Source organism: Azolla caroliniana, unplaced genomic scaffold, assembly GCF_043228905.1.
Source record: "Azolla caroliniana isolate FFs.n. ecotype wild unplaced genomic scaffold, voAzoCaro1.0.p SCAF_7, whole genome shotgun sequence".
NCBI classification, from domain to species: domain Eukaryota; kingdom Viridiplantae; phylum Streptophyta; class Polypodiopsida; order Salviniales; family Salviniaceae; genus Azolla; species Azolla caroliniana.
The window spans coordinates 18,722,641-18,794,729 of record NW_028230442.1 but is presented as its reverse complement, the minus strand read 5'-3'; the positions used below and the strand labels follow the sequence as shown (position 1 = coordinate 18,794,729).

The following is a 72,089-nucleotide window of genomic DNA, read 5'->3' as shown; positions in this document are numbered from 1 at the left end:
ATAAATGTATAACAATTACATGGAAATATGTAATAGATTAGGCTTCTAATCTCATGCAAACTTTTGGTGTGATAAATTAGGTATAAAGCATATATCTCAACATATTTCCACATAGATCTTCCATACATTTACCAAAAACATATTCTTCATTAGTATAAATTGTACCTACATGGCAAAATGATTAGACTGACAACCTTATAAAGGTTGTAGCCGTGATAGATCAAATTTAAAAACTACAAAGACTCACAGTATAAAACTACAAAGAACGGTGAACACCTACAAGGATCTTCTTTCCATCTCATGTGACCATTGGCTTAAACACTGAACTGTAATGAGAACATTGCAGGAGACTATCTTTCGAATTAGAAACATATCAAACAATTCATGTACTTTCTCTAAGACTCCACACTTAGCATATAGATCTTCCATACATTCACCCATAAGACATCAACATCACGTTTGCCCAATGCATTTGTAGGATGTTGAATTTTTTACCAAATATATATCTCTTAATAGTATTCCATCATCGTTGTCCCTATCTATTAGCACTCTATGTGAACAATAAAAATATGTGATCATTACAAACGATGAACGAACAATGAAGAGTGTAAGCCATATTGTTGTTGTATGTGATCATTACAAACAATGAACTAACAATGGAGCAAAATATATATGTCATTCTTATGATATCCTTGTGTTGAGCAATGGCCTAAACAACACTATGTGTGGGAGGAACAATAGGTTTCATGGTTTTCACTCTTTGTATTGTGGAAACTCTATTATTATCAATATTATTATAAAGCCATTAGAATGCACATCCATTTATCAATGTGCATGAACAAAGCTAAAATAATGAAGAACGTGTAGAATGCACACTCATTTATTTCAAAGTTTTAGATCTGACGTCAGTGCAATGTTCTATTTATATATATATAATATGTGAATTTGAACAAAAAAGGAATCTAATGAATGTAAACTAAATGTTTTGACATTGTGCTTTCAATCGTGATCTCTTTTTTCTACAATCTTTGCGCTCTCCCACAATGCATCGTTTATAGAATATTTATGTAGTCGCTAACAATTGGCCTATTACATTCTAGTTATGGTTATCCACACACATTCTAACTTAATTGTAAAACATGTATTTTGAAAACACATGCATCTTAATTGGAATGGAAATTTTCTAACTTGGCAAGTTCATTGACATCCTAGAGTTTTTATTTGTTGTTTAAAAGCATAAATATAGGATATTGTTTCATAAATCCACACACATATGGATAGATACCAATACATATTATAGAAAGCTTTAAGAGGAACAAATGTAAAATTCACATAGTAACCCACATAATGTTATAGAAAAATGGTGTAATCCACCATTGGAAAGAAAACATCTAATTGTACAAAGTTGATATTTCTACATATATGTCACTATTAAACATTATGTTCATATTAGAGATCCAATCCACTCTATTCTACATACGGTATACCCTACCAAGCTTTAAAGCATTTGTCGCAATGTAACTTTTTCAAATTTGGTCTTGTTTAGTGTGATAAGGGCCACAAGTATAAATGAAGCTTTATTTTATTTTATGAGAGAGTTGGTTTCTCCTGGAAGTTTTTGTAGAAATGCATTTATAGCCAATGCATAGGGCCATAAGCATAAATGAAGCTTTATTTTATTTTATGAGAGAGTTGGTTTCTCATGGAAGATTCCGTAGAAATGCATTTATAGCCAATGCATTGCTACAAAATGGCAGATGGAAAGCTTTAATAGCTATTGATTCATGATAAGCTTCGATGCTAGTAACATTTGGATATGCCTCTTGAAATTTTGATTAGCCGGCAATAAAACCAAACAAAAGTCACAACTTGTAATGGGTCAATCTCAAGGCAAACTATTTTATTTAAACAAAACAAAATTTCAATTTTCATATGTTAACAAAAAATATTAATTTAGCCAACATCGAGGACTTAAGCACTTATGAATGAATCAAATGTTTGGCACGTATTGCATATATTTTTTGATGCGCAGTTTATAATTATTTCTATTACTACCATTGAGGAACATATGATAGAAATGGCGATCACTATATAATTAATATCAATTGTAAGAGATTATGTGCGGAAGCGTTAGACAAACCGGCCTTGCTGGATAACAACAAAGAGAGAGAGAGGGAGATTGAACAAACAGAGTGTACACGGGAGAGACAGAGAAAGCAGAACGTTAAAAATCTATTTCAAAACAATAATAATTCTCTGTACATACAACGTGCTCAACATCATTATTTATATGAGTCCTAAGAGGATTGAGAAAAGCACTGTGTACTTCAATGCTCACACGAGCGTCTGACACTAACTACGAGTCATTAACTATCTAGTAGTCTAGGCTGCTACTAGGCTTCCAGTTACTACTGGATCCAGCTAACCGGCTCCCCAACTCACCGGCTCACCGATCCGGCTCATCCTTCCGGATACTGATCTGGCTCAGGCTTATTCAGCCGATCCGGATCCAGTTGAGCTTGCCGCTCAACACTCCCCCTTAAGCTCAACTTGAGGTCGGATCGTAGTGTCAATTTCCATGGCAGTCGGGCCTTCCACCTGATTCCTTCTGGTGTCACTCTGCCTCGCTCGTGCTCCTCGTCTGGTCCGGTTCCGTTTGCCGCGACCCTTCGGATTCTGTGCACCTCGTCCTCCTTGGTCGACTTGTCTGCTCAACAGGCCCAATTCAGCTCCCTTGCTGCTGTGACTTCGGCGCTTGTCAACCCGCCGGTTCCTTCGTGTTGGCGTTGACGTCCGCTACCTTCTCGTCCGCTTGGCCTTCAATTGATCCGGTTCTTCCGAATCCGTCTGTTGAACCGAATCAGTTGTCTCTGATTTGTTCCAGATCTTGTCCGAATCGGTCGCTCCCGATTCGTCTTCCGGTTCCAGGCCCTTCACCACATCGGCCTTCTTCTTGTCTCCCCCTTTGTCAGTTCTTCCCTCACCGACGCAATCGGTAGTTTCTTTGCCTTTGCCCGTCCCGGTGTCTTTGGCACGTCGAGATGCTGAACACCAAGCATTTCGGTGAAGTGTTGCAACTTGTCCGATCCGAGCGGTTTGGTGAAGATGTCGGAAACTTGCCGACTCGTATGAACATACCGAAGTTCAACTTCACCGCTCATAACACGCTCACGCACGAAGTGGTAGTGCACTTCTATGTGCTTTGTGCGAGCATGGGTTGGCGAGCTGCATGTTGCTTATGTTATCGTAGTAGATCAAGATTGGGGTCGGCACCTCGATCCACAGTTCTTGCAGCAGTCGCCGAAACCAAATGGCTCCACATGTGGCAACGGTAGCGCCCCAATATTCACCCTCAGTGCTCGAAAGGGCCTCTGTTGGCTGCTTTTTGTTGCTCCACGCAACAACCGCGCCACCAAGGAAAAACATATAGCCGAAGGTGAATCGGCGATCTGATGCATCGCCAACCCAGTCAACATCGGTGTAGCCGACTACCTCTTCGGTTATACCATGCCGGTATAACAGTCCCCGATCCTTCGTGCCGCTCGCATATCGCAAAATTCGATGCGCACACAGAAGGTGCTCCATGGTCGGCTTCTGCAGATATTGGTTGATCATGCCGATCGGATAACTGATGTCGGGTCGGGTGATTGTCAAATATATGAGGCTTCCGATGATCTATCGGAACCGCTTCTCATCGCAGGCCGGTCCAGAGTCCGGACGGAGCTTCTGGTTTCGATCCAGGGGTATGGAGATCGGTCACCATTCTGTCATGCCGAACTTGTACAACATATTCAACACATAGTGTCTTTGTGAGAGCACTATGTCGTCGGGGGTTCGGATCACCTCGATCCCAAGGAAATAGTGAAGGTCCCCTAGGTACTTCATCTCAAATGTGTCCGACAACTGGGACTTGACTCAGCGGATGTCATTGAGGCTGGGTCTGGTGATGACTAGATCATCAACATACAACAAGATGCAAACCAGACCGTCTGGATCTTGCCGAAAGAACAACGAAGAGTCGGACTTGGAGGCAACAAACCCCATCTTACGCAACCGATGCGTGATCTTCGCATTCCAAGCTCGGGGGGCTTGCTTCAGGCCATAAAGTGACTTCTTCAGCCGGCATACTGCCGACTTGTTCATCTCCGACTAGAAATCGGGGGGTTGGGTCATAAAGACCTTTTCTTCAAGATCTCCTTGAAGAAATGCATTCTTCACGTCCATTTGGTGAAGATGCCACCCCCTTGCCGCAACAACCGCCACCACCACACGAACCGTCATCATCTTTGCTACCGGAGAGCAGGTCTCGTCGTAGTCGATTCCGTGGGTCTGCGCGTATCCCTTCGCCACTAACCGGGCCTTGTACCGGTTAATCGAACCGTCGGCATTGTACTTTACCTTGTACACCCACTTACATCCGATCGGTTTACAATGTCGGGGAGGGTCAACTAGGTCCCATGTGTCGTTGGCAGCAAGTGCCCGCATTTCTTCCTCCATAGCGACACGCCAATTCGCGTCCTTTGCCGCTTCTGCGTAGCTCTCCGGCTCACGCACTTCCGCCACCTTGGTCATGTACACATAGTGATGTGCCATGTACTCATTCTACCCATACCGCTTCACGGGGTTCTTCTGGCGGGAAGACCGGCGTAACTTATCATTACCCAGTTTGAGGCCCTTCTTGGCCGGTTCGATCTTCATTGCCGAAGATCCGCCTTCATCCTTTCCGGAGTTGGATTCGCTTCAATCTGACTCAATGTTGCCGGTTTTGTATTCCGACATCTTCTTCTTCCCCTTTTCCTTGTGCGTGAACCGTCTCCTCGGTTCCTTGCGAGGGGAGATCACGGTAGAGTCTCCACTACTCGCCGGTTCCTCATCCGACTAGTCATCCCAACTCAGCCGTTCGTTCGGCCCGCTCAACCGAAACAATTTTGGACTCTCATCTAGAGTCTCAAACCCTTCGTCTTCTAACTAGACCGGTTCAGGCTCACTAGCCTCATCCTCTGGTATTGGGTCGGGGTTGGAAGTTGGAGCCGGTAAGGGATACCATGATGCCGTCTCATCAAACTCAACATCCCGGCTAACTCGGACCTGCTTTGTTCGGGGGTTATAGCACTTGTACCCCTTTTGCTCATGCGAGTAACCGACCAAGATGCATTTTTCCGACTTTGCATCCAACTTCCTCCGCTTCTCATTTGGCACATGCATATATGCAATACTACCGAATATCCGAAGGTGTCTCAGATTTGGCTTGTGCCCGAAATACAGCTCATGCACAGACACCTTGTCACCGATCCGGTTTTGGATATAGACGGTCGTCCGAACCGCCTCAGCCCAGTATAAATGGGGCATGTTCTTCTCCTCCAGCATTGCCCTTGCCGCGTCGATAAGCGACCGGTTCCTCCTCTCGGCCACACCGTTTTGCTCCAGTGTGTATCTGCAGCTAAACTCTCTCCGAATTCCTTTTTGCTGTAGATAACTGTTGAATTGGCTAGAAAAATATTCTTTTCCGCCATCCGACCGCAGGCACTTGATCTTCCTCTCCGTTTCTCGTTCAACCAGTCTTTGCAGGTTCCGGAAACACTCGAAGACTTCGCTCTTCCGCTCAATGAGGTAGATCCATGTGTGCTAGCTGTAGTCATCGATGAAGGAGATGAAATATCGACTTCCGCCAAGACTCACATTTTGTGCCGATCGCCATACATCCGAATGGATTAGATCGAGCTTGTTGCGGCTCCGATTTCGTTCAATGGGGAATGTAAGCCGGTGTGGCTTCCCCAGTTGGCAGGCTTCACATACTTGGGCCTTCCGGCCACTAAACTTCAACAAACCGAAAACAACTTGTTTCGTTTGCAAGTCTTGAGGCCTCTAGTAATTGACGTGGCCAATCCGCTTGTGCCAGAGATCGATATCCGATTCAATCTTCTGTCCTTTGGCGAACAAAGTGGTGTCGACGTCATTGGTGTCGAGGATAAACATCCTCTCATCTCTGCGCCCTTGCACAATGATTTGGCCCTCTTCCCCGATGAAGCACCCGAGGTGCGTAAACCGCACTTGCATCCCCTGGTCGACAATCTGTCCAACCGACACCAGGTTCTTCGTGATGGTCGGAACGTGTAATACGTTCATCAACTTCCCCCTCTATCCGACGTGGCTCAAAGGGACTTCTCCGACGTGTCATATTTATACTAATATGACTTTTCGGCTATTTACAAATATAGCCCCAATGGACTCTCAGAAACATATTTACGAATATGTCCCTTCATCCGGTGAGCACTCCTCATCGGGCCTGCATCATCCGGCGCTTGTTGGGCACTCGTCATCTGGTTCTCACTGGGCCTTCCTTGCCGGGTACTCGTTATTCGGTTCTCACCGGGTCTTCCGTTGCCGGGTACTCCACATCCGGTTCTCACATCCCATCCGGAGGGACCTGTTTCCTAACAAACTTCCCCTTCACTCCGGCATGGGATGTCGTACTAGTCCGATCCGCTTCCGACATGCATCCAGCTTGTCGGGTATCAGTACTTTGGTCAACATATCTGACCCATTCTCAGCCGTGTGGATCTTCGTCAGCGCGAACTCTCGATCTTCTACTCGCTCCCGGATCCAGTGATACCTACGCTGGATGTGCTTCGTCTTGGAATGGTACGCTGCGTTCTTAGCAAGGTGGATGGCACTTTGACCGTCGAAACAGAGCCGGTATTCATCTTGCCGGATACCGAGCTCTCCGATGAAGTCCTTCATCCATAATATTTCCTTGCCAGCTTCCACAACCGCCATGTACTCCGCCTCTGTGGTTGACAATGCAACCGTCTTCAGCAGCCTCGACTGCCACGAAACAGCTCCCCCTGCATATGTCATTACATACCCGGATGTAGACCGGCTGGTGTCCACATCAGCCGACACGTCTGAATCGGTAAAACTGTCAAGTTGAGGTTTACCAGAGCCAAATCGGAGACACATATTCGAAGTGCCCTTCAGGTACCGGAGTATCCATTTGACCGCGTTCCAGTGCTCCTTGCCGGGATTGCTCATAAACCGGCTCACCACTCCGACTGCGTATCCAATATCCGACTGAGTACACACCATTGTGTACATCAACCTCTCGACGGTAGAGGCATATGGAACCTTCATCATATCAGCCTTCTCTGCTTTCGTCTTCGGGCTTTGCTTACCGGATAGTCTGCAGTTTGCCGGTAGTGTCGATCCGACCGGTTTTGCTTCTAACATGTTGAACCGCTGAAGTACCTTTGTCACGTATTTCTCTTGTGACAACCACAATTGCTTCTTTGACCGGTCCCGGATGATGTGCATCCCCAGTATTTGTCTTGCCGGGCCCAAGTCTTTCATTGCGAAGGTTCGATTGAGAGCCTTCTTCAGCATCCGTATTTTGGCTTGGTCCCGTCCAACGATCAACATGTCGTCCACGTACAGAAGGAGTATCAGGAAGTCACCTCCTTCGAACTTCTTCACAAACACGCAGTGATCAGCCTGTGTCTTGTGGTACCCTTGATTGGTCATGAAGGGTCGAATTTCCGGTACCACTGTTGGGGAGCCTGCTTTAGTCCGTACAAGCTCTTCTTCAATCGGCAAACCAGGTGCTCCTTCCCTTTCTCCACGAATCCTTCCGGTTGCTGCATATAGATCTCCTCTTCGAGGTCACCGTGAAGGAATGTCGTCTTCACGTCTAACTGCTCTACCTTGAGGTCCATGCTTGCCGCTATACTCAGCACCGTCCGGATGGAGGTCATCTTTACTACCGGGGAAAATATCTCGTCGAAGTCCACACCCTTCTTCTGTTGGAACCCCTTCACCACGATCCTGGCTTTGTATCTGGGGGGTTTGCCAGCATCTCCCGGTTTCAACTTGTACACCCACTTATTTCGGAGTGCCCGCTTTTCTTTCGGCAACTCCACCAATTCGTGCGTATGGTTCTCATGCAGGGAATCCATCTCATCCTGCATGGCACTTAACCATTTGCGGTTGTGGGTGTCATTCTTCGCTTCTTCGAAGCTTTCCGGCTCTCCCTCATCGGTCAGCAACACATGCTCTGCATCCGGAAATCTCTGGGGGGCCCTTCTCTCTTTGAGAGGATATCTCCTTCTTTGGCTTTTGGCAACCGATGCCACTATTTGTTCTTCATCCGAATCCGATTCGGGGTCTTGGCCGGTTCCGATTTCAGCTTCCTCTACTTCTTCTTCTGCCGGTTTCGTATCCTCACCGTAACCAGCTAGTTCCTCGAGTGTCAACCGGCTCTTAGCCGAGTGGGTCAGAATCTCATCGGAGTTCATTATCTTCTTCTCTGATTCCCAGTCGGCAAGAGTCTTGTCCTCCATGAAGATAATATCTCGGCTCCAGAAAGCCTTCTTGTCAACCGGATCCCACACTCGGTAGCCGAACTTATCATCGCTGTATCCGAGGAATATGCATGGTCGGGTCTTTGGATCCAACTTTCCTCTCCGGTCCTTAGCAACATGCACATACGCGAGACACCCGAACAACTTCAGATGCCGGTAGGACACTTCCTTACCGGTTCACACCTTCTGTGGTGTGTCTCCATCCAAGGGAACTGAGAGTGATTTGTTTATCACATACGTCGCTGTCGACAGCGCCTCAGCCCAAAACGTCTTGGGTAATTTTGCATGCGCCAGCATACTCCGGACCCTCTCCATTATGGTCCGGTTCATCCTCTCGGCCAACCCGTTTAGTTATGGGGTCTTTGGCACGGTAAATTCGAGCCGGATTCCCTTCGAGCGACAATACTCCTCGAACTGCCCCCGATATTCACCTCCGTTATCTGCTCGAACCGCCTTCAGCTTCCGGCCGGTTTCTCTTTCCACTCTCGCGTGGAGCTCTTTGAAGATGGATAGCACCTGGTCCTTCGTCTTCAACGGTGTGGCCCACATCTTCCGGCTGTGGTCATCTATGAACGTCACGAAGTATTGCAATCCGGCATGTGACTTCATGTCCACTTGACATACATCAGTATGCACCAACTCTAGTGGTGCATTACGTCTCATCGGTGGCCTCGATCGGAGGGAGGTCCGGTTTTGTTTACCAGCCAGACAATCAATGCACTTCTCCAAGTGCACGTTCTTCACTAGAATGAGGTTGTCGTCTGCAAGACTCTTCATCCCCTTCTCGCTCATGTGACACAACCTCTTGTGCCACAGCTCACCGGCAGTGTCGGAAGCCATGTTCACTTCTTCCGGGCATAACCGGGCATTCATCAGGTACAACGTGTTTACCTTTCGGGCCCGAGCCACAATCAGGCTCCCTTTGTCGAACTTCATAACACTGTTCCGGATGCTATCTGTGTAGCCTTCATCATCTAGCCGACCGGCTGATATCAGGTTCAGACGAACCTCCGGAACGTGTCGAACATCCTTCAGCAGCAGCTTGCATCCGGTTGGTGTTGTCAACCACACGTCTCCTATGCCGACAATTCGGCATGTACCTTCATTCCCCATCCGGACAAAGCCGTGATCACCGACTGAGTAGGATGAGAAGCATTTCCGGTCCGGGGTAAGGTGAACGACGCTCCGGAATCGACCACCCAGGTCATCTCGTCACCGGCAAGGTTCAACTCACTCTCCTCGGTGATGAGCATCAACTCTTCTTCGCTCGCCGCGATTGCCGTCATTCCCTTCCGGTCTTTACCATTCCGGTCCGGTGTCTGCTTCGAATCGGTACCATCGGTTTCCTTGTCTTTTCGGAAGTGCTGACAGTTCTTCTGGAAGTGTCCTGGCTTGCCACAATAGAAGCAGGTAGGCCTCCCCCTTATCTTTGACCGTGTCCCCGACTTTTCCCGGTTCTGGGGACTACGGTTCCTTTGTCTTCTCCGTTCCGATTCAGTAAGGAGCACTTTGGAGTCAGAGGTCGTATCCTTATCTTTCCGACACGCCTCTTCATCTAGCAAGCTCGACTTCACTCTTGCTAGGGATAACCGTTTCCCTTTCGGCCCGGCGTTGCCTGGTGGATCAGCCCCTGGAAGGCATTCATGTGCTCCGCCATGCTGGAGCCATCTTGGTACCAAAGTGTTACTAGCTTCCGAAATACCGAAACCTGATTAACAACATTTTTGTTCTAAAACATAATGCCGATCTTCTCCCAGAGCTCATGAGCCTTGCTCTCTTCATTGAAGTTGTTGTATAGACTCATGTCGATGAAGCATTGTATGTACGCCGTTGTTTTCATGTGCATCACCTCCCATATCGTGGTATCGATTTTGTCCGATCTCTTGTCCCCGAACTGAACCGGCAACCAAAGATCTTTAACCACGAGCATGTCCCTCATCTTCGACTTCCACACTGAGTAATTGGAGCCGGTGAGCTTGAATATGCCTCCCAACAATTCGTCCATTTTCTGTGTCGTTTCGCTCTGATACCACTTTGACAGGAACTACGCGCTCCCGAAAAAACAACGCTCGGCCACAACCGAGTCTAGCATCAAACACAGAAAAACGGGTAATGTACGCACGGCACAGTAAAGAGAAGAGTACACAGGATGTTTACATGGAAAACCCAAACACGGGAAAAACCACGGCAGTTCACAGATTGCAAACTATCACTATGTTACAATATACAATAGATGAACACACATGCAACGACCTCTTGTTCACTGTCTTTGCCACAGGCAGCGGTTACAACAGAGACAACGTCCTCTTCGTCTCTCACTCTCTGTGTGTGTACACGGTTGCACTCAAATCTTGCACCAACAAGAATGACAACTACTACACACTAAGTTTGTCCTAAGTCATATTTATACTAATATGACTTTTCGGTTATTTCCAAATATAGCCCCAATGGACTCTCGAAAACATATTTATGAATATGTCCCTTCATCCGGTGAGCACTCCTCACCGGGCCTGCATCATCCGGCGCTTGTCGGGCACTCGTCATCTGGTTCTCACCGGGCCTTCACCATCCAGCTCTTGTCGGGCACTCGTCATCTGGTTCTCACCGGGCCTTCCTTGCCGGGTACTCCACATCCGGAGGGACCTGTTTGCTAACATCTTGGCATCTCGGACATGGCTCAGCAGCTGGTCTCCGACACTGGACACAAAGCACTACATCACTTTGCTTGCCGTTTGTTCCCACACTGGGAAGTCCTTGTGTGTCGCATTAGGTGTTGTGTCGTTAACTCTGTCGACATAGCTCTAGTAACCATGCCCAAGCAGGTACTGGTGCATCTTGTATGACCAAGATGCGTAGTTGGATCTGTCGAGCTAGCCATTCCTCTGTCCATCACTTCTCTTTCTGTTCTTACCGGGACTTAGGGTTTGTCTTCAGATGCTGATGTCGGCTGTAGAGGTTCTCAACCCTCGCGCTCTGATACTATGTAAGAGATTATGTTCGGAAGCGTCAGACAAATCGGCCTTGCTGGATAGCAACAGAGAGAGAGAGAGAGAGAGAGAGAGAGAGAGAGAGAGAGATTTAACACACAGAGTGTAAGCGGGAGAGATAGAGAGAGCAGAACGTTAAAAATCTACTTCAAAACAATAATAATTCTCTGTACATACAACGTGCTCAACAACACTATTTATGAGTCCTAAGAGGAATGAAAAAAAGTACTGTGTATTTCAATGCTCACACGAGCGTCTGACACTAACTACGAGTCATTAACTACCTAGTAGTCTAGGCTGCTACTAGGCTTCCGGTTACTGTTGGATCCGGCTAACCAGCTCCCTAGCTCACCGGCTTGCTTGCTCACCGGCTCACCGATCCAGCTCATCCTTCTGGATACTGATCCGGCTCAAGCTTATTCAGCCGATCCAGATCCGGTTGAGCTTGCCACTAAACATCAATTATTGGCCATTCATGAATGATATGAGGCAAAAGTTGTTAGGATTGTGACCGGCCACAACCGGTTTCTCGAATATCTATTCAGGTGGAAATACAGAGATAAATGTGCATAGACACACAGAAACCGAAATAGATACAAAGACACAGATGTTTACATGGAAAACTCGAAAGGGAAAACCACGGGAGTCCTTGAACTCTAAACTAGATTACTATAAGGTGAAGAGTACAACGAGAAGATCCAAGGCAACAACCTTGAGCTCTCCTTCATCAAACAGACGGATATAGAGTTACTCACTAACTCTCTCTTTCTTTTTCTGTTACAGAGGCAACTACTCAATGACTATACAACAATGATCAACAACTATAACATAATGATTGCCTTAGATGTATATATACTAATACAACATTCAGGGCTATTTACAAATATGGCCCACTAAGGGCACATTTTGATTATTTACAATTATAGTCTCTCGAATCGGCTATATAATCGATTTTTGATTTTGATTCCCGATTCTTGATTTCAGCCTCAACCGAAATACTCATCGACTCCATGGGAATTGGTACTCTCCTTTTCCTCGATTCAAGCTCCACTTCCATTCGGCGCGACCTGTCATTCAACAAAAGTCTTCCAATTGAGTTCAATGACACAGAATCATAATGTTTTGGGGATATTTTCAAAAGCCCTGGATGGCTGTATAGTCAATGATAATTTATATTTTGCTTTGTGTATTGATCGATTGACAACATCCCCTCCTCAACTAACAATCGGCAATGGTTCCGTTCGAGAGTGCCAAAACCAATTAAAATTTTTGAAACTTGAACCGAACCATGAAACCATTTAAACCAAAACGGTTTAAACCGAACTGCTAGAAAAAAAATCCAAACCGTAAAAACCGCGGTTTTGTGGTTTGGTTTCAGTTTTCAACATAGATCAAAATTCAAAATTTTAAAATTTACAATATTATTTCAAATTTTAATTTTTCAAAATTTTAAAGATTTTGCCTAAAATGTGAGAATTAGGCTTTAAAATGAAAAGATTGTTTAAAATATATATTAAAGCATATTTTTTAACCATCAAACCATTTAAACCGCGGTTTCAAATCGTTAAAACGGAACTGAAGCGTTCACCCCCAAACCGAACCAAATCGTTAAAAAAAACTTGAAACTAAACCGAACAGTTTAGACCGTTAAGTTGTAGTTTGGCGGTTTGGTTCGGTTTAGACCGAACCGTTGCCGATTGTTATCCCCAGCCCCCTTTTTCAATTACAGATGTTGTTGGTCACCAGGTGAGTGTCGGGTACTCAAGGCAAGGGTCACATGGTTTGATCGTCATGATGGTCATTTATATGTAGCCACAGATGCATACTGGCTACAAATCGACCAATAGAGAATCGTGGATGTGTGTCAATGCACGAATGTAGAGAAGCAAGGAAAAGCAAGAAAAGCAAGAAAAGCAAAAAAGGAAAGCAGAGTTAGTTTGGAAAAGCAAAAACTAGAAAAACAAAAGAAGAAAATGAAAACACGAGGGATATGTCGCGTCCTTGCGATATTTCCTTATTGCATTCTCTAGAAGTTTATGGAAACTTATAGTGTTCAACCTACAATGCATCAAGTTGAATATTATACAAGGATTCTCTGATGGATGTAGCTCACTTGGTAAGTTGTCCAATGAAGACCATGAGGTCATTGGTTCAACCTCTACATTCCAAAGTGGCATCGAGTTAACCTCATATATATGTCTATGACATTATCCTCCCTCTAAGGCCATTTCTGAACACCCGCGACTAGTTTATGTGGGCATTGTTGATGAAAACCTCGAATGGCCTTTGGAGCATTTTGTAAAGCTCAGTTGGTAAGGTTTCCCAATGGAGACTAGGAGGTCATATGGGTCGAACCCTTACATACCACAGTGGCATATAGTTAACCTCATATATATGTTTGTGACAACTATTGAGCATTGATTAGATGGACATATAGAGTTACACTCATAAAGATATATATATGTGTAAACCCAAACTTTCTACTATGCATGAGAGTAGATTACAATAGTTGTCCTTCGATGCACTCACACCTTTAAACTTAGATGGGATCTTGACTACAAATTGATTTGTCATAGATAATGATCAAAGTGTCTCACTATAAGATAAAGAGAATTTGTATAAACATGTTGATAAGAATTATGTGATTAACTACGGGTTAATTAGTACCTAATTATGTGATTAAGTTAAGCAGAAGATTAAGTGATATGTGTGTGTATGTGTGTGAGAGGAAGAGAGAGAGAAGTACACTTATGAACAACACAAGATGGGGGATGAGTAACTATATTAGAAAGCATCATAAAATACAAAAATACCATAAATGAGGTATATATAGATCTCATGTGTGAGGAGAATATAGGTACAATCATGTAAGTCCTATATTAAATGACCTTGGGAGTGGAGGATCTAGAATATCCTACTTAAGTACAAGGTCCTATTTAAGGTGTTATAGTCAACACTTCTAACTAGATTCTATCTAGGTAACTACAAAGTTACATGGTTGACTAACTAACTAATTCTAGTTGAGCTTGATCTCTCAACACATGTAAGTAAATTGATAGTAGTGGGGATATTCCTTTTCTATTATCGACTTGTCATTTAATATGACCTACCTCCCTTGCTACAACTAATGCTAATATTACTTATCACAAAATGTGCACTCTAAGAATACATGTAGGGATCAACTGACAACTTGGAGGTGATAATTACATGTATCTAATAGTTGATGTTAACTAAGTAAGGGTTAATTAGTATCTAATTATGTGAGTAGTTAATCATGTATGTGATTAAGTAACAAAAGACTATGTGATGTGTGTGTGTGTGTGTGTGTGTGTGTGTGTGTGAGAGAGAGAGAGAGAGAGAGGAAACACACTTATAAGCAACAAGTAAGAAATGAGGGATGATTAACAAGAGTGTAGCTTAAAGTCCTTTCTCTATACTAATAAGCATCAAGTTACAAAAATACCCCTAATGAGGTATAAACACGTTCACGTTCACAAGTGGAAGGATCGCGCATAAATGGAAGGATAAGGGAAATTTTGGTTGATTTTAGGGCTTTTTCAATGATTTTACAAAACACATTGATACCAGTATCATACATGTTCAAACATACTATGAAAAAGGTTAAAAATCCACTATTTTCGTGATTTAGAAGTAACTAAAAAAAGACCAATTTCAAAAAGATACATTCTCAATTTATATCACAAACTTTACAACCAATGTTATTTTATAAGAAACGATTTTTTAGAAATCATAAGAATTCAAAACACATGCTTTTATATTACTCGATTTGTTACAAGCGGAATGTAGTTACACTTAATAGCCAAATATACATTCATGATCACTCCTTTACGGTATACAATGACGATTCCTCCTCATCATCCTCGAATGTACCAATCAGTGCATTATCTTCGTCATAAACCAAATGGTTTGACTCTAGATTATATGTAGCAGATCTCGTTTGCCTTTGACTCGAGCCACCTTGTAGACCTGGTAATTTTTCTTTTATTATATCTATTGTTGACTTCTTTAATCGTCCAGCTTTTGTAAGTGTGAAGTTGTACACGATGATATCCACATCAGAGATATCAAGGGTCGAGGTGTTACGAATGTTTCGCTTCCTCTTCCTACCTCCCCTTCTTGTTGGGCATTCAATCATCTCCAATGTATACTTGCCTGTAAAAGCATTTGCACTTCTAGTGTTGTACCAATGAACATTTATAGACTTGATCGTGTTTTCTATTTCATGTAGTAGCACTTCTAGAATTTTACCAACCCAAAATTGGTGGCCATGTGAGTTCTCATCAGCCGGCGTTGCAATCAACATCCCCGCGGTGAGCTCTTGCAAATTGCCTTGCCATCTAGCTTCGGCTGCTTTGGTCATCCTTAGTCCCACATAAATGTCTCTTTGTTGTGGATGGACTAAGCTGTCATTAATCACATTTGCTAGTTGCTCCGGAGTTCTATTTACGTGATCATGTTGCAGCGACCATGTGAATGGCGTTTCCAAATTCCAATTATCACCAGATACACAATTGTCAATAATTCCTTTCTGATCACTATAAAATACATCCCACCATGACGTGTCTTGTTGTGCGGCATATTTCTTGGCGGCCTCAATATGCTTTCTTTTTTCTTCTAAGGCTTGGAGCCATGACCGTTTTTATTCTGATACCAAGTCGCTCTGCAACTGTCCTTTCTTCTCAATTGACATTTGCTTAGCTCCATGGACAATTGTACTCGGCATACAAAGTAATAACTGGCAACCACCTTTAGGTTCCCATGTTGTAGAAGATGAATATTGTTTAGCATACAAAAGTGTAGAACCACTTATTCCATTTTTCTTTATCATAAAAATGTGATTGAAACTTATATTGTTTAACTGAGCAAGCACTTTAACATTCCCACCACCCCCATCTGATATATATCTCTTAAAGTCATATACCTCCTTCAAGTGTAGCACTTTTGGGTGTGGTGTATATGCATCACAAATGACATCAAATAGTTTAGGTAAAGTGAAAACATCATGCCGAGACAATTGTCTGGAGAATGTGCTAAACATCTGATCTATATGGTCATGTGTGTAGCCAACCAAAAGAAAATTGACTTTCACTTTCCTAAACAATTCTTGGTTGACCAACATACTTAGATAGCCAAATATAGTTGAATTTTTGTTCTCTCTAGCAGTATTGTCTAATTGAATGTATAGAACAGGGGGGAAAGGTTGGCCCCAAGACATCAAAACTCGGTGAATGACTGTAACTGTTAGGTTAGGGTCATTGTGAACATTGGGGTATGTAATGAAGACGTGAGGTCCAACAGACCTATTATAAGCCAAGCATCCCACCAAGTGCATTTGAACAAGGCACTCATCATTGACATCTTTAGGGAGCCTCCGCATATGCAGCAAGCACGTATTCTTCTGGTCCATGCCATCTATCATTAAGCACATGTATTGTTCGGGCCTCTTCAAACACTTCTCTCTATGATGCATCGCCTTCTTTCGTTCTAAGGATTGTGCCTCACGATGCTCTTGTAGTAACTTCTTACTCATATCCTTTTCCATTGATGTCTTTGCACCTTTAGCCAAACTTTTAAGATTTGCACAAATGGAGCAATACCCCATACGTACTTTACGAGGAATGATAACATTTGAAAACTGAGCTCTCCATAATCTTGTGAATTGGCTATAGGTGATAGACTTATTACATGAGCCCAGCATATCAGATCGATAGCCATCATAAACTTCCCGACGTGTATAATTATCATAAAGGTGCATCCTACCTGTAGTGGGCATTACTTCACAATTTAATTGAAAGTAAGTTTTCATCCAACCAATAGCATGTCTTCCAATTGCACCTTTCATACTTGGAACCTCTTTACAATTGAGCATCTGATCCCCGCTAAGTAGACATTGTTGTACTCTATGTAGCCGCATGTTACTAACACATAACGCAATTTTGAATGCAACTCTACATATCTGTTGTGCATGGAAGATATAATACTCGAATGATACTTTGATCCCCGTACATTTGTCAGATACTAGTTGCATATGTGACCCGAGGTAAGTGTCTTGCTCATCACCGGTCATCGAAAAATAGTATCGCCTTAATTCTCGCAACTTTGATTTTCCAATCATAGACATACAACCACGGGCACAACATATTTTTTTGACATCAAATCCAATCTGTTTATCTGATGTCACCAAGCTAAATCTAGCCAGACGAATTCTTCGTGGGATTCTTCTAATATGCATAGGGCTCCCAAATTTCTCTTCCTGCATAGAGGTTGGTGTAACCTTGTTACAATCTAATTCTTTGTTGTGACCATCGCCAATGTTATTCAATGTTTCCTTGGCACTACCTTCATTCTCCGTATCTTTATTAATATCGTATTCTTCAATAGAGAACTCTTCACATGTGTCATTATTTACATTCCCTGTAGATGAGCTCAGACAATATTCTTCAATAGAATATGGTGAGTCTGTTGACAGACAATATTCTTCAATAGAATATGGTGACTCTGTCGACAAACAATACTCTTCAGTAGAAAACAATGAGTCTGATAACAAACAATATTCCTCAATCGAGAACGGTGAATCTTCACTCATGGCTTAAGGTCTAGATAGGGCTCTGTAAGTTATGTGCTTAGGGTAAGGAAAAAAACTAATAAGCTCCTCTCTAAACATATACTCCTCTCTAAACATAAACTTCTCTCTAAACAAAAGCCAAATCAATAGAATGTCTATATTATGTAATATTATATTAATACAATACATAAAAAATTTATTTTTAATATAGTAATTGTATTTAAAATATCAATTATTATTTAAACTACATCTATATGAAGTTAAATCAAGTATAATATAAATCTAATTATTACCAAGCCATAAATATGTTGGATTAATGTTAAAATCATTGGCTAATTAATGGCACCCATATTTGATATAGAACCTCTCACTCATTGGTTCTTTAATGCTCACCATTTTAAATATTAGACTCATCAATCATTGGTTAATTCATGCCCACATCTTTAATACACAACATTTGAGAGTCATAAAAATTGTTGCTTTTAGTAATCAATCATTGGTACATTCATGAACCTCTATCATTGTCTCCTTCATGACCTTTGAAGTCATTGTTGGTTGTTATCACTATAAAAGATTGATTAATATGTTAGTTTGACTTTGTAATCATTAATGCAATCATAAGTTACTCTAGTTAATGTCACTGTGGTTACCAACTAACTATCCTCAAACTTACCAACCTTGGTTAAGGTGATTATGGTTACTTTAACCAATGTCGTCAATCCCTATAAATAGGAGGACCTCGTCATATTTCACTCACAAGAGTAGACAAGAGCGTACAGAGCACGAAGCACAAAAGCGTGATCTTCGCCTCCACTACCACACGATCAACCATGTCTTCAAAGAGAATCGAGTGCGAGGACTCTAGGTAGGCCTCTGACACTGTGGACATTTTTGTAAATATGTTTTGTCGATCAAGAACTCGATACGCCGTATCGAGTTCCTGTATACAATACAAACTTTATACAAGAACTCGATAGGGCGTATCGAGTTCATATTTTTTTTTTTTCTTTTTAAACAGGAACTCGATACGCCATATCGAGTTCCTGTGTTTCCTTTGCTTTTGAAACATGAACTCGATACGCCGTATCGAGTTCCTGTATAAAAGAAGGCCTTGAAAGAGAAAAATTGTGTTTTTTGGGGCAACAATTAATTATTGTGTGGAAAAGATATCAAATTGTCTGTCAAAATCAGTATTTTTTATGTTGACTTGCCTTACTTTTTAAAAAAACATGCCCTAATTATAGGTGTTTTATGACCTACTATTTGCTTAAAAGAGTAGAAAATAACCCACAAATTACCTTTATGATAGCAAATTCTCCTCAATATAGGTCTGGAATCTATATAAGTCATACCTCCTCTTTAAAAGAATATATAACCCTGTTTACTTATTACGATATATATTTTCTAGTTTGAATAGCCCTGCCTAGAATGGATTTTTGAATATAGGACTACCATGTACTCTGAATGCATGATTGATATTTTCACTTCACTACTAATCGCCTGCTAGTGAGAATTGTTCTTCATCTTCTTATTTATATTTTAATATACAACCTTAATCTACGTGACCACCTAACTTATGTTTTTGCATGTACTTTCTTAAATAGGTCATTTGAGAACCTATCGGACCGACCCGTGAAGAAAATAAAGTTACGCATACAGGGTTCTCCAATCGAAGCCCAGACCAAGGTAGCTCCTGAGACCATGAAGAGAGGAAAAAAGCCGAGGAGACAAAATCTCAGCCACACATTGACGTTAGCCAAAAGAAACTTGTCGCCGCTACTAGAGGTGAAGACCTTCCTGACTGTGATCTAACAGACAAGGAATGGTGTATGCAATATGTCGACTCAAAGAAAAAAGTCGTATTGTATACAGCAAAGAAGAAGGGGGAGGGGCAGCTTGGAAAGGAAACCCCATTTATGTATGGCCGTATTCTACGATTTGACTACGAAGATGCATATTCGGCCAACATACTGGTAATGATAGAGTGCTCCAAGGGGGTACGTAAAGTGTTCCTTTCAAAAGATCTTTTAGTAAAGGAATCTTGTTGGCCAGAAGCGTTCAAAAAATATCTTGAAAGCTCACAAAACCTTATTGTTACCTTGAGGCCTTATATACAAGGCCATGTAATTCTAAGAGATGACGTGCCCTCCCCATTGAAGGCCACAAAAAGGGTATCCAAAGTCCAGTCAAGAATACCAAAGAAGAAGACATCCAAAATGTCGGACACCGATTCAACAAGTGAAAACGAAGAGGAGGACAATAAGGGGACGTCAGGAGCTGAGCTGGCATCGGGTGTTTTGTCATCCGAGCAGAATAAGATAAGGAGAGAGTTAATGCAACGTAAACTGGTCAGGAAAGGGCAAGGGTTTAATTTGCCTATAACACACATCCATCGGCCCCCTATTGATGAAAAAATAGGTCGACGACCACTTGAGATTAGAGAGCCACACCACATGCATGTTCAAAATCTCAAGAAAAAAATGAAAATTAATCCTCATGCCACTGTGGTGCCTTTTATTGTTATGGTAGATCCTGAAGAATGTGAAACCATTGAAGATTTTGATATTAGAAAGCATGATAAATATAATTACTTTGTCATTGGTGGATCGCATTCAGTGGAGGCACGTCGGCAACTTGTGAGAGAACATCCAACGACATTCTTCTTCAAGTATGTCGAGTGCAAAATTTATGTTGGGCTCACAACCGAAGAGGCTAAGCTGTTGGCATGGGACCATAATAATGATAATGACTATAGGCAGAAAATGTCGTCCATTGAGCGTATACGGTTCTTCCACCACGAGTATTTGGACATGAAACAAAAATTTGGTGTGAAGTTACATCCAGGCCTACAACGTCAATGTCTGCATGAAGTCGGCATTGTTGTAGATGATAATGTTAAGTCCGATGGTCTTCGAAAATACAAGTCTTGGTTTCAATTGGCATTTAGAGATGGAGAAGTATGGGACCTACAAGATCAAATCTTCTCAATGTGGGAGAATAAGGAGGTAAAGGGTCAACGACAAAAGAAATGTAAGGTTGACCCTCAACTAGAGTTAAAGTCACAAGCCGCCAAGAAAATTGACTTGACAATTGAAGAAGCCGCAGACGACATGAAGCTGTCTCTGTGGAGAGCGATGCAAGGTATTAAGGACGAGCAGCTTCTTGTGTCTGTTTTGTCAAGGGTTGTGGCGAAAGATTTAAGCCTTGAAGAAATGGTCACTGAGTTCAATAAGTAAGTCTTTCAAATACTGAAATTGTAGTCTATATAGTGTAATTCAAAGTTCTAATCTTGATTTCTAATTTTACAGTCATAAGGTGTACATGAAGATCCAAGAAGTTATGATAAAACAACTTGGATGTATAACTTGGGAACAAGTGACCGAGGATTATCCTCTAACATCTTCATATAAGGCGTTATCAGAGTATTTTATTGCATTCAAGGATTGGGTTAGTATTGATGGTTTTTCATTACCCTTTCATTATATGTAGAGCTTGTATAATAATACCTGATGTCCTATTGCTTCTATTAGAAACCGTGTCGAGGCAAGAAACAAGGAGAAGTTAAGGATATACACGATTTCCCTACATCCTTCCTTGCACATCTCGAGCGAGCCAGAAAAGAAAAGGATCGTCGCTTAGTCAAGGCGTATGAAATGGAGGAAGATGGCTCCTTTAAAAAAATTTAGCCACAAAAAAGATATTACGAGAGATCTTTACTACAATGTGGTTTGCGGTGATGTCGTCGACTTGATCCAAAAGGTGCCAAAGAAGGAATATACGCTAATGATTGCAGATATTCCTTACGGATTTCGAATGGCTGGGTCATCATACGACGATGAATCGTTTAGGTTTAAATAATTGAAGAAGATGGTCAAGGATTTCGCTGAGCTAACGACTGCATCCTTGTGGCGAATAGTTTTCTTTCATACTATGGACCAAGGATACTCGGTAGCTCAAGCTTTGAGATCTCGTTGCCATGGCATCGAGAACCTTGCATGGTAAGGATTATTTATAGGTGTCTTTCACTATATTGCATTTTTTAAGGTTGTTCAATCTATTCTTAACTCGATGTATTATTTTTTATAGGATCAAGACCAATGTAAATAGAGGGCCAACTTTTCGGTTCGTTAACGCCATTGAATACATCACAGTTGGCTACTTCGATGAAATTAAGAAATAGAGAATCAAGGAGCATTCTAATGAAGTGGGAGGTTCAAATCTGTTGGTATATCCAATAGTGACACGGAAATTGCGACATGTCACCATGACAGAACGAGGACTTGTCAACCCATATCAAAAACCTCAACGACTTATGATGCGCTTGATCGAGATGTTTTCTATCGAAGGAGACTGGATATTAGATCTCTTTTCTAGCACAGGTATTCCTCAAACTAGAGTAACAATCTTGAGATAACCAATCCCGAATCTTTTTTGTTTGACAACTAAATCTTCTTGTTACTTACATCACAGGAATGACGTCTGCATGTGCATTGAAGCTCTTTAGAAATACAGTTGCATTGGAGAAGGACGAGGACCAGGTTATATTTATTAATATGCGGATTAAGGCTTTGTGGGAGTGCCCAGACCAGGATGAGGAGGTCGGTGCAAAGAACCTCGCTAATACAGAAAGGTTTCAACTTGCTTCGCGAGAGCCTATTCCTCCGTTAGCCGGCGAACCGGGGGAGCTAATAGAGCTTGATGATGAGCTTATAGAAGATATTTCGTTGGCTCGGCTAACAGGGGAAGCCAATGCACCTATAGCCGAAGAGAGTTCTACACAAGATGATGAAGAAAATGACGTCGATGAATTGATTGCTATGTAATAGACTCTATGAAGAAAATGACACTGACGATTTGTTAGGATTTCACATTATTAATACAAATTTTGGGTTTTACCTAGTGGTTTCTATTCTTTATAATCTTCTATATGTTTCAATTTTATTTTTATATACTTGGTTAGTAGATTTATGACATTGGTTTCACCACGTGCATAGCTAACTACCAAATTTATGGAGAAACATGAATTAGTTTAAATTGAGGCTGATTTTGGTCCAAGCTAACCTTAACAGAACATGGCCCTACAATTGTTGCCATGACTGTCCATGTTGTTATTATGGATCTTTGTCTTCTATTGTTAAAACTATTATGTTTCTATTCCATTGCTGCTTAGATTGTGTAGTGTGTTGATAATGGTTCCAGTTGCGTTATCGTTCGGAGTTTGATCCTGTGTGAATCACCTAAGCAATAGAGTAGATCAATTTTAAATACAGGTATGAAAGCTTAATAGGTTTGTTATTTCCACGACATTATCCTAAAGTTCACTGCCTTACATTGTCCACAATTATATACATATGGTTTGATCCCATATAAACAAACTGAGGAATAGATTAGATCAACTTTAAATACAAGTATTGAATACTTTAATAAGTTAGTTATTCCAATCACTTATCCTAATGTGCACTATCCTACATTTTCCACAATTACATACATGCACGTATGGGTCAAAGTATAAACTATAACTCATTTTATTAGTATGGATACAAGTGCACTTGATATTTTTGTAAAACTTACCTAATTAATATAAGTCTTTAAGTTAGTGTTTCCCTTATCGCACAGTAGTGACATATTGAGCCATTGTTGAACTTTATTATGCCTACATTAACTTATCAACGCGTCTAAACTTGCATGATTTCTAATGATCTCCACTCGTAGACCTATCATGTATTTTTATATTTGCAAATTCTCATCAAGTTGAGCAACATGTGATACTAGTGCATCCAATTTTTGTAGAGAGGGTGTATTTGCTTCGTTTTAAGAAGGTTCTACAAGTGGAATGCGCAATCCTTCCACTTGTGAACGCGAATGTGTTTATACATACATCTCATGTGCAAGGGTGCACATGTGAGAAGAGAATATATGTATAAGGGTGTAAGTCCTATATTAAATGAACTTGGTAATGGGGGATCTAGAATGTAATCCCACTTAAGTACAAGCTACAAAATCCTATTTAAGGCTTTATAGCCAACTTACTTACTAGATCCTATTTATGTAACTACTAAGTTATATGGTTGACTAAATGGCTAAACCTAGTTGAGCTTGGTATCTCAACAATAATACTATATTGACCAAAGCCTTCATGTTACATGGACGATTAGTCGTTCTAAGAGCTTTGGTGAAGATATTAACCGTTTGTCGGTCACTATCGATGTGTTGGAGATCGATGTCTCCCGCGATGATACGTTCCCAAACATAGTGATAATGCACCTCAATGTGCTTCGTTCGGGCATGGAAGACTGGATTTCGAGTTTGTTGTATACTACTTTGATTGTTGCAGTAGATACGTATTGGTTCGTCGACCGATTCATTGAAGTCCTTCATTAGCCGCTTTAAACAAATGGCTTCACAAAGTGCCTATGGTGACGTGACGCCTCTGTATTCAGCTTTGGTGCTCGACAATGCAATTGTTGGTTGCTTTTTGCTACTCCATGAGATTACTCCGCTTCCGAGTGAGAAGACAAAGCCGATGTTGACTGTCGATCGGATAAACTGACAACCCAATTGGCATCGTTGTATCCTTCCAAACGAATAGCCACTCCTGCTTTGTAGAAGATACGTTGATCCAGGGATCCACTAACATATCTTAGTGCCCACTTAACACAATTCAAATGCGCGTCGCATGGTGTTTGCATGAATAGATTGAGGAGGCTGACTAGATAGCTAAGGTTGGGTCGGGTGATAGCTACATAAATGAGACTCCCAATTATTTGCCGAAATTGAGTTGGTTCACATGGTGTGCCAAAGTTTGCATGCAACTTGAAGTTGCGATCTAAAGGAGTCGAAATTGGTTTGTGGTTTGTCATGCCAAACTTGAATAGAAGATTCAAGATGTAGTGGCATTGGGAGAGCATAATGTCGTTGCCAGTTCAGATTACCTCAATTCCCAAGAAGTAATGAAGTTCATTCACGTCTTTCATCTTGAACTACCTAGAGAGCATCTTAATCTTGTTGATTTTAGCTATGTGTTCAACACCAATCACCGAGTCATTGACATATGTTAATAATTATGTAATTAAGCAAGGGTTAATTAGTACCTAATTATGTGATTAGGTTAAGCAACAAAAGGTTATGTGATATGTGTGTGTATGTGTGTGAGAGGAAGAGAGAGAGGAAGATACACTTATGAACAATAATATAAATGGGGGATGATTAACGAGAGTGTATATTAAAAAGCATCATCAAATACAAAAATACCCACACAATGAGGTATATATACATCTCATGTGCAAAGGTGCACATGTGTGAGTGGAATATAGGTACAAAGGTGTGGTCCTATATTAAATGAACATGGGAGTGGAGGATCTACAATGTATCCCACTCAAGTACAAAATCCTGTTTAAGGGTTTAAGGTCAACACACTAACTAGATTCTATCTAGGTAGCTATACTACGTTACGTGTGTTGACTAACTAACTAAATCTAGTTGAGCTTGATATCTCAACGACATATATAATAATAAATATTTGACCACTTGATTTGCTTTGGATAAACAAAGAATTGTCAGACTTGGACATCCGAAAGCTGATTTGATGGAGAAACTGCGTATTCTTTGAATGTTAAGCCCATGGCGCTTGCTTGAGACTGTAGAGGGGCTTCTTGAGTTGGCATACGCCATTCGGATGTGATTTCGACTTGAAGCTAGGTGGTTGTACCATGTTCACCTCCTCCTCTAGCTCACCTTGAAGGAACACATTTTTCACATCCATTTGATGGAGATACCTATTGCAAGTAGAAGTTTAGATATGCGAAAGAATGTGTATGAGGACCTTCAATAAGATGTATAGCAAACAACACAGGTATGAAACAAGAAGAGAGATAGAAGATGGACACAACTTCAGAGATTCAATGGAAGTTCTTATTTTCTCTCTCTATAACTCTTACGCTCCACAATTCTTGACAATGTTAGGTTTGAACTTATATACTTGAGCTCTAACTCAAAGAGGTGTTCACACTAAAGGTACAAAGTGGAAGGAATCGGCCTTTTATGCCAACAAAATCCCCTGTAAAAGGGCTACTCTTGCCAACAAATGATTTGGGGCTATCTCCCCCATGAACCTACATTACGAATCTAATCTATAGTTACAAGTATACACACAAAACTCTCGGCATTCAGCCGAATCTGCAAAGGGAAAGTCATGCTCTAGACTTATTCGGCTAGTTATCCAAATCGCATGTCATCCAGATTGTCTAGTTTGAGTTGGTTTGATCGACTAGTCCAAGTCGGACTGTGTCCGAATCAACTTGTTCTCCTACCTCCCGTTCGTGCTTGCTCCTATGCTCCTCGTTGCATCCTCAACCTCTTGGTATTCTGATTCTATGGACTTTGCCTTTTTGGCTCGTTCAATCGGGTTGGTCTTCGGCTTACCTTCTACTCCTCGTTCAACGCTCTTCTACTCGGTCGCTTGTCATAGTCCCATCATTGTCCTTAGTGCTCCGAAGTGTTGTTCTAGGAGTGGCTTCGTTAGGCAATCGGCGATGTTAACCTTGATGTCGATCTTTCGAACTTCAAGCTTCTTGTCTGTTACAAGCTCCTGGATATGATGAAACCTCGCCTCAATGTGGTTTGTCTTCGCATAATACACTGGATTTTGAAGGAGGTGTATTGCGCTCCGTGAGTCGCAATAGATGGTTGGCGTTGGATGGTCGATTCATCTTGTCACCGAGAAGTTGGCTGACAATCGGTGCAACCATATGACTTCTTTTGCTGCATCCAATGTTGTTATGTACTCGGCCTCTGTGGTAGACAAGGTCGTGCACTCTTGAAGCTTATACCTCCATGATATGGCGCCTCCGCCATAGGTGAAGAGATAGCTTAATGTCGACTTCTGATCATCTGCGACATAGGTAAGGTCAGGTTGGGTCGCCACCATTGCGTACATTATATCTTCCTATTGAGCTCTCTCTCCTTATCCATCGAAGGACAATCTTTTTCCAATAGTTGGATCAACATCGGAAGCGGTGTTGGTGTTGGCTTCATGTTCTCCATCTTGAAGCACCTCAACACCTTTCAGATGTAATCAGACTGGGAGAGCCGAAGAGTCTTTGTCTTTTGATTTCGCTTGATCCTCATGCCCAGTTGTCTGAGTTCCTTCATCGCGAATTTGTTGTGAAGACTCCACTTTAGCTTTCCGATTTTGGCTTGATTGCTTCTTGCAATCATCATGTTGTCGACATAAAGGATCAGATAGATCTGGAACTCATCGGCCAGTTGCCGAGTGTACATACATGGGTCAAAGTCAGACCGGTTGTAGCCAAGCTGTCGAATGTAGGAGTCAAACTTCTGGTACCACATTCAAGTTGGCACTTGTTTTAAGCTGTAAAGGCTTTTCTTCAGTCGACATACGAGGTGACCTTCCTCCCCTATCGTCGTGAAGTCTGCCGGTTGAGACATGTCGATGTCTTCATTCAAGTCTCCGTGTAGGAATGTCATCTTGACGTCCAATTGCTCAAGCTCTAGGCCTTCTGTCATGACAACTCCGAGTAGAAGCTGAAGGGTGGTCATCTTGACTACTGGTGAGAAGATCTCATCGTAGTCGATCCCATGTTCTTGTTTGAATCCCTTTGCGACGAGTCGAGCTTTGTATTTGGGCTTCCATGAATCAGATATATATTTACATCTGAAGACCCATTTGCAAGGCAACGGCTTCCTAAACCCTAAACCCTAGTTCGACCAACTCCCATGTTTGATTCTGATGGATCGAGTCCATCTCGGATCTCATGGCTTGTAGCCATGTGTTGGCATCTGACGTGGCTAAAGCTTCTTCGTAAGATCTTGGTTCAATTGGTTCGCTTGCGTCCAGGCCCGGTTGATAGAACTCTGTCGCCCATCTCACTCGTTCAACTCTCCTGGGTGCCAAGTTCATTGGTTCGGATCCTTCGATCTGCTCTGTCAACTGATCGGTATTGGCTGAACCGTCTTCAGGAGTCCTATTGGATGACTCGCCCTTGGTATAGGATTTCGGCGATGTTTGGTCATACTCCCCTTCTTCGGGATTGTTTGACGGATTCGTTGGTGCCTTGGTCAGTCTTGTGTGACCTTTCGGTACCTTGGCCTGTTTGGGTGATTTGGTTTCTACCTCCCTAGTTGTAATTAAGAGCCAAGAGAGATTAGCAATAGTGATTAATAAACCAAGTGTTAATCTATCTCTCTTGTTGGTGCTAGACCTCTCTGTACTAAGTGTACAAGAGAGTAAAGTGAGATAGTGTAAGAGAGAGATTAATATTAATTGTATAACACTAAGCTATTAGCTCAGATGTATTTGACAACTACCTCTGCTAGGTTCGCCACCGAAACTGTATACACATGTCTGAATCTTAGGCCAACAACATCGACAGGAGGTAAAATTGCATCGATTTATAGAGGTGATTCTGTGAGGTTCGCCACCGAAATTGTATACACATGTCCGAATCTTAGGCCAACGACATCAACAAGAGGTAAAATTGCATCGACACATTGAAACAACACCCTAGCCCCATCTTTTTAATGCTAAACCTAATAGTTGCCCACCAATCATGACTCTCCATAAGAAAACCTTTTCACAAAATGATATCAAACAATGTCACCATTAGTTGCAAGTATTGATAACATCACCAACAATTAATGAGTAACAACAATGGGCTAAGTGTGTATCCTTGACAAACAAATCTCATGAGGGCAATATATGATGTAATTCCCCCATTATGCATCACTCGAGACATTGCATCTTGTCCTAATAAAAATATGAGGCAAGACATATGTACTCCAAAATATGAGGCAAGACATATGACATATGTATGCATTAACCTAGAAACCAAGGAACAATTAACATGATCATAATCTTCTTTTCTTAGTTCCCATATGGGGAACCAAATACTACTACGATTACAAACTCAATGTCATCCTACACACCAATTCAAATGAAGAATATGACGATATTTGACCTTGCTAAGTTCTCTCTCTTCGTCGTTGAGATTTTGTGACTTCTCTAGCACTATCAATTGCCACAAAATAAGTCCTTTTAACTTTACAACATTTTTTCTCGCCCCAACTCGCGAATCAAAAGTGAAGGCATTCGGTATACTCTAATTGAATCATAGCCCCCAATACCTCGAGAACTCAAAAATAATTTGGAAATGAGGCATTGGTTCATTGTTCTTCGTGTGTGATCATAATGTGTGTGTGTGTGTGTGTGTGTGTTATGCTAGACAATGACTACCTATATAGTCTTAAATTCTCTTAATCTAGATCAATGTCTCAACTTTGATATCGTGTTCGAAAATTTTGTGTGGGTCAATCGTGCAAAGGTTGACCCTACTAGGATAATATTCAGCATCGACTAGATAGGCATATGGAGTTACACTCATCGAGATATATACATATGTGTAAATTCAAACTTTCTATTATACATGAGAGCATAGTTCCTAATATTCACATTCGTCCAAATTGGTGGACGTACGCAAACGTTTGCATACGTTTGCATATGATACAGGACATTCGTTTGGATTTTTTTTTCCTTTTGGTTTTTTTTAGTTTTTTTTCTGATATTCATAATTCATTGCAAACAGTAGTGACGTCTGACACACACACATACCCTCTCTCTCTCACACGAGAACTAACAGATCTCCTCTCTCTACAAAATCCAATACACACACTCAAGGACTGACAGAGCTTCTCTCTCCCTCACACAGACAAAACCCTTAGCTCCTCTCTCTCTCTCTCTCTCTCTCTCTCTCTCTCTCTCTCTTCTTCTTTACAATTGAAGATATATGCATATGACTTAAGAAATTGGCCTCTCAAAAGGCAAGCGATCTTCAATGTATAAACGCTTAAATGCTCAAATGGACGGGAAAGGAAGCACATATATGGATATGCGATATGTTTAATGATGCATTGCAACATGGTATGCCATATGATTGGACTACAAATTTGATCAAACCTTTACATAAAGGCGGAGATGTAAATAATGTAAACAACTATCGAACCATCATGGTTGGCTCATTAATGGCAAAACTATTTGGATGTATAATGGAATCAAAGATAAGTGTATGGGCAGAAAAAAATGGTAAGAGAGCTTATGGACAAGCTGATTTTCGAAAACACCATAGCCCCATTGATCATCTTGTCACTCTTCGAGTATTAATGGAGGAAAGTCGCCTTAGAGGTAAAGGTTTATATTGTTGCTTTGTAGACTTCAAGAAAGCTTTTGATATGGTACCTCATGAGCATCTTTGGAGGTGGATGGAAGAACTTGAGGTGCCAAGTGAATATATGCTTGCAATTTCCCGAATATACGAGAAGGTTATATGTTGTGTGTGTATGAGAGATAGACTTTCAGATTTTTTCAATAGCACTATTGGTGTTAAGCAAGGATGCCCACTCTCACCAACATTATTTGGTCTTGCATTGATGAATTAGAAGAAATGGTTACCAAGTTTGTAAAGGAAGAATGTGTTGAAGAAGTTGTCATTGGGCATGTTGTGATTATGCTTTTGTTATATGCGGATGATGTAGTGCTCTTTGCAAATACTTCAAGAGATGCACAAAAGCTTATGAAGGCATTGGAAAAAATTTGCATGCATACTAGATTAAGTGTCAATAGCTCTAAAACAAAGATTATGCTTGTGAAGAGTCAAAAAAGAGATAAACGATGCATTATGTACAACAATGAGCCACTTGAATGTGTGGAAAGCTTCAAATATCTTGGCCTTGAAGTTCCTTCAAATCATAAATGGAAGGAATGTTCCACACGCCGCTTAGAGGCGAGTAAGCGAGCATATTATGCATTTGAGAACACATGCAATCTTGGAGATATTAAGTGTTGGGTCCTCAAGAAATATCTTGTTGACACTTTGGTGACCCCGGTTCTTCTCTATGGGGTGGAAGTATGGGCGGTAGCATCCCTAAATCTATGTGGAAAGAGTTTGAAAATGTCCAAAAACATTTTCTTACAAAGTTTCTATAAGTTAAGAAACAAACGCCCTCCTTGAGACGGGATCGCTTCCCATTGACATCATGGCCATGGAAAGGGTTGTTTAATACATGCTTAAGGTTCAAAAAAGCCCCTCACATCGACTTCCTAGAATTGCATGGGAAGCAAGCAAAAAGATCCAAAAGACGCATAAAAGCAAAATTTTGTGTTCCAGTTGGATGCAAGATTTAGAAAAATGGTTTGGTAGATGGGATGCAAGACACTTGCTTCATGATGCGTCACTAGATTCCTCTGTAAATGAGGCCTTTTTGCAACGCCAATGTATCATGACATGGGACAAATGTGGTGGCTCACGCTTCACACATTATACTACAAATGTTGCACCTAACTACAAAACCATATTCTTCGCGGAACGGGGAAGCCATACACATCAATACATGTTAGAGCCCATCTTGATATCTGCCATTCGAACCATTGCTTCCATGCAACTTAGCTCGCACGCATTGAGACGTGAGACGGGGCGTTGGGGCACAAGTGATGAGAGTGACCGTCTATGCACACTTTGCCCTAAACAAGTTCAAGAGTCTGAGTATCACACTTTGATACAATGCTCTACCTTTGATCATATTCGACCATGCTTTCCACATCTCTTCGATCAAGCCCAATCCTTGCACGAATTTCTCTCACAACCACGATGTGCACTCTCGATTGCAACATTCATTGGTAAAGTTCTTGAACATTGAGAGTCGCTACTCACCTTCACATGTATCACGTGAAATGTAATATTTTTGGTCTCATAGGTCATATTTGACCTCCGAAGACGATAATATAATCTCTGTGTGTGTGTGTGTGTGTGTGTGTGTGTGTGTGTGTGTGTGTGTGTGTGTGTGTGTGTGTGTGTGTGTGTGTGTGTGTGTGTGTGTGTGTGTGTCACACACACACACTATGTACATAGTATGTACACCGTATGTATATATGATTATATCTATGTACCGCCTATGGATTTCAATCATACTCGAAGCCTTTTCATGTATTTGTATGATACGAATATTGGCGTAGGAGTATGGCACGAATGGGATGTATGGCTAGAACTATGCATGAGAGTATATGACAATTGTTGTCCTTATGTGCACTCACACCTTTGAAATTAGATGGGATCTCGACCAAAAATTGATTTGTCATAGATAATTGTCAAAGTGTCTTACTTACTATAAGAGAAAGAGAATCCATATATTATATTATGTTTTTTGTCTTATTGACACATTAAACGTGCAAGTAAATTGATAGTAGTGGGGATATTCCTTTTTTATAATCAACTTGTCATTTAATCTGACCTAGCCCCCTACATACTACTAGTGCTAATATTACTTATCACAAAATGTGCACTCTAAGCATGCATGTGAGGATAAACTAACAACTTTGAGGTGATCATTAACTATATCTAATAGTTGATAATACTAGATTGACCAAAGCTTTCAGGTTACGTGGATGATTAATCGCAAGTCCTTGTATGCCTTTCTTGTGTTCAATGGGTTTAACATATATGTCCCTCAATGGTTGAATAACTTAATCAAGATTCCATTTTATGATTTTTCTTGCATTCTACAATATGCTACTCGATACAGACTAGAAAAAACACAATATTAACTAGAGGGTCACAACAAACTCAATAGATGTTTATAAAATATGACTTAACAAATATTTTCGAAATGTATTTTTAATTTTAGAATAATATGCTTTAGAAGTTGACAATGTGGTATACAACTTATTTGTGACCTTTTTTACCACAATTATTGTCCTTAATTTTGAAAGACAATATGTGGATTCGATAAATAACCTAGGAGCCTTCATATAGTTGTGAGGGTGTGCGTCCTTCAATCATGGATTATGTATTTTACAAGCCATCATATTGAATACGGAAATTTCATTTCCACAAATATTGACTTATATGAGAAAAAGTATGGTGTATATATATATATATATAGAAAGAATCTATCTCAAGCATATTGGAGCATGTGACAAAGTCACAATATTAAATGGTTGAAAAAATCTAAGTATTAACACATGAAGACTATTTCATGGATCGATCAAGACCAACCAACACTATATATAAAGGTGTAAAGTGTTAAGCTTATATCCATTTATTGTATCCCTAAAACCAAAAAATCACCAAAGCTTATATCCATTTATTGTAGCCCCAAACCCAAAATATTGCATCCTAAACCTTGGAATAACACGATGATGGTGAGATTATCAAAGATGTCTAGGATTGACATGATCAAGATGACTTACTTTCCGTTGATGGTGGCTTTAATCCTATTGCAATCGATGTCACAATTTAATCCCACAATGTTGGTTTTAGCTCGTCGCAAGCCACCACAAGGTCCTGCTAACTTCGCCTTCTACATGCACATCCAAATGTATTCCTTCGTTGTCAACAACTCTGCCTTCGAGGCTGTCTACAGTGCGGGACCCTTCAATTTATCCCAACCCAACCCTTACAGCTTTGGTGTTCGGGCTACGTTTGAGGCACCCATCACCATAGGTGCTTCCAACGATTCTACACACATTGGGGTTGCACAAGGTTCATGGGTGATCAACTCACAAAAATCTTTCGTCCTATTGCACATCTTCACGGCCACGATTTCTTCGGGCCCATTTACAGGCTCGCTTGTTGTACTTGGGCAAGAAGATGAGAGCTTACAAAATCGAACCCTCGCAATTGTAGGTGGAACCGGTGACTTTCTTGCGGCACGTGGAGCAGCCGTTTCGAAACTCGTGAGCATTAACACCACATTACCTGCTCATTGGACCCTTTCTTTTGATCTCGACCTTTACTACTAATTAATAGTAATACATACATCATACTCTTACTACCATTAGTTCAAAATGTTTTCTCTATTAATATAAGCATATTATATAAATAGTGGTAATAAAAAATCAGCACATGTGCATGTTTAAAATTTAAAGGTTTACAAAGGCAAGCTTGTGAATATATTTGTATATGTATATGTAATTGGCCATCTTAAGTTGTCTTATGTAATGTATAGAGCCAAATTCCAATAGTACTTGGTGCTTTTGGGATGGAATCTCTTGTTGTACTATCATCATAAGAATACTGGTTTGATTGAATAATAATATCAAATAATGTTATTTTTGTTTAGAATGATTTCACATTCTTGCCTACTATCTTTTTTCTACTAAACTCATGTATTGTGATTCATGAATCTAGTAGCCACATTTCTTTCCAAAAAGTATCCTTTTATTGATTGTTCTCAGTGTCATTGTTTACAAATCTTTAGGAATTGTGTAGGGATCAATATCTATCACTTGGATTCTCTTTCCTTTATAAGTATGTTGTTCAAAACTTCGACCTACAAATAATGAATGCATCACGAGGGCACTACTTTTTGCATGAGAGTTCTACTCATTCTCTTGAACAATCATAGAATAGGCTTCTTAATCTCTTGATCATACTATGTAATATTTATTCCATGCAAATACTGATGAAACATCACCAAGGTATCTTATAAATTTATAACAATTACATGTAAATATGTAATATATTAGGCTTCTAATCTCATGCAACTTTTGGTGTGATAAATTAGGTATAAAGCATATATCTCAACATATTTCAACATAGATCTTCCATACATTCACCCATAAGAAGTCAACATCACGTTTGCCCAATGCATTTGTAGGATGTTGAATTTACCAAGTATATATCTCTTAATCGTATTCCATCATCCTTGTCCCTATCTATTAGCACTCTATGCAAACAATAAAAAGACGTGATGATTACAAGCAATGAATGAACACCGAAGAGTGTAAGCCATATTGTTGTATGTGATCATATACCTAAACCTGTTGTATCTGATCATTACAAACAATGAACTAACAATGGCCAAATATATATGTCATTCTCATAATATCCTTGTGTTGAACAATGGCCTAAACAACACTATGTGTGAGAAGAACAATAGGTTGCATGGTTTTCACTCTTTGTATTGTGGAAACTCTATCATTATCAATATTATTATAAAGCCATTAGAATGCACATCCATTTATGAATGTGCATGAACAAAGCTAAAATAATGAAGAATGTGTAGAATGCACATCCATTTATATCAAAGTTTTAGATCTGACGTCGGTGCAATGTTCTATATGTGAATTTGAACAAAAAAAGAATCTAATGAATGTAAACTAAATCCTTTGACATTGTGTTTCCACCGTGATCTCTTTTTTCTAGAATCTTTACGCTCTTCCACAATCCATCATTTATAGAATATTTATGTAGTCGCTAACAATTGGCCTATTACATTCTAGTTATGTCGATAAATACAAATTCTAATTTAATTGTAAAAACTTGTATTTTGAAAACGCATGGATCTTAATTGGAATAGAAAATCTCTAACTTGGCAAGTTCATTTACATCCCTAGAGTTTTTATTTGTTGTTTAAAAGCACAAATATAGGATATTGTTTCATAAATCCACACACACATATAGATAGATACCAATAGATATTATAGAACGCTTTAAGAGGAACAAATGTAAATTCACATTGTAACCCACATAACATTATAGAAAAATGGAGTAATCCACAATTGGAAAGAAAACATCTGACTGCATAAGCCCACATAATATAATACAAAGTTGATACTTCTACACATATGTCACTATTAAACATTATGTTCATATTAGAGATCCAATCCCCTCTATTCTTCATACCCTACCAAGCTTTAAACTATTTGTCGTAGTGTAACCTTTTCAAAATTGGTCTTGTTTTATTTTATGAGAGAGTTGGTTTCTCATGGAAGATTTTGTAGAAATGTATTTATAGCCAATGCATAGGGCCATAAAACATAAATGAAGCTTAATTTTATTTTACGAGAGAGTTGGTTTCTCATGGAAGATTATATAGAAATGCATTTATAGCCAATGCATTGCTACAGAATGGCAGATGGAAAGCTTTAATAGCTATTGCTTCATGATATTTTTCGATGCTAGTAATATTTGGATATGCCTATTGAAATTTTAGATTAGCCAGCAATAAAACCAAACAAAAGTCGCAATTTGTAATAGGTCAATCTCAAGGCAAACTATTTTATTTAAACAAAACAAAATTTCAATTTTCAGATGTTAACAAAAAATATTATTTTAGCCAACATCAAGGACTTAAGCAATTATGAATGAATCAAATGTTTGGCGCGTATCGCATATATTTTTTGATGTGCGATTTATAATTATTACTATTGCTACCACAGAGGAACCTACGATAGAGACGGCGATCACTGTATAATTAATATCAATTATTGGTCATTCATGAATGATACGAGGCAAAAGTCTTCCAGATGAATTCAATCGCACAGAGTCGAAATGTTTTGGGGATATTTTCAAAAGCCTTGGACAGGTGTATAGTCAATGATAATTTATATTTTATTGATCGATTGACAACATCCCCTCCCCAGCTAACAATAGGCAATGGTTCAGTTCGAGAGTGCCAAAACCGATTAAAATTTTTGAAACTTGAACTGAACCATGAAACCATTTAAACCAAACCGTTAGAAAAAAATCCAGGCGGTTAAAACTGCAGTTTTGGGGTTTGGTTTCCATTTTCAACATAGACCAAAATTCAAAATTTTTAAATTTAAAATATTATTTCAAATATCAAAATTTCAAAAATTTAAAGATTTTGCCTAAAATGTGAGAATTAGGCTTAAAAATGAAAAGATTGTTTAAAAATATATATTAAAAAATATTTAAAATATTTAAAATATTTAAAAGCCATCAAACCAAGGGTTCAAATCGTTAAAACCAAACCAAACCGTTCACCCCCAAACCGAACCGAATCGTTAAAAAAAAACTTGAAATTGAACTGAACTGTTAAAAAAAAAAACCTGAAACTGAACCGAACCGTTTAAACCGTTAATACGCGGTTTCGCGGTTCGGTTCGGTTCAAAGTGAAGTGTTGGCGATTGTTATGCCCAACCCCCTTTTTTCTTGTGGCCAGGCATCCTCAATTACATAGATGTGGTTGGGCACCAGGTGAGTGTCGAGTACTCAAGGCAAGGGTTCGATCGTCATGATGGTCATTGATGTGTGGCCTCAGATACGTGCTGGCTAATCTACAGATTAACCAAAAGAGAAGCGTGGATGCGTGTCAATGCACGGATGCGGAGAGGGCAAGGAAAAGCAAGTAAAAAGCAAGGAAGGCAAGAAAAGAAAAAAGCAAAAAAGCAAAAAGCAAGAAAAGCAAAAAAGCCAAAAAGCAAAAGGAAAACAGAGTTAGTTTGGAAAAGCAGAAATTAGAAAAAGAAAACAAAAGAATGAAAAAGAAAACACGAGGGATATGTCGCGTCCCTTTGATATAAATTTCCTTATTTTTATTTATTTATTTATTTATTTATTTACAAAATAAAAAACAGAACGAAAAAAAAGAAGAAAGAACACAAACTAAGGAAAGCAAAACGCAAAAAAAAGCAAACGAAACGCAAAAAACAAGGACGAAAACGAAGGATTTGCATGTTCTGCGTGAAGAGGTACACGCGCTACGCAAGTTCCTTCTGATTCTCTGATTCTCTGATTCTCTCTTTCTGTCTCTTTGTTTTGCAGGCCCTGCATTGCGCGAGTTGCTTTTTTGATTTTCTGGGGCCGCTGCAGATTTCTTTCCTTATTGTTTAGATCGAAATGCAGAGCTCTCCTTTGTTCCTGGAGGAGCCCATACGGCTAGCCTCCATCCTCGAGCCATCTAAACCTGTGAGTCCTGTTTTCTTGATCATACCGTGTATATATGTGTGTGTGTGTTGCACCATTACCTTGTTGCATGATTCATCGCAAATTCCATGGCAATATTATACATACACACACACACACACACACATATAAAGATATATATAACCTTAATGATTTTATCTCTATATCTTTATGGTTTAATCTCTGTAGCACAGGTGCTACATATTATTTGTTGTTATTATGAGTTTCTAATTCATTCTACATGGCAAGAATGTAATTCTTGATGGTATAATATTTGTAGCACAAATGATATTTTCCCTTTGGATTTACATCTTCTGTTGCAAAATAATCTGTATCATTTTGCAAATTGTATGGATACACACACGCACACACAATGTCCTTATTGATGTAATCTCAATTGCATACCGTTCTTCCTTTGAATTTATAATACTTATTTAAATCCATCAGCCATTATTGTTGAGTTGTGGACATTTTCTGTTACATCGATAGCATATATGCTACCTTCTCCGTTGGATTTTAAATTCATTTTTGTCTCACCAGTCGTTCCACAACCCATGGCTCTATATGCTATTAGTTGTGTTGAGTATGTTTGTGCAAACAATCTTCTTTTTCTCCTTTGGAAAATTTGTATAGATTCCATTGTGGCTTATCTTTTGTCATTACTTCTTCCTTGACATTCTGTTTTGCAGTCATTTTTTCCTGCGATGACTAAGATCGTGGGAACACCTGGACCCAAATCAGGGTCAGTTGAAATTCTTGAGGCATGCCTAAAGGCTGGAATGTCTGGTAACTATTGCATTATCAATATAATCCTAAATTTTTGACCATTATGAAATGGTTGCAATGTTATTTTTCCTTATTATAGAGGAGACACATACATCATCAACTGTGTGATGGGAGGACTACTTTTCTATGTTAACTACTTTCATTGCTTCTACAGTTGCTCGATTTGATTTCTCGTCAGGATCGGAGGACTATCATCAGGCAACTTTGGAAAATCTGAAGAAGGCTGTGAAGAAGACTAAAAAGCTCTGTGCTGTATGTCCTCACTCTTACTGGATCTTTGAAACGTCTAAAGCTTTGCGTTTATTTTCTTCATCTTAGAATCACCCTTTTTACATCATTTGGCTCAAATGTAAAGCTGTAAAAATACACAAGCTTTCAGGTTTGATGTGATTTGTTATGATCTATTTTCATTCTTGTATTAGACTACGCTTTTTCTCCTTCCAAATAAATTCTATGTTTTTGTATGTCACCTCAATTGGGATGCATACCATCATATGGTTCACTTAGTGATTGTGGTCTGATGTGGTTTGTTATGATCTATTTTCATTCTTAGATTATACATCCTTCCAAATAAATTCTATGTTTTTGTAGTTGTCACCTCAGTTGGGATGCATACCATCATATGGTTCACTTAGTGATTGTGGTCTGATGTGGTTTGTTATGATCTATTTTCATTCTTAGATTATACATCCTTCCAAATAAATTCTATGTTTTTGTAGTTGTCACCTCAGTTGGGATGCATACCATCATATGGTTCACTTAGTGATTGTGGTCTGATGTGGCTTGTTATGATCTATTTTCATTCTTACATTATACATCCTTCCAAATAAATTCTATGTTTTTGTAGTTGTCACCTCAGTTGGGATGCATACCATCATATGGTTCACTTAGTGATTGTGGTCTGATGTGGTTTGTTATGATCTATTTTCATTCTTAGATTATACATCCTTCCAAATAAATTCTATGTTTTTGTAGTTGTCACCTCAGTTGGGATGCATACCATCATATGGTTCACTTAGTGATTGTGGTCTGATGTGGCTTGTTATGATCTATTTTCATTCTTACATTATACATCCTTCCAAATAAATTCTATGTTTTTGTAGTTGTCACCTCAGTTGGGATGCATACCATCATATGGTTCACTTAGTGATTGTGGTCTGATGTGGTTTGTTATGATCTATTTTCATTCTTACATTATACATCCTTCCAAATAAATTCTATGTTTTTGTAGTTGTCACCTCAGTTGGGATGCATACCATCATATGGTTCACTTAGTGATTGTGGTCTGATGTGGTTTGTTATGATCTATTTTCATTCTTAGATTATACATCCTTCCAAATAAATTCTATGTTTTTGTAGTTGTCACCTCAGTTGGGATGCATACCATCATATGGTTCACTTAGTGATTGTGGTCTGATGTGGCTTGTTATGATCTATTTTCATTCTTACATTATACATCCTTCCAAATAAATTCTATGTTTTTGTAGTTGTCACCTCAGTTGGGATGCATACCATCATATGGTTCACTTAGTGATTGTGGTCTGATGTGGTTTGTTATGATCTATTTTTATTCTTAGATTATACATCCTTCCAAATAAATTCTATGTTTTTGTAGTTGTCACCTCAGTTGGGATGCATACCATCATATGGTTCACTTAGTGATTCTGGTCATGCTTAACCCATTCAATGTTAGTAGATTCCTTGCTTGTTTGAGTGCATTTCTATGTACATGCACCCATTTATAACATTTCCAAGCGACATGATTGTGTATGCATAACAGACTACAATACTATGTGTAATCTATGATATGAGAGCCTGCTGTGTATGATTCTTCCTTTCACACTAATTATGGCATCCGTTTCATGTATCACCTTCAACTGGATGTATCAGTCTGTATGAATATATTATTGGACTAGGGAAGGGAATGAAGTTGTTTCTTAAGATTGATTTCAGTGTATATTGATCATTCTTTGGCAAGTATGCCTGACCTGGTTCTATTTGGAACAGATAATGCTTGATACAATTGGACCCGAGCTACAAGTATTTAATAAAAGTGGAAAACCCATTGCCCTTGAAGCTGATGCTAAAGTTACCATAACTCCAGATACCACAAAAGAAGCGTCATCCGAACTTCTTCCAATCAACTATGCTGATATAGCCAAGGCAATACTGTCAGATTTTACTGCAAAACCCTACTCTTTTCGCTGTTAATTTCTGGAGTTTCTGGCTCAGGATCCTTTTTCGTTTTTGTTTTATTAGACTGTCAAATCAGGAGACACCATATTTGTTGGACAATACCTTTTTACTGGAAGTGAGAACACATCTGTCTGGTTAGAGGTGAAATGCTACATTCTATTTCTCATGCATAAGGACATATACTCTCTGAGTCAAATATATACATATAGATAAGATAGATAGAAAAAGTGGATCTTTAATCTTATGCATAGGCACATATATGTGAGTTTCGATTTGATTTTTCTTACGCATAGTCATATATATAAGTCCCTACTAATTGGATGTTGATTTCATTTAATAACTTGCTTCTGAACAGGTAGCAGAAAGTAAAGGGCAGGATGTCATCTGCTATGTAAAGAATAGCTCAACACTAACAGGATCACTTTTCACAGCACATGCTTCACAAGTCCACATCAACCTCCCTACCCTGTCTGAAGCTGATAAAGAGGTATTGAATGCTCAATCTATCATATGAAGCTTTGAACCATTTCCAAATTATTGGGCTCCCGCAATACAGGGATCTATGTAGTCTTACTGTTTGAGTAAAATGCTGTCTTATTTTTTTCATTTTTGGTTAGATTATTGCAACATGGGGAGTTAGAAATAGCATTGATTTTGTTTCACTCTCCTACACTCGGCATGCTGAAGATGTCAGAGAGGTATACCTCCTTCAAAGCATATCATCTCATAAATAATGTTCGCAAAAAACTTACCCTCTGTAGATCTTTGAGTCTATTTATATCTTGGAGTCCTAAAAACAGTCAAAACATACCAACAGCTTTTACTTCAACAAGATGTAATGCGTTTCATTTTGATTTTCTAGGCTCGAGCTCACCTGGCAAAGTTTGGGGACTTGAATCAAACACAAATACTAGCAAAAATTGAGAATATCGAGGCATGAAATACCATTGAAGTAAACTTAGTATTCCTGTAAGGATTTTCTAGAACCCAATGAATGTGTAAAAATATCTAAATTGTGTTTTTAATGAGTACACAGGGGCTTAGACATTTTGATGAGATTTTGCTTGAGGCAGATGGCATCATTCTCTCTCGAGGAAATTTGGGAATTGACCTCCCCCCAGAAAAGGTGAAGCTAAACTCAATTTACCTGAAAGTTTAATTTTTAGATCTCTCTTACCAACCTAATTCACCAACCATATATAAAGGAAACCAAAAGATATCCTGATGTGAACTAAGTGCACTGTCTAAGAAATCAAAGTTCCAATGATGTGATAGTTTAGTTTTTCGATATATCACTTACCACTCTATTAACTAGCATGTTTTATAGGAAATCAAAACATGGCCCTATGTAGTGTAAGGTTTAGAAACCTAAGATTCTTTCGGCAGAAGAATTATTGCCTGATCTGGTTTTGACGATTAATTTCCTACTTTTGCCATGCAAAAGTCAGTAATGCATTTAATTTCTCCGTTTCAGGTCTTTTTATTTCAGAAAATGGCATTGCACAAATGTAATATGGCAGGAAAACCTGCGGTTGTCACTCGAGTTGTGGATAGCATGACTGATACCCCACGGCCCACACGTGCTGAAGCAACGGATGTTGCAAATGCAGTTCTGGATGGTAAACCTTGTTATTGCTTTTTGTATTTTATATTTTAAGGAGAAAAGATCCTTCCATTAGTTATAAGGTGATTTATAATAAAAATATCATATCATGCCTTTTTTTTCCTTTGTTAATTCTTTGATATATTGATGGTCAAAGAAAGTGCTAATGTGCAATTCTTTTGTTTTCCTTTGGGTAATCTTATTGTGATATATGTACTCAGAATTGTTGTGGTTATTATAGGAACTGATGCAATACTTCTAGGAGCAGAGACCCTTCGTGGTGTTTATCCTGTAGAAACTATTGCTACAGTAGGGAGGATATGTGCCGAGGTGAGAAAGCTTACTAGCCATTTTTATTTTGAAAGACTGCTGTGCCATATAACTTTATACCAGGCTGACACAAAGCTTCCAATCAACATTGACATGTTGTTTCAGGCCGAGAGGGTTTACAATCAATCTATATATTTCAAGAAAACTGTAAAACATGTTGGTGAGCCAATGTCACATCTTGAATCCATAGCCTCATCTGCTGTAAGTTCAGGGAAGAAAAGTTGATTCCATGTATTATTGATTTAGAGTTATGTGTCATATATGAGATGTATTCTTCTGTACAGGTTCGAGCTGCCATTAAGGTTAAAGCTTCAGTAATTGTGGTATTCACATCATCTGGCCGAGTTGCACGGTATTAAACATGAGCAAGCACTTTATATGGATTTTCCTCAAGTCATGCAGGAGAATCCATATAGTATATCATTATTCTCGTGTTAATCCAGTGTCTCTGTTTAAGAAAGCATTTAAGAATTGCAAAGCTTGTTTAATACTAACCAGGTTGATTGCGAAGTATCGGCCGACAATGCCAGTTCTTGCTGTGGTTGTTCCCAGATTGACCACTAATCAACTGCGGTGGAGTTTCACTGGAGCGTTCCAGGTTTGTGTAAATGCGCCCAAAATTCAGCTCAGAAGAATTTTGTTTTTACCTTCTTTACTTCTGTTTTGTCTCAATTGATCTACTGTTTCAAATTATCAGCATAGTGCCTTATACAAAGTCATTCACCAAGTGCTTTGCATACTTTGATCTTTTAGGCAAGGCAATGTTTGATAGTCAGAGGGTTATTTCCAATGTTGGCTGATCCTCGGCATCCGGTAAATTCTTAACTATGTTTCTTCTAGGGTAAATGAGCACCAAATTCCCTAAAATTTGAAAGATTACAAGAATACCTTCAGTGGTAGTACTTTTGTACCTATAGGGGTATTCTGATCATTTTTTGCATGAAGGTGCATTTTGGTAAATACTCCCAAGAAGCAGGGAATATTCTGGTGTTCTTTCTATTTAGAATTTTTGACATGGCTGGATATGTGATGGAATACCATTTTAACACGAGCATTGTTATGAGATTGGATATGCAATGAATACCATTTTAACACGATCCTTGTTATGAGAATGGATATGTGATGAATACCATTTTGACATGACCCTTGTTATGTCAACAGGCAGAAACAACAAATGCCACTAATGAATCTGTGCTGAAAGTAGCATTGGATCATGGAAAGTCCACTGGAATAATTAAACCTCATGATCGGATTGTGGTATGCCAAAAATTTGGCGACTCGTCCATTGTCAAGATTATTGAGTTGGAAGAGTACTAAACTGATCAATACGGTGCTCATAAGAGGAGTCTACTTGGAGCCATGTGGCAATAATAATTTATCATGTACTGTGATGGAAACCTTCTATGAGTAACTTGTACTTGTATGATGATATTATTATTGTTCATTGCTCTGTACATATAAATCTTTCAAGGAAGGGGTTGATCAATGTACTTGTACCTAGAATTCTTCCTCTTCTAATAAGATCTTAGGTAGACAAATATTGCTGGCAATCAAACCAAAACATTTGATGTGCTGGTCATATAAATGTAATATATATATATATATACATATTTGATTGCAATGAACCAAGCATTTTTTCTAATATCCTTGAGAGACTAGGTGAGCAAGAATTGGTAATTAATCAATAACACTATATCCTAGGAAATTTGGTCCTATACCATTGAAAGATATATATTTGAGCAAAGTGATCAATATAATTGGCATATTTTAGAAAACAATTTTTATATGCCCAGGAATTTGTTCGTATACTATATTATGTACAATATATATTTGAGCAAGGTGATTGGTACATACTGAGCATTTTGTTTTATCTGAGGTTAGCTGACCAGTACATTCCTCTCACATCTGCCCTATTTGATCCTGACGCTCAAGATTTGACAGTACTTGATACTATTACCAACACAATTCTGTGATATGAAGCTAAACTTCTTCTTGCAGCCTCCTCAGGTATGACAAAAAGCTGAAAGTCTGCTGTGTTGTCTCAAGTGCTCTGATGAAGTATCTTTTTGTCTAAAGCAACAAAATTTGTAGATTGTCAAACACATCAAAGTACAATGATTCATACCTCTGTGTAGTATATCACTAAGCAATCAAGCAGCTATGATACTCCGGAATACCTGAAATTTGTGAAAGAAAATATGCGCGAATTATGCCCATCATAATGTTCAAACAATCACAGTATCAGTGTTTGGTTCACAAATACATCTCCCATGCTCAAAAATGTGGATGCGGTCTGCAGCATTTACTTGAATCCTACGCTTCTCCATCATTGATATAAGCAAAGTGAAAGAATGACAATCATCAGACATAGGCATGTTCATTGTAATACATATAGGTACACCTTCAAGAGTATTTATGAGGGCACATGTGACAGCCAGCTTCTCAGTATTACCACATGCCACATCTTCCTTTCTCTCATCTAGAATTGAGTGCAATGAACAATGCAAACCAGGTGAATAGCCCTCTTGTATTAGTTTCTGATGTAATTCTTCTAGCTTTGTGTGTATACATATGCTTTGAGGATGACTGGTATCAGCCACAACAAATGAATGCACATTTCTGTTGGCATCTGTCCACCAACAACATCCTTGTGTATTCCTAGCTTTGGTTTTCACCTTCCAAGCTCCAAGTTGAGATGCTTCTGATTGCATCCCAGCTTCTGCATATATATTTTCCATGCAAATATATGCAGCACCACATGTTTCATCCAATTGTATTGATTGTTCAAACGCCCATCTCCCGAGATCCACATTCCCCCACTTGCGACAAGCTCCAAGTATAGCCAAGAACAATGGAAGGTTGTTATAAGCTGGCTCTTTATTATTAAGCAAAACTTTGACCTTCTCGAGCAAAACTTTGGCCTTGTCAAAATGTCCTGCACGACAGAACAGATCAATCATGCAAGTGCAGTGTTCAAGTTCTGGATTGAAACTAAAAACAAAGCACATGTCATCAAACAACTTTTCTCCTTCCTCAAACAAGCCTGCATGAGTACATGAAGTGAGTAGAACAAGGAATGTGATCGAGTCTGGCACAATACATTCTGCCCTCATTTTCTGAAATAGGTCCAAAACCACATTACTTTGACCTACCTGGGCATATCCAGTCATGAGTGCATTCCAAGAGACAACATCTTGTGCTGGAAGCTCTTCAAATATCGCTTGTGCTTTCTCAAGGGCACCACATTTGGCATACATGTCTAACAATGTATTTCCAAGTGCAATGTCCTTTTGCAATAACCCCAGCTTTCTAACCTCAGCATCTATGTCTTCCCCTATCTCAAGAGATCCTACTATGCTGCAAGCTTTCAAAATACAGATATAAGTCACCGCATCTGGACAGATCCCCTCATTTTGCATCTTCTTGAAACATTTTAGAGCTGCATCACCAAGCCCTTTCTGGACATATCCTCCTATAAGTGCAGTCCAAGCAACAACATTCTTCACTGGAAGCTGTTCAAATAGCCTTTGTGCTTTCTCAAGTGCACCATGTTTGGCATACATGTCTACCAATGTACAACCAAGCACAACATCCTTTTGTAATAAACCTTGCTTTCTGACTTCAGTTTCTATCTCTTCCCCAATCTCAAGAGATCCAATGGTACCACAAACTTTCAAGATGCAAATGTAGGTTACTTGATTTGGCAATACTCCCTCATCTTGCATTTTTCTAAAGCATTTTAGGGCTTCATCACTAAGCCCTTCTTGAGCATATCCTGCTATCAGTGCAGTCCACGACACCACACTACGAACCAAAAGCTGTTCAAATACTTCCTTTGCTTTGTCTAGCGCGCCACACTTTGCATACATATCCAACAGTGCATTACCAAGCATGCTATCTTTTGGTAACAAACTTTTTTTACGAACAGTAACATCTATATATTCTCCAATTTCAAGAGATCCAACATTGCCACAAACATTCAGAATGCAACTATATGTGACCACGTCTGGGTCTATGTCTTTACTGCTCATCTGTCTGAAGCAATCTAAGGCTTCATCATTGAACCCGTGTTGGGCATATCCTGAGATCATCGCATTCCATGACACCACATCTCGTATAGGAAGCCCTTCAAATACTTCTCGTGCTTTCTTAAGAGCGCCACATTTACCATACATATCTACCAGTGCATTACCAAGTATAAGATCTTTTTGTAATAACCCTCTCTTTCTAACTTTTGCATGTATGTCTTCTCCAATCTCAAGAGATCCTACTATACCACAAGCTTTCAAAACACAAACAAAGGTGACTACATTTGGGCATATTCCTTCATCTTGCATCCTTTCAAAGCATTTTAGAGTTTCATCGCCAAGACCATTTTGGGCATATCCAGATATTAATGCATTCCAGGAAACCACATCCCGAACTGACAGTTGCTCGAAAACTTCTTGCGCTTCTCTAAAAGCACCACATTTAGCATATGTACTAACAAGAGCTGTTGCTATGTAGACATCTTTTTCAATGATCTTATTGTGAATAAGATCCGCATGTATCTTTATGACCTTAGACATGTTCTTTGGTTTTCCACATGATTTTATAAGGCTTAAAAGAGCACATCTATCTTGAAATTGCACAAATGGAAGCTCATTAAGCACCGCTCGTTCAATTGACGTGGAATCTAGTTCTTGTGCCATAGCCTTCACCCATGGAGGATTATGACATGAATCTATCCATAATGGTGTTTTTCTTTGTTTGTGTTTGAAATCAGGGGACTTAGGGCTTATCTATTATGCAAAGAAAGATAAACACATGAAAAAAGACAGAGAGAGAGAGAGAGAAGGAGACCAAATGAGAAGACGATGATGAAGAGGGTGTTTTACCTTGTTGTGCCTCCTGTCCCAAAACTGAGAAGGATCTCTGAAGAATTCCTCCCATAAGAAACTTGTGTCTTTGTAACAGGAAATCATCGTTGTCACAATTACTCTGTTCCACTCCCACAAAGAAAAGGCCACAAGTTACAACATAAGAAATATGAAGAAAATTCTCCACATATACCCTCTAACTTTAGAGATATTCTGCAAAGTACCCCTCCCCACTAGAGGTAATGTTGGGGTTTGAGAAATATCACTACATTTTTACTCTCGCTTCAAGAAACAAGTACTTAACGTAGACGATGTTTTGGAACATGGCTAATTATTTAAGGTATTGTTTGCATGTGATTATAATTTATAATCAAGAGTGATTGTCGTTTAGGTGGCACTCATCAATATATGTGTCATGTTCGTTTTCTGTAATTAAACACATTGATCTGTAAAAACAAATAAGCATGCCCATAATCACCTCCATAGATGTGTTAATGATGTCGAACAACACCATGCATGAACACATTTTTATCATAAATATCACATTGGTCTACTATATGATATGACCACATTAATATGTAATGATGGATGTATATAGATATGTTCAATGAACTATAACTAACCACTTATGTGAATAGTTCTCACCATCACCTTCATAACCATGCTAATAATGCTACTCGGCATCATACAAAAACTTGTCCTTATCATAGATATGAGGTTGATATATTATATGACATTATCACACTATTTTACACATTCAATTGGTTACAAGTAATCGGTAATACATATACTGTTGATTTTTACAATGATGGCAAAAAGTATGTTGAGAGGAAGAAAAAGAAACCCTAATGGTGCACTCTCGAAGCACAAACTGGGTGACCTCCTAATGGTGCACTCTTGAACCAAAATGAGCAACCCTAACGGTACACCCCAAACCTCAAAATAGGCAACCCTAAATAAGCCATGTTCTCCTCTTTTTATAGAAAAAAGAGACGCCTAATTTCAACATTACCCTAATGGTGCACTCTGGAAGCTCAACATGAGTGACCTCCTAATGGTGTACTCCTAAACCAAAATGAGTGACCCTAATGGTATACCCCAAACCTCAAAATAGGCGACCTTAATTAAACTCCTCTTTTTATAGTAAAAAAGAGACACCTAATTTCGACATTAAATGCTCTTATTCCCTATCTTTCTTCGAAAAAGAAAAAGGAATAAATAGTCCTTAATCTATGCCAAATTGATAGAGAATCGGACTTTGCACCTATAGTACAAGGTCTATGGCTCTAACCTCTAGGCCATTTCACATATCTTTGTAGTTGTAAGTGGACCCTCCCTTTTTCCACATTCTACCTTTTGCACACCACATCATGACACTATTGTTCTTGATATAATATCAAATCATGATAAAGAAGATTTTCCATAAGTAAGAGAGAAAGCCAAAACTCACCCAATCGAAGAGATTGAAGATGAAGAAGACAATAGGAGGCTCGCAATGCGTGTTGAGTATGTATATGCTTAAAACACGTAGTTCTTTGTTTCCATGGTTGCTACCAACATAGACCAACAATTTAAACTTACTATATATCTTACAAAATCTCAGACAGAGGGATTTCCAATGTTTCTTTATGCAAAATTCCGTCACTAATAGAGTCTACAACAACAAAAACAATCTCTTCTCTTTCTTCTTCTTTCTTCTTCTTCCTCTATTTCTCTCTTTCTCTCTCTCTCATAGGTCATATTCGACCTCCGTGCTCCCAAAGCTACTTTGTAATCATTTTCAGATATATCTCACTCTATACTAGTAGCAACAATAGAAACAAAGAACATGCGTTGTCAACTTACACATAACACACGTTGGCGACTTCCTATTGTCTTCTTCTTCTTCGTTCTCTTCAATCATGCGAGTTTTGGTTTTCTCTATTATTCATGGAAAACATTTTTATCTTGGTTTGATATGACATCAAGAATTGAGGATATGAACACGACTTCCTCACATAGTGTGGGGGACATCAACATGGGAACAATTGCTCCAAAAAAGAGCAATGTCATGTTAGAATGTAATTCTACAAGGGAAGAATTTGGGAGCTCTAAGAGACATCGGGGTATTGAGGAAATTAGAGAGAAGAAATTGACATATGTTGAGGCAATAAATGCAGACAAGGTTCATAAGGATAATCATTATTGGGATAAGTCATGGGGGATTTCCAATACCTTGTTTGATATTGTGGAGGAAAATGAAAACGAAACAAAAGAATGCATCAATGAGGATGTGCATGATGTGGACGTTGATGCTAAGGTAGTTTTGTATTTTCTAGATGTAATCTATGATCCTATGGTTAGATTATTTTTTATTAGGAAACTTTCGTTCCTAAATTGGATTAACAATGGTTGCACCCGAGCATTTGTGCCTCGGGAAACTTTCAACCTACACCTCAGACATCTTTTTTCGACGAAGTCTCTCTTCAACTAAAGAGCATTTGACTAAACACTTCTTCGACTAAGTTCGAATCCACAACTAGCCCAAGTGTTCAACTAGTTGAATTGTCGACTAAACGAATCTTCGACTAGTCCCTTCGACTTACTCCCCTTTTTTTGTGCCCTTCAACTTTTCAATTCCTTGGTCCAAGCCCCCCTGTGGCTCTGCTCGAGTAGCACATGCACATGTGTCATTACGGCACGGATTCTATGGGCCGGTCTAAGTGGATCGTGTTTTCTCTTGCTTGCATCATTCAGTCCATGGGCACTGCCATCATCTCGACGAGATCTTTCCCTTGTATCTTTGTTTCTCCCTTGTCGTTCTTTCACATCGACTTCACCAAAATAATGTCATATAAGTGTGCATGTGTGTTTACTTGTGTGGAACCATAGGGGTTCTGGACTAGGGAGGATGCAAGGAATAAGAGGGCACAAATTTAGGGTAGTCAAAGGTTCTTGGGAGTTGAACGCTCCCTAGAGTTGAACGTAGACAACACAAACGTAGAAGACGAGGATCTTGCGATGAATGGCTAACACATGATATTAGTGTGTGATTAGTGACAATACCAAGTTTTAACACCCAAATCCAATTTTTGGTCAACACAAGTTTTCATTCACAAAATGCCGAACGCCATGAATGCAGTGGCTTTTACAATGCAAATAGTGTTAATTGGAAATAACTAAATGGTTTCGACAAGGTAAGCTCACAAATCTACAAATGTTATATGTGCCATGGATGGGGAGCATTGGCCAAGAGATCATCTGGACCTGACCACGATGCTCTCATGATACGATGCCTTCCCCAAGCATCCCTTTTGGAATCCCATCCGGGTTATTCTGATTTGGAGTTAACAATTGGCAACGGTTTGGTTTCAGAGTGTCAAAACTGAACCTGTTTGAAGTTGAACCGTTTAAAATTTTTAAAACTTGAACCAAACCATGAAATTATTAAAAAAAATTCCACCCATTAAACCATTAAAACCGTGGTTTCGGTATTCAACTTAGGTTAAAATCCAATTTTTAAACTTTTAAATTTTTGAAATTTAAAATATTCATTATTTTAAATTTTAAAGATTTTCCTAAAATGTATGTGAGAATAAGGCTTGAAAACGAAAAGATTGTTTAAAAACAAATTTTTTTTATAAAACTGTTAAACCGAGCCGAACCGTTTAAACCGTTACTCCGCGGTTTCGCGGTTCGGTTCGGTTCGGTTGAAACTGTTGCCGACTGTTATTTGGAGTGGATGCACTGCACCGGAGGATCCTTTAGGATTCCATCCGTTGTTTTTCAATACATAGTATGAAGTTCTTTCGATATTTTTGACATTTCCAATGCAATTTCTTCAATGATTTGAAATGACTCAACACTTAATGTCTGGAATCATAGGATCGATCGTTGGAACGATGGGCCGATTCAATGGAAACCAGGCCCAGATTGCTAGATGAAGTAAGTTTAGGGTTCTGGGATTTGGTTTTGGCTTAGGGTTTGATATCTATTGACTATGAAGTTTCTAGCTGAATTGAGCTTAAATTGATGGATATCGAATGTGAGGGTTTAGGGTTTAAAGTTTTTGTTAACTGTTGAATTTGAAGGGTTTGTGGTCTAGGGTTATGGGTTCTGATGGCTATTATATTTTCAGGGGGTATGGGTTTAGCATTTGAGAGCTACTGAACTTGAAGACAAACAAATGACCGGCACTGTGATGAATGTCCTCAAATCTGAAAGTTGCAGATGGGTTCCATGGGGAAAATATGCAGATCAAATGAGACCTGTGGAAGGATTGATATCTTGTGGAAGGAGTACTTCAGAGATCCATTGCTCTGGTTTGACAACCGTATCACAAAGGTAAGCGGTCTTGTAAGTGGATGTGCGTGTGCGCGCGCGTGTGTGTGAGAGAGAGAGATATGAAATGGTACATTAACAGATTTGAGAGAAAGAGGGAGAGTACGAGACTGCATTGGAAACTTCAATCATTATTTGGCATGAGCCAATTCATACTCACAGTCTTCCCTCATATCGTTTGGGACATTGCTGCCTCCTCTTTGGTTTTGATTTCAGTATCATTAATTGGAGATATACATCACCGGAATGGTTTATTGTGCATGTTATATCTCATCAATATAGCTGAGGTTCTTGGCTATACCTGTTGTTATACTATGCTTCGTACAAAAATGGCGATTATGTATTAATGTCCTCGGGGGGCCATGGCGAATACCCTGACTTCTTAAACCAGGCAAGTTATGAATGGAATTCCAGCTTGGCATGTGGGCAACAAAGCATAACACCATCATGATAATCATGTCCTATTGCAACTTAGTGCACATAAAGGAGATGTCTTCCATAATCTTGTACAAATAACCTCACTCTAACTCCTCATTTTCATTGCCAAACACCACAGTTGAACACCATGTTGTTTAGCTTTGCAAAGATAAGGTGATATCTGTCAAGCACATTCATGCGAGGGGGCCCTGGTTAATCCTTCAACATGTAAACAATTGTCTTGCTTACTAAAAGTACCTATTATCATGGATTTTTTCTAGCCAACAAATGGTGGTTTCAGCTAGGCACACGTTTGCATTTCTGTTCAAAATAAAGAGCACAAATTTAGGGCATGGTTTGTGTATGCTTATGATTATGGATACATGCCAGAAACTTGCAATGTTTTAAACTAGAAAACTGGCATTTGGCCACAAACCAATGTTGCTATTAGCTTCTAACTTAAACGGGATGTCCCTAAATTTTTGTACACTATTTTGCACAGAAGTGGAGACATGAGCCTAGGAAAAAGCACAATGTAGTAACACATTCCAACCTAAATATGTCATGTCCTAAATTTTGTACTCTTTATTTAATTTTATGCATTGTAAAAAAAGAGCATCTTAAACATGACTCTTTTATTTTACTGTAACTTTATGCATCTTATTCTGTTATATGTGTTTTTTCCTGTAATATAGTTGGCCTTTATATTATGAGATGGAGAGAAAGAATTATGTATTCAGATGTCTCTTATATTAAGAGAAGGAAAGAGACAGATGTACTAATATCTCCGACATACCAAATTGGCCCGTGAGGCCTAACAAGATATTACAATTTAAAATGGTGTTTCTCATATGAAAAGGAGAGTGAGAGTGATTAAGGGGTTTCTAAAAGTTTCTTGTTTGGCCAGCTTGTTTCATCTATTATCTGAGATGGAGCAGTATGCAATCTTGTGATACATACCATTATCTATGTGACGTTTCCTTTTTTCTTGTTTATTTGCTGGTCTAGTAGCAATTGTGTGAATGTGTATCTAGTTGTGTACAATTTTGCATTGTATAATACAATACGTTTTATGGATAAAAATGAGAGAGAGAGAGAGAGAGAGAGAGAGAGAGAGAGAGAGAGAGAGAGGACAAGTGTGCGTGAATGTGTGGGCATGTGGATATGTTGAAAAAGAGAAAGAAATACTATATTGACATCTCAATAAAAGTACAAAACGGCCTATTGAGACCCAAAATATTGCAACTATAATATTATTTTGATACAGTGTAGTTCGAGATCACCAGACTTTAGATACACTGTCACTTCTGAGTGTTTGTGGTTAGATGATTTTCACAACCCATTTTGGGTTTGTGAAGAATTGATGAGAATAAGAAGAAGGAAATGTATAGAAAGGCATGAAGAAAAGATGGGCAATGCATATCATCATCAGGACAGTTTTACATATGTTGGCTTATTCAAGGTTTGTGCAAAGAAAAAGGATCTATTCAAAGGCAGCAAGCTACATGATGATATTGTAAATCTTGGCATGCTTGAAAAGAGCCCTTATTTAGCCACCAGTTTGATCAATATGTATGCAAAATGTGGGGCTCTTGCAAAAGCAAAGAAAGTTCTTACAGAACTTCCCATTCAAGATGTGGCATCTTGGAATGCACTAATTTCAGGATATGTGCAACAAGGGTTGGGTAATGAAGCCCTGACTTGTTTTCAGGAGATGCAAAATGAGAGCTTTTCACCAGATATTATCACCTATATATGCATACTGAAGGCATGTGGTTTAGCTAGAGATATAGATATAGGAAAGAGAATACATCATGAGATTGTGAATAAAGGCCTTTTAAATAAGGATATAATACTTGGTACAACACTGGTTGATATGTATGCAAGATGTGGAGCTCTTAGAAAAGCACAAGAAGTTTTCGAAGGACTTCCTGTAAGAAACATAGTCTCGTGGTCTGTGTTAATCTCAGGCTATGTTCAATTTGGTAATGGTCAAGAAGCACTTAATTGCTTTGAAAGAATGCAAGCTGAGGGCTTATCTCCAGATTCAGTTACATTCATTTGTGTATTGAAAGCATGTGGTTCTGTTGGTGCCCCAGAGAAGGGAAAACAGATTCATGATGAGATTGAAAGAAGGGGATTGTTCAAGAAAGAAATTGCCCTCAGCACGGCTATAGTGGATATGTATGCCAAATGTGGTCTACTCAGAAAAGCACAAGAAGTTTTGGAAGATATTCCCATTCGAAATGTAATATCGTGGTCTGCAATAATCTCAGGGTATGCCAATCAAGGGTTGTATAATGAAGCTCTAAATTGTTTTGAACAGATGCAAAATGAAGGTATCTCTCCAAATTCAGTCACCCTCATTTGTATCTTGAAGGCCTACGGGGAAATTGGGTCCTTAGACAAGGGTAAGAAAATCCATGATAGGATTCTAAAACACAAATTGATGGAGAAAGATATCATGCTTGGTACTGCTTTGGCTGGTATGTATGCCAAATGTGGCGCGCTTGGAAAAGCACAAGAGGTGCTAGAAGGGCTTCCTGTTCAAGATACAGTTTCTTGGTCTGCACTAATCAGAGGGTATGGTCTTCAAGGGCAAGGCAATGCAGTGCAAAGATGTTTTGAACAATTGCAACGTGAGGATCTTTCTATAGATGAAGTCACTTTCATTTCGATGATGAAGGCATGTAGTAGTGTGGGAGCTTTTGACCAAGGCAAACAAATTCATGACGACATTGCAAGAAGGGGACTTTTGGAGAAGGATATCATTGTTGCCACTGCCTTGGTTGATATGTACTCCAAATTTGGTTTGCTTACAAGAGCACAAGAAGTGGTAGAAGAGCTTCCGATTCAAAATATAGTGCCTTGGAATGCACTACTCACAGGGTATGTTGAGTGGGATCAGGGGCACAAAGCTTTAAGCTGTTTGGAAATGATGCAAGAAGGGGGCCTCTCTCCAAATGAAGTCACATTTCTTTGCAGCTTGAAGGCATGTGGACTTGTAGGGGCCATTCACAAGGGCCAAGGGATTCATTATGACCTTGCAAGCAGAGGATTGTTGGAGCAGGACATTGTTGTTGGAACTGCTTTGATAGATATGTATGCCAAATGTGGTGCCCTTTCAAAGGCCGAACAAGTGTTGGAAGAGCTTCCGATTCGCAATGTTCTATCTTGGTCTTCATTAATTTCAGGGTATTCTCATCAAGGTCAAGGTCAAGAAGCATTGAAATGTATTGAGCGGATGCATATTGAGGGCCTTTTGCCAAATGAGGTCACATTATTATGTGTTCTCAGTGCATGCTCTCACTCTGGGCTTTTGGATGAGGCTCAAATGCTATGGAGGAATATGACCAAAAGTTACAAGATTACTCCAAGCTTAGAGCATCATGCATGCATGGTGCTGGCTTTTGGATGTGCTGGTGAGTTTGATAAGGCAATTTCAGTTATTATGTCAATGCCACCTGATTCTCCGGCAGTTTGGATTGCTTTGTTGGGTGCCTGTAGGAATTGGGGAAATATAAAGCTTGGAGGATTGGCTTTTTATCAAGCTGTACAATTAGATGATAGTTGTAGCGCAGCTTATGTTCTTATGGCTAGCATTTTTCAATCTGCTGGTGTGGAATATGATGCAAGGAAGATCAAAGAAAATGGAACTGGAATATGGTTTGTGGAATGAAGGAGGAAGTAACACGTGGATTGTCCGTGAAATGTCAACTCTGGTTATCTAACCAAATAATCTATAGAAGTTGAGTTTTATTGGACAAATAATTTTAAATTTGCTGGAAAGATTGAAGCCATGGGGTTGAAATATAACATGTGGAATGAGCATGTAAATTGGCCATGATCTAAGGAGGGGATCTACTTTAGGGACATGGTCGATGACCACCCTAAGCCGGAAACCTGGTGAGAGCTTGGGGAGCTATGATAGTGTGGTCCAAGTTCCAAGGTGTTCACATGTGACTAGGGGAGACTTTGGGTTCATTCACTCTCATAGAGAGCGCAATGTTCTCCAGATAGCCATAATTAATGTAAGATACTTCAGATAATTCATCACCTAATTGGTGGTTGCCCTTGTGGTCTTTTAATCTTTAGGCTCATTCTTTGGCTCCCAATGGTTAATTTATACTTCATATAAAATCCATCAGCAATTTGGATAGTTGCATGGGCAATCACATACCATCTGTCTAGGAATTAAAACCTTATTATTGGGATTTGCCTTTTCGAGAAAATGGCTGTCAAATTCTTAAAGCTATTTAATCTACTTAATATGGTTCTTAAAGTGCATGTGGCAACAAGAGACCTTAACCTTAATTTTTTATGATAGGCAAATGATTTGGAACTTTAGAAGATTTGGATGATAATATAGTATACATAATAGGGAAAAACATAAACATCCCCTAAAATGTTGGACATTTACACCCATAAGTTTCCATGCAATTACTACAATCCTCTTTTTTGGTAGTATGTATCACACTATTTAGATGTATTTTGGTAGATGTAAACTATTTTATTTAGTAAAATGAGATTCTAGTCTCTTACACCACATACTTGATGTTTTAAGCAAACATAATGAATTATATGCCTTGTTTATTGTTATATGGATGGTTTCTAGTTCGTAAATGTAATGGTTGATATTGTGTGCTTCAGCCTCCAATACAACATTTTGTATGTAGTGGGAAAACTAGACCTAGATTTGCATATGAAAAGGGAATTGTCTTTTGTTGGTTCTTTAGTCGGGGAAAATGCGATCTCCATATAAGCCCTTCTTTCTTATAAATATTTGCATATGTTGATTAAATTTTGAATAATATATTTATATATATAGCATGAAAGTGAAGTGAGAAGTATACATTGACAAATTTCTTGAATATATGATAGTGTAAAGAGGCAACACTTGTTTGCTAAATGTTTACCTTAGTGGTTTAAGAGAAGAATCAAGCATGCCTTTGGGTATAGAATGTGACAAAATGTACCACAAGTTGTAAGATTGGTATTGACTACAATGATTTTAATAGTGGGAGTGTGACAAATATTGAAAATGTAAATAAATAAAAAGAGTATTAATCATGACAGTGGCATTTCACAGACAACATAAGCTTGTTTAGAGTTGTGTGACAATCTTAGTGGATTGTGGGGTATCTATAATCCTTTTTGTGTTTCGATAGAGTTTTGGATAGAAATAGACATACCTTGGACCACAACATATTGGTTACTAGCAAAGGTTTTAAGACTTACCTATACTTGAATGGTGTAGTCAAGTTTCTTGGATCAAAATAAACTTTTTGGCAATTTTTAGGCAGCCTATGAATAGAGAACTTACCTCATTACAACAAGCTATGAAGAGTGACAATGTGTACAATATACACAAAACATTGGTGTTAAGTCCTAGTAGAAGCCTTATTTATTGAAATACTCAAAATAAATTAATTAAATGTCAAAACAAAGCCTTTGCAACATAAAGCTTGCTTGCTTTATCTTACATCTAGAATCAAAATTTATGAAACTCTGCTTTTCACATACAGAAACATATAAATTCGTACCAATTCCAAAAAGGCACATACTTGGAGATATGCCATTTTTAATGATTCTTTATTCACAATAGAAGGCCACTTTCAAACGCTGAATTGACTACACAATCTTGGACCCACAAATTTGATGTGCATGTCAAAGCTCCATTACTAGAAAAAGGCACTTATGGGCTTTTTGCTACCTTCAAATTGCCTCCCAAAAGTATCATTCCACAATTTAGGAGTCCTACTAGAGAAGTGGCTCTCTTTAAAGCCTTAAAACAAACGAAAAACCATGCATTACAATAAAAGCCATAAATGATCACATAACTGAACCAAACATCAATAACAAGACATCAGAATGTTTATATTTTAAAACTAGAAGCAAACATTTGGTCCAAGCATGTTGACAAATGCTTTAGAAATTCTATTTTCTTTATTATTTCTATCCAAATTTGACAGTAAAATTGGTCTCTTCAGTGTCAAATGCCACAAAATGTGCTACTTCTATATCAAATCGATGCATAGAATCCAGCATTGGGTTTGTTTACATATATTTTTAGTCATTTTAAGTAATAACAAGACCCTCCAAACTTACATTTCAACAAGCCACACTTATTGTAGTGTGACACTGTCGCATCTTCATGATTTTGTTACAACATATCTTTGCTGCAAAATCAATTCACAAGCTTGTGGTTTATGCAAGAAAAGATTGATAGAACACGCCTCAAGGTTATTCAATATTATATTATACACCCACACGCATGTTCATCATTTACAAGATTGATTTCGGGATATAAGATGTCAAAATATTCTCTTAGCTTCACTCTGTGGGAAATTACAAGGGTATTCATTTCCTGTGGCAACAGTTAAGAGTCGAAAAAAGGTATATGTTTGAATTACAAGGCAAGAAGCATATGCCCTTTAACAATTATCATGTATCAAATGCTCATCATAAATGTTTGACCCTCCACTTGCTTGATGAAAGAACTTCCATGTATTTCATTGACGATCAAAACTAGAAACATTTCCGATAAAAGCCTTGCTTTATAAAATCAATGATAGAGACTACCAACACAACAGCTAGGAGTAAATAGAAGCCAATGGTTTGTAGCTTGAATGTCCAGTGATCGAAAAACATGACTCTGTTTGCCAATGCTCGGGGCCCCTTAGACAATAGATAACCATGGAAAAATAACTCTGTTACAGCGATATATTGGTAGAACAGTTGCATTGAAAACGGTAACAATTTTATTGGGTACGCATATGCCTTCTGTACCTTGTAAGGTAAGAAAGAGACTGTGACGAGGCTAAGTAAAACCATGAACCATGCACATACCACATATTTGTTAGACCTGTAACCATTGTATGGAAGGTTTTGCATTGAAGATGAAGATTGATCTGGAGAGTTATCTTGCTTATAATATCTAGTGTGATTTGGTGTTCTCAACTTTAATTGTAATGGTGTTGGGCTCATGGATGGTGTTAGTGATGAGAACCTCTGTCCATTTGTAGGAGAGAATGACGTGAATGAGAATGATCTACTTAATGATGATCTTGACAATGATCCAGGACATGGTTGTTGTATTCTATCTTGTGTCCAGGATGGTGTTAATGGAGAGTTAGAGGGCATTGTAAACAGGCTTGAAGAAATGGAATCTAGTTGCTTTTGTTGTTCAGAGTCAAGATGAGCAATCGGGCTTGACGGTATGAATATTTTCGACTCTGATGATGATGATGTGGAGCTAGATTGTAATATGTGTGAGGATGAAGATGTGGATGATGTTGCTTGTTGAGACATGTAAGATAAGGAGAGTGATCGAATATACTTGTTTGATGGCACCGAGGATAATGGTATCGAAGATGTTGATGTTGATGACGATGACCACAACGATGAATATGAAGTTGAGCATGACGAGGATGAAGATGAAGATGAAGTTGACGATGATGATGAAGATGAAGATGAAGATGAGGATGAGGATGAGAATGATGAGGAAGATGATGGTAATAACAACAAAGATGAGGATGAGGATGAGGATGAAGACAATGCCAATGACGATGATGACGATGAAACTGATGATTTCATTCGGAAGGACGACAACAGTGAAGATGTCATGGATGACATGGGCCATCTCGTCAATTCAGAGTTATTAGCCCTTGAAAAGCGACCACGCAATACCCTCAACCAATCATGTGATTGCGAGGGTGCGAATGATCCCTCAGGAACAGGGTAAGGATATGGCTCGACATGAATTTTACTTGCGACCCATTTAGAGATCAACACTCTAAACAAGCCCATGATGGCAAGCGGAACCGTAACATTCGGCAAGTAAGGTATACCTTCAGTGGAGATGGAATATTGCATCGCTAACACGCCTTGGTAAGCACATGAAAGTGTGAGAAGGCCTTGAGAGCTAAAAACCCCGCTCATTTCCAGTCTCGGAACACTCAGATCATGAACAAGGGACTCTCCATAGATGTAAGGTAAAGGCGGGTCAAAAGGGTGTTGTTCATAGTTGATCATGGCTAGTTGCTTAGTGCCCCAATCTTTAGCTATGGAGCGATATGCGAGAATGGAGTAATAGCGCCATGAAAGGTTAAGTGGGTTGAAATACCTCAGAGTCCATGAGAGCTTGGTGAGAATTTGCGGTGATGGCGGTGGCAGCGATGAAGACACCGATGAAGAAGATGTTGTGACCTCTCCTGCTAGTAGGTGCGTTGTTAGAACAAGAAAGAATGACCTTAGGGCAACAACGAAGATGTATAGGTTGGAGGGCTCTTGACACACAGACCTGAGGTAGCTGTTGTCCTTGCCATCGCCCATCTCCTTCTCCTCCTCCTCCTCCTCCTCCTCTGTTAATAATAGGTAGGCTCCTGGGGGCCTCCTCTGTTCCTGTTTCCTCTGTTTTTTGTATATGATTAAGGGGGGGGGGTAAAGTGGGTTACTCTGTTTTTTTTTGTATATGATTGGAGATTTGGGGTGTAAAGTGGGTTGCTCTGTTTTTTTTTTGTATGTGATTAGGGGGGTGTAAAGTGGGTTACCTTGTCTTTTTGTATTGTAAGAAGCCATGGTTTCTTTCTTACTCACATATGAGCTCAATGTGATGGAAACTCTCCAGACACTCTCCAGACGTAGACATAGATGTAGGCGTAGATGTAGACGCAGGCGTCGATGTGGACATAGGTGTAGACGTAGCGTAGGCGTAGATGTGGACATAGGTTTAGATGTAGACATGGGCGTAGGCTTAGGAGAGAGATATCCATAAACAAAATCCTACTTAAAAAGGGACCCAAATCTAGTAGAATCCTTCCATAAATAAGAAGCCTTCAATCTCTACACATGAGTTGTTTGATCTGGGAGCAAACACTCGGGTGAGGATTTGCCAGGTTTTAACCTCAATTAGAAAAAGGAAATGTTATTCCCTTATAAGAAATAAGTGGGTAGGCTTTCTTGATAAGAAATATTGGATATGTCTTTGTCCCGATGTTGAATACTTTGTTTTTTGTAGGCATGTCTGCGTCCAAGAGCACGGCTCTCGCTCTTTGTTTTTGGTAAAAGCACACAATTGTATTGATTGCATGTAAACCCCACTTGTTACAACTTAATAATCTCCTCTATCTCTCTCTTCATTGGGAAACCTTACTAACTAAGCTAACTCCATCTCTCTCTCTCTCTCTCTCTCTCACTGCATTATGTATAATGAGCAACCACTTGAATATGTGGAAAGCTTCAAATGTCTTGGCCTTGAAGTTCCTTCAAGTCATAGATACAATGAATGGCTTAGAGGTAGGAAAGAGAGCATATTATGCACTTGAGAACACATGCAATCATGGAGAAATTAAGTGTTTCGATCCTCAAGAAAATTTTCAACACTTTGGTGACACTAATGCTTCTCTATGGGATGAAAGTATGGGATGGTTGCATGCCTAACTCTACTCGGAAAGAGTTTGAAAACGTCCAAAAACATTTGTCTTATAAGGTTTCTACAAGTTAATAAACAAACGCCATACACCCTCCTACTTGAGATGAGATCACTTCCCATTGAGATCATGGCTATGGAAAAGGTTATTGAATACATGGTTAAGGTCAAACAAAGTCCCCCACATCGACCTCCTAGAATCGCATGGGACACAAGAAAAGAGATCCAAAAGACGCACAAAAGCAATTTTTTGTGTTTCGGTTGGAAACTTGGATGCAAGACATTGAAAAATGGTTTGGTGGATGGGTCACAACACACTTGTTTCATGATGCATAACTAGATTCATCTATAAATGAGGCCTTTTTGCAATGGCAATATATCATGACATGGGGAAAATGTGTAGGCTCACGCTTCACACATTATACTACACATGTTACACCTAAGTACAAAACCATATTCTTCTCTAAACGGTGAAACAATACACATCCATACATGTTAGAGCCCATCATGTTGTCTGCCATCCAAACCATTACTTCTATGCGACTTAACTCACATGCATTGCGATGTCAAATGGGGTGTTGGGGCACAAGTGATAAGTTCGAAAGTCGGAGTATCACACTTTTGACACAATGCTCTACCTTTTATCATATTCGACTATGGTTTCCACACATCTTCGACCAAACCCAATCCTTGCATGAAGTCCTCTCACAACCACAATGTGCACTCTTGATTGCAACATTCATTGATAAAGTTCTTGAACATTGAGAGTTGCTACTCACTTTTACATGTATTACGTGAAATGTAATATTTTTTGTCTCATAGGTCATATTTTACCTTTGAAGATGATAATAAAATCTATATATCTATCTACCTCTATATGCACCACTAGGTTCTCACATTCGCAGCTAGCTCCAAACATGATTCGTGATAGGTTCATCCTTAGACAACGTTTATACATAACAAATAAAGAACCTCCTAGTGGATGATGTTGCTACTAAAGGAACTTAGTAAGACGCCGAATGCATGTCCCCAAGACCTCCTGTCAAACCACCTTGTAATGGGTCTCTCCCTCAATTTGCACATGTTCCTGATCGTGTCCTATTCCTACACACAGTTCCATCACAGGTCACAATGTGCACTCTTGATCGCAATGTTCACAAGTAAAGCTTATTGTACATGACAATTCCTTGCCCAAAACCCACTACTACATTTCAAGATCCATTGCCCATATTTGAATTCCATTGACAAGGATAAAGTATATCTACCTTTGTGTTCGTTCTTCAAGTGTAGATCATCAAAGGACCTCTCTCTCTCTCTCTCCTTTTCTTTTTTGGTGAAAACACACAATTATATTAATAAATGTGTGTGAAAAGTACTCACAATGGGTATCACCCACTAACTAAATGGATAGTGGAACATTCTCTCTCTCTCTCTAGTAGTACAATTATATTAATAAATGTGTGTGAAACGTACTCACAATGGGTGTCACCCACTAACTAAATGGATAGTGGAACATTCCCTCCCTCTCTCTCTCTCTAGTATTACAATGAGAGTGAGAGAGGTAATGATGGGTTTAGTTAGGTTCCCACTAGTAATGTCATTAGTTTCTAACCAAAACTAAATATTTAGTATAAGGCAAAAGCAAAGTTTACTTCGTTGTAGGAGAGATTTAGCTATTACCCCAATGAAAAAGAAAAATAATAATAACATCATTCACATTGTCTTCGATGCCAAAATGGTTAAAATTTTCCACAAGATTGACTTATTTATCTAGACTTGAGTCCTATAGTATGTAATTTTTGTATCCATATATCATGTGCAACAATAGTAAACTAGACAAACAACAATTCACCCCATAGTTTCTAGGACCATCTTTTCTTCCTTCATGAAATGTCAAAGCATTGTTGTAGAATACTTGGCATACCATACATGTAGAATTGGTATGCTAATTATTCAAAAAGTATTCTACCTTTTTTTAACATACTTAGAATACGTAATTTATAGATAAAATATTTAGAATACTTTAAATATATTATAATATGTGTGGAATACTTAAAATACATGTAAAATATGTTAAATACTTATTTATTTATTTATTTCGGGTTGTCATTGCAAATTCGGTGATGTTGGCCTCAATGTGGTTTATCGCATCTGCTTGGTTGTTCTCTAGGTCCGCAATCATGAAAGTTCAAAACCTCATATGTAACTTCCTTTGGGGTGGAAAAAATGGATCTCGTGTAGTGGCCAAGGTGGCATGGGATGTTTTGATTAGGCCAAAAAGTCGGGGAGGGTTGGCTCTAATAGATCCCTTGATACAATCTCGAGCTCTCTTGACAAATTTGCAGTCAGAGGACTGTTGCCAGGGATAGAGGCATGGAAGGGTATGCTGCTTAATTAGCTGATGCAATTAAATCCCAAGACGGGAGGAAACTGGTTGTCGTCTTTGAAATGGATGTTCTTGACAGATATTTAGACACCGAGACAAAATCTAATATCCAATAGATTTCTACTAGGGATCGACAGAGCATGGGATGCAATCAAGATTTTTTTACGCAAGGAGATGCCTAACACATGGGATGGTTGGATGAATAAACCGCTTTTGGCTAATTCTCTTGTTCGGGATTCTATTGGAAATGTATTGGGCCTTAGACCTCGTCTTGCATGAGGAAAACTTGACAATGGGTCAATAGCCTTCTCTCATGACAATCGATATGTCAATAGCCTTCTCTCATGTCTCATTGTGACTTCAGCCAATGTAGGAGCATATGTGGTTTGGTTGCCTTACAAATGACATGATGCTCTTTGTTAAAGGAATTTCTATAGACAGGTGTAATTTTTATTTCCATATTCAACAGGATAATAAATTGCAACCTTATACACCCTTTGATAATTTGTTACAAAACCTGCTTATTGTTCCAGTTAGGGTGATTGCCAAAAATGGTAAGAAATGCGTTTGGATCCACAACCGTCAATAGCCCATTTGTCGGATATGCTTTGGTTATATGCATGACATCCAATTAATAGGCTAATGTGGGACCCAGGGGGATGGTCTTGGACTAGTCCCATGATGGATCCAATGCAAAAAGTTCCGTTCTTTCAGTATACTGTGAAATTTGGTAGAACCTTACTCATGTCTAAGAATATTCCAACTCTTTTGGCTCAAAAGCACTGGAATAAGTGGGGTGTATCAAGCAATCATTTGAAGGCTTATTGGAAATGGATTTGGTCTTTTAGGGGACCAACAAAATACACTCTCTTTAGATGGCTTTTACTACATGCAGCACTACTAGTAGGTCAATCTTTCAAAGGAAACGTGACACCCGTGTTTAGACAATGTAGTTATTGTGGCGTGTTAAAAGTTAGGTAAGTAATTAAGCAAGGGTTAATTAGTACCTAATTATGTGATTAAGTGATAAGCGGAAGATTAAGTGATATGTGTGTGAGAGTAAGAGAGAGAGAGAGAGAGAGAGAGAGAGACTTATGAACAACACAAGATGGGGAATGAGTAAGTATATTAAATTAGCATTAACATCATCAAATACAAAAATACCCACAATGAGGTATATATACATCTCATGTGCAAAGGTGCACATGTGTGAGTAGAATATAGGTACTAATGTGTAAGTCCTATATTAAATGTACTTAGGAGTGGAGAATCTACTTAAGTACAAGGTCCTATTTAAGGCGTTATAGTCAACACTTCTAAATAGATTCTATCTAGGTAACTACGAAGTTACATGGTTGACTAACTAACTAAACTAAGTTGAGCTTGATCTCTCAACATGGTGACTTGTAGGAAACTACCAAGCATGCTCTCTAGTCTTGTTCACTAGCCGAACAGGTATGGAATAAAGTTCTTTCTTTATTCCTAACAATTAATGCAGGTTGCCTATTCTCCTGGGGATCAACGGTATGGGAGGTTCTCCATTCTAGTCTCTTATTGTATGAGGCAGATGATGCTCTAGAGGCTAAGACAGTCATCAACATGCATCTAATATTTTTCAACAACCTCGAAAGCAAATGCGTGTAGCCCATGTATGGAAAACAATATCCACAGTTACATTATGGACCTTATGGAAGTATCGGTGTAAAAGACGATATGATTCCATAATTCCCCTTCTCTTAGATATATTGCTAGAATTATGGGACAACTTATTGGCGGTAGTTCGTGGGCAATATGACGATATGGCGGGCCCTTCGGAGGTTGTTCTTAAGAAAAGGAAAAAATTATTGCAGTTATGGAGGAAGTTGCCTCTATTCATGGTCTCCTCTCAAGGACCAATCTGGAAATATCATCATCCTTGGCCCTTCCCCTGATTATCATTTTTGTATATAACACTCTCTAATTGTACGGTTTGTAGCCTTAGGACGTTTTTTCTTAATACTAATGAAGGAAATCTTTTTGGAAAAAAAAATACTTCTTAAATTTTAAAGTTTAAAAAAAAATAAATTTTAAAACTTTTTTGAATTTTTAAATACATAGGATACGTAGAATATGTGAAAATTTATAGAATGGAAGTTCTAAAAAGTAGAATACGTGCTGAATACTTCAAAGTATTTTTAAACATATTATAAACATGGAATACGCGTTTTTTAACAACTATGTGTCAAAGGAACAATGACAAATGTCACGACTCACAAATTGGTTTAAAATGTCAATCGAATGTTGTCGTCTTATCAATAACAAATCTTAAAGAAATAGAATTATACTTTGTACTATGCAAAGACCCCTCATAGTTTACAATGTATGACAACATGTCAATTTCACGTTATAAATTATAAATTTATATGTATCCCAATTCTCATTGTATCAACTCACTAATGTAAGACACTCAAGGATATACATTGGGCCCAATGATTTAAACAAATTATATGTATCATATTTGTGTTGTGTAGAGTGTTGAGATCAAATCTACACATTGATAAACTATGCATAGTTTCATGGAATTGGGTAAATAATAAACAATAGCGTTCACAATGTTCCAATTGAAATATCAATTGCAAATAGCAATGAAAGGAGATATCAACACAATAGTCCATTATTCTTCATTGTATTTGGTGTGTTAAAGGCTAATGCAAATATTGCCTTTTTCTCTAATCCCCATTTAATCTATGTTATATCATTTGGAGTTCCATGATTCCTTTACACTTTTGGATCATAGTCATTCACTAATACATGTTTATGTTTGATGTGCCTACAATACCGACAACTTTGAGTATCAACTCAAGATATTTAGAATGTTGAATTTTTACTAAATTACATTTCCTTGTCCATACAACCATATGATTCTAGGGAATTGGTGAGGGTCTCTTTGATGCCACCATGTATCCATTCCCATGCACCAACAAGTTCATAAACCCGACAATAATTTTGTGAAAGTCTCCACGTCAAGATAGCACTACTTGTTCTATTTATGGTGGGACTTATCTCAACACTATATTACAATAGCATATTATTGTGGATTTGAAACCATAACATGGGAACACAATCTATCGTCTTTTTATTGCGGCATTCTCTTTTAATGTGAATGCAAGAATATTTCAGTTTAATATTTAGTTTGAACATACTCTTGAAAAAGGCAACTCAAGAATGTTTATGAAATAAATTTTCATACATGACCTTTGGATTATTCTATTTAGAATTTTATGGAAATGTCCATTATCCATTTCAACTAAAGTCTTCATACAAGTCAATATTCCTTTTACTCACAAAACAAACAAAGACATTCCTGTCCTTCAATGGGCTAGAAAGTCAAACACACTCTCCTTTCCTATCACATATAATTCAATGTATTGTGATGATATCTTCTACTATATAAAAGAGTGCAAGTGGATGCCAACGATGCCATGTCGAGTATAAGTAACGTGACAAATGTTATACCACTTTAGACAATAGTTGATTAATGGTAACATGATAATATCATTTAGGCTCAATTCAAATCATTTATTAAATGGAAAAAGTATAAAACATTATCATATTGCGTATTATGGTTGGAGGTCTAAATGACTAGCTTCAAAACTTAATATATGAATTATTCACAAGGAGCTAAAAGCACATTTCTTTTAAGGGTAACAAAACATCAATAACCTCCAAAGTTATGCAAAACTTAGTGGCTTGGTTCATTTCATTATTGATCTCCCTTCTTCCAAGAGTTTTGATGTCATTCCAACAATGGTAAATCAATTCACTAAGAGATCACCATTAGTGATTGTGGTCCAGTCTCGAACATTTGGTACCACAACTTGCTCAAGCTCCAATTTTTTTGTTAACTCTCTTTGAGATATCATTCACAGTTTGATAGTCAAACCAGAAATACCAATAAGCTATGAGAGCAATATCTTCATTATTTCATCGGCTACCAATAAGATGATGTAGAAGGTATTGTGATCAACAATATCCTTTTATATTAAGGGCCTAATTCTTGAAGATTAGAGAAAAAAAGGGAAATATACAAAATGTTTACTATTGACAATATTAAACTCTCTTTCTCTCTCTCTACAGAAAAAATTATTGACATTAGAGGTGTATTCATCGAGGAACTTCTTTCTATGAGGTGAGATGTTGAACTAAGTTGGCTAGCTTCTAAAATTGTGCCTTTTGTTCTTCCTAACCCCCTTTAATTTGGGGAAAATGAGAACCCACCAAAATACATTGCATGTATATCGCGTGTTTAAACTTTAAATTACCAAAATACTCCTATGCTCAAATTGGATGGTTTTGTTCGGTTTAATTTTTTTATTAAATGGTTCGGTTTGGTTTCAACTTTTTCCTAAATAGTTAGGGTTTGGTTTACCTTTTCTTAAACGGTTTGGTTTAAATGGCTTGAGATTTCATAAAACATTTGGTTTGGTTTTTGTTTTATATAAATGGTTTGGTTTGGTTCAGTTTCAAAGCAAAGAAATCGAACCGAACCGTGCCCATTGCTACGCCCAATGATGTTGAGATGGCTCACTAATGACACATTGATTCCAAAAGTTTTGCTTCCTTTGCTTGACTTCCTCACCTCATGCATGTTTTCCCCACACCCATCACGCCAATATTCCAACAGAAAACTTCTCATATTTTTAAGAAGCTCTTCCCTTAGTGCCCCCCTCCAACCAATCCAATGGGGTTACAAATGTAGGAATATAGAGGAAACAAGAATAGAACAAAAATAGTAATATATATTCATTTCCAAGTAGAATGAACGAACCAAAATGGGTGTGGGTTATATACCTAAAATGGGTATGTGGAATTACAACAAACATAAGTGATGTGGTAGGTGAGTGGCCCCTTCATGGTATGAGACCACGACATACGACATGCTTCTTCGGGGGGGGGGGGGGGTAGCCTTGCCTAGATATTGTTGATGGAAAATAGTGTCTGTGTCTATTTCATTGGTGATATTGATTGTAGGCTACCATGTGCAATTTGAATTAGGGTAGCCCAACTACTTGACAAGGTATTGCAACAATGTGTGCCTAGTATACCTTCATCTTCTTACTATTCATGGTCATCAACTTCCACATATGGGAGTGGGGTTGTGTACAACTAGGAAACCGTGAGATGTGAACAAGTTCTAGTAATGAAACGTGGAACACATAGTGCAACAACATGGTGGGTTGTAGTTGAAGTTCATAAGCTATGTGGTTGATGACATGCTTTATACGGAATGGTTCAATGCACATATGACTAAGCTTGTTGCATGGTCGTTTTATCTTGATTTTTTTGTGCTTTAACAATAGCTTTTTGCCAGCCTTTATTCCAAGTTTGAGGTAGGAACATGCATATGCATGCTCCTTATAACATGTTCGATCTTGTTGCAAAAAACTAGCGAGTGTCGGCCATGGACGCATGCTTCAACATTAGGATTAGTGTGTATACTAGGATTGATTGCACCATAAATAAGCGTGAATGGGAGTTGTAATTGTTCATGAATGGTGACAAGTCAATCAGCTCATGGTCATTATTGTAGAACACAAACCCAAGATATGGTCAGAGGTTGCTCATAAGTGTGTGTGTGTGTGTGTTTAAATTACATAATTATTGCTTGTATGTAGGAACGAATGCATGCATGTATATATGTGTGTATTTATGATGTATACATGTGTATGTATGGATGAATGAATGTAAGTACGAGGTGGATGTGTTTAAACAAATATGTATGTATCTTAGGTAAAGTGCATGTATGTCATTAATAATTGAGGGATATTTAACGGGGTATTCTAGGGAAAGTCATGGTTTTTTTTTTGAAGTGTGAAAAAAAATTGGAAAAAAGGGGGGCATGACGCCAATTTACATCACCTATGGACATCAATAGTGAGTACAGGTACAATGATGAGTGGCAACAACAATAACGACAATTGTGGTGGCAATAGGTGCAAGCACGGTGTGACAATGATGGAAGTAGTAGTAGGTACGAGGGAAGCTTTCCTTGGGTTTGAAGAAACTCCTTAACTTGAGTCACGAGCTTTCCTCAAATTGAGGAGATTACCTCAACATAAGGGCACTTTCCTCGAATCAAGGAAATCCCCCTTACACATGACATTTGAGGAAGTTTCCTTGAGCAAGGAATTTACTCAAATGCTACGTTGCACTCAAGGAAATTTCCTCAATGTTGACATTGCAATCGAGGTTTTAAGATTTCTGAAAAATTATGAACTTGTCCTTTCCTATTAGACATTATTCTGACGATAGAGTACGGTCTTTGGCTCTCACAATCCAAAAAAAAACATATGTCAATCTTTCATAACTTCTTTCTTAGTGGTTGGATTCACATACTAAAAATTTCATCGAGAACCTTGTGAAAGCCCCTTCACGTTTCTATTGTGGGCCCTTCAATGTGGTTTCTCGGAATATGTAGCCACGTCCGACGAGGCGAAGGTAGCTGTAAAGAATCAATGGTGATTGTTGTGTAGCGGAATAGATGTGTGTTATGCGTGTATATGTGTGAGAGAAGAAGAGTGGAGAGAAAAGAGAACTCAAGATAGATAAATGATAGGAAAATAGAATACTCAAGAAGAAGGTGTATATTTCACAAGTAGAATGAGATTTACAAAATTTAGCATAACAAGGAGTCACAACCGACTTAGTATGAAGTATGAGGAGGGTGCTTTATATAGAATCACCCTCTCTCTTGGGGAATGTGAAGACTCATAGTCATGGGGAATATGTAACTCATTAGTTATGTGTCATAGAATATGATTCTATGACACATAGTTAATGTGTAGAGAGTAGTGGTGTGGCTCTTGACCTTTGAGTAATCATAGATTCTCAAAAGGTGTGTTCACACGTTGTGCTATGTTGAGCTTGATTCTCAACATGCCTCCTCAAGCTCAACTCGGGTTGGTTCCTTTCGATTGATGTCCGCTTCGGTTGGTATCAGGTTTGGACGATCTCCGGTGTCCGCTTTGGCTCGTACTCGGTTCGGATGGTATCCAGTTCTCGCTTGTACTCCCCCTCAAGCTTGGCAAGTCAGGGATTGTCAATCCAAGGTCAGACATGAATTGCCGAAGCTTGTCGGCTCCTAAATCTTTGGTGAAGATGTCGGTCGTCTGAAGGTTCGCGTTGATGTGTTGAAGGTCGACATCTCCGGCATGTAGGCACTCTCGAATGAAGTGATAGTGCACTTCGATATGTTTTGTGCGTGCGTGGAACACTGGGTTTTGAGCCAGATATATACTGCTCATGTTGTCGTAGTAAAGGGGAGTCGGATGCTTGATGGGAACGCCCAGATCCTTCAAAATCCTCTTGAGCCATACGGCTTCACATGCAACTACGGCTGCGCCCCTGTATTCCGCCTCTGTACTCGAAAGAGCGACGGTAGGCTGCTTCTTGCTACTCCATGAAATCGCTCTGCTGCTGAGGGAGAAGACAAATCTGGAGGTCGATCGTCGATCGGCTTTGTAGCCATCCCAGTCCACGTCTGTGTACCCTTTGAGTCGTATTGGTGTGGCCGATGCGTAGAGAATGCCATAATCCATTGTTCTGCTCACATATCGTAATACTCGCTTAGCGCAATCGAAATGGATCTCTCACGGAGTTTGCATGAATTGGCTAAGGAGTCCGACCGGATAGCTAAGGTCGGGTCGTGTGATCGTGAGATAGATGAGACTCCCGATCAGTTGTCGATATGGAGTCAGATCACACTCGTTTGTGCCGGAGTCGGCATCTAGTTTGAGGTTTCTAATCAGAGGCGTAGCGATCGATTTGCACTCCGTCATCCCGAACTTGTATAACAAGTTGAGAATGTAGTGCCATTGAGAGATCATAATGCCAACTGGAATCTGAATTACTTCGATGCCAAGGAAGTAATGGAGCTCCTTCATGTCCGTCATCTCGAATTTTCCGGAGAGGAGGGACTTGACCATGTTGATGTCGATTAGACTTTCACCTCCAATGACCAAATCATCCACGTATAGGATGATGACAATTAAGCTTCTAGAGTCGTATCGTACGTAGAGGGAGTTGTCGAATTTCGACATTCGAAAGCCGATTTGATGAAGACATTGCGTAATCTTCGA

General features: G+C 39.0%; 5 protein-coding genes across 6 annotated transcripts; 3 read left to right on the top strand and 2 right to left on the bottom strand.

The window, feature by feature from the left end:
* Positions 1-31,328: 31,328 nt before the first annotated feature.
* Positions 31,329-33,866, top strand: LOC147862188 (pterocarpan synthase 1-like). The gene is made up of 2 exons (XM_087323070.1): positions 31,329-31,391; positions 33,022-33,866. The coding sequence occupies exons 1-2, from the start codon at positions 31,329-31,331 to the stop codon at positions 33,733-33,735; spliced, it is 777 nt and encodes a 258-aa protein (XP_087179196.1). The 3' UTR covers positions 33,736-33,866.
* Positions 33,867-37,483: 3,617 nt separating this feature from the next.
* On the top strand, positions 37,484-44,126 carry LOC147862187 (pyruvate kinase 1, cytosolic-like). Its single transcript, XM_087322117.1, has 16 exons — positions 37,484-37,648; positions 38,335-38,431; positions 38,586-38,683; positions 40,439-40,594; positions 40,691-40,768; positions 40,983-41,114; positions 41,245-41,325; positions 41,490-41,561; positions 41,664-41,753; positions 42,102-42,246; positions 42,472-42,560; positions 42,666-42,761; positions 42,845-42,912; positions 43,059-43,158; positions 43,314-43,373; positions 43,722-44,126. The coding sequence occupies exons 1-16, from the start codon at positions 37,580-37,582 to the stop codon at positions 43,875-43,877; spliced, it is 1,587 nt and encodes a 528-aa protein (XP_087178243.1). The 5' UTR covers positions 37,484-37,579; the 3' UTR covers positions 43,878-44,126.
* Positions 44,127-44,262: 136 nt separating this feature from the next.
* On the bottom strand, positions 44,263-47,611 carry LOC147862186 (pentatricopeptide repeat-containing protein At2g27610-like). 2 transcript variants are annotated; one of them, XM_087322116.1, is made up of 3 exons: positions 47,438-47,611; positions 44,738-47,341; positions 44,263-44,630 (listed from the first exon to the last, which is right to left on the bottom strand). In XM_087322116.1, exons 1-2 carry the CDS (start codon positions 47,522-47,524, stop codon positions 44,786-44,788), a joined length of 2,643 nt encoding a protein of 880 aa, XP_087178242.1. In that variant the 5' UTR covers positions 47,525-47,611; the 3' UTR covers positions 44,263-44,630; positions 44,738-44,785. The 2 variants fall into 2 exon arrangements, with proteins under 2 accessions (XP_087178242.1, XP_087178241.1); XM_087322115.1 differs by lacking the exon at positions 44,263-44,630 and having other exon boundaries at positions 44,671-47,341.
* A 3,761-nt stretch (positions 47,612-51,372) lies between these two features.
* LOC147862185 (pentatricopeptide repeat-containing protein At4g39530-like) lies at positions 51,373-56,370 on the top strand. The gene is made up of 2 exons (XM_087322478.1): positions 51,373-51,742; positions 53,424-56,370. The coding sequence occupies exons 1-2, from the start codon at positions 51,629-51,631 to the stop codon at positions 55,833-55,835; spliced, it is 2,526 nt and encodes an 841-aa protein (XP_087178604.1). The 5' UTR covers positions 51,373-51,628; the 3' UTR covers positions 55,836-56,370.
* A 1,713-nt stretch (positions 56,371-58,083) lies between these two features.
* Positions 58,084-60,498, bottom strand: LOC147862184 (uncharacterized). The gene is made up of 2 exons (XM_087322950.1): positions 60,459-60,498; positions 58,084-60,369 (listed from the first exon to the last, which is right to left on the bottom strand). The coding sequence occupies exons 1-2, from the start codon at positions 60,481-60,483 to the stop codon at positions 58,685-58,687; spliced, it is 1,710 nt and encodes a 569-aa protein (XP_087179076.1). The 5' UTR covers positions 60,484-60,498; the 3' UTR covers positions 58,084-58,684.
* Between the last annotated feature and the right edge of the window lie 11,591 nt (positions 60,499-72,089).

Excerpts from the sequence above, each read along its gene's own strand:
- LOC147862188 (XM_087323070.1), top strand. The coding sequence starts at position 31,329 with ATGTTAGAGCCCATCTTGATATCTGCCATTCGAACCATTGCTTCCATG. Across the intron at positions 31,392-33,021 it reads CCATGCAACTTAGCTCGCAC|CTTATATCCATTTATTGTAT; the intron begins GCATTGAGACGT and ends TAAAGTGTTAAG.
- LOC147862185 (XM_087322478.1), top strand. The coding sequence starts at position 51,629 with ATGGGTTCCATGGGGAAAATATGCAGATCAAATGAGACCTGTGGAAGG. Across the intron at positions 51,743-53,423 it reads TTGACAACCGTATCACAAAG|TGTAGTTCGAGATCACCAGA; the intron begins GTAAGCGGTCTT and ends ATTTTGATACAG.
- LOC147862186 (XM_087322116.1), bottom strand. The coding sequence starts at position 47,524 with ATGATTTCCTGTTACAAAGACACAAGTTTCTTATGGGAGGAATTCTTC. Across the intron at positions 47,342-47,437 it reads GGGACAGGAGGCACAACAAG|ATAAGCCCTAAGTCCCCTGA; the intron begins GTAAAACACCCT and ends TTTGCATAATAG.
- LOC147862187 (XM_087322117.1), top strand. The coding sequence starts at position 37,580 with ATGCAGAGCTCTCCTTTGTTCCTGGAGGAGCCCATACGGCTAGCCTCC. Across the intron at positions 37,649-38,334 it reads TCCTCGAGCCATCTAAACCT|TCATTTTTTCCTGCGATGAC; the intron begins GTGAGTCCTGTT and ends TCTGTTTTGCAG. Across the intron at positions 42,561-42,665 it reads TAGGGAGGATATGTGCCGAG|GCCGAGAGGGTTTACAATCA; the intron begins GTGAGAAAGCTT and ends ATGTTGTTTCAG.
- LOC147862184 (XM_087322950.1), bottom strand. The coding sequence starts at position 60,483 with ATGGCAAGGACAACAGCTACCTCAG. Across the intron at positions 60,370-60,458 it reads AAGGACAACAGCTACCTCAG|GAGAGGTCACAACATCTTCT; the intron begins GTCTGTGTGTCA and ends ACCTACTAGCAG.